Below are 69430 nucleotides of genomic sequence, written 5' to 3' on the forward strand. Positions count from 1 at the left end.
CCTACACGAGGGTGTAAACACGATCATGTACCTGACCGACCACCAGGAATATGTGCTTGCTCAGAAGCAATTTCAGGAAGATGATGCACAAAAACAGAACAAATGAAAATGTCACAAAACAGGACTCGAGTGCCTATGTACCTGACGGTGATATGAGCTTTCACAGGCTGTTGGGTATTCAATTAAAATAAAAATTGAACAAACCAACCAAAAAATAAAAAAAAAATAATCCCCTTCAACACACCAGTGATCCAACATCCCAGCAACATAATTGGCAGGCTCTGACCTCACAAATGTACAGGAATCATTAATAGGCTGCACAATCCGATTGATATTTATACTGCATGTTACATATTCCTAAATACGAGCTCTCTGATTCTGGGAGCATATAATTGAATCAACAGCCGTCACACAACTTAATGCAAAGTTCCAGACCAACAGCAAGCCTCACCGTTGTCCCTGGCTGTTTGCTAGTCCACTCAAGCGCATACACCGCTTGTTCTACATGGGATCTAGATCCCAAGACTGATTAAAATCAACACTATTGCAAAAAACCAAAAAAAAAAACAAAAAACCAAAAACCAAAAAACCAAAAAAAAAAAACCCCAAAAAAAACCCCAAAAAAAACCCCATCCTCTCAGATCAAAGTTTGTGTACATTTTTCACTCCATACATCACATCCCCAGTGCTCTGCCAATGCAAATGAAGCCCCTACCCCCACACAAACAAAAACAAGGGGAAAAAAAGTCAAATGTATCGTTGCATGTCAGTGATTTTTGTATAGGTGCATGGCATGTTCCTTATTTTGTTAGTGCATATGTTTGTTGCAGACCAGTTCTATTTCAGCTCAGGAGAACTGATCACTGGGCTGTTCCACCGCCCTAGGCTCCACCCCCCAGAGTAAAAAGGCCCTTCTCTCAAAACACAAGGGGGCGAGAGGGGTCAGAGGGGAGGGGAAAAAAAAAACAACAAAAAAAAAACAACAACAACAAAAAAAAAACAAACCCCAAAACATCACATTGATTTACATTCGGAGGGGACATTGTCAAGTTAGAAGCATCCCCCCCCCCCATTCGAGGACTTCCTTCCACAAGCTTATACTAGCTTCTGATTTTTGATGCCCGTATGCTGAGAGGTCCCAGTCTGTGCATTGTCATTTCATGAGACTTTCCTCTGGATGTGCTCCTGACAGGAGAGAGGCTACTATCTTAGATTTATGCTTTTATATCTTTTTATTTATATTTATTATATATTGTGTGTGTGTTTATATTTATACATTTATAAGAATTTTATTTAGTCTTTACTTTGGCGATATAGGGGGGATGTTCTGCTCTTTGCCAGTGTGTCTGGAACTTCCTTGGGGAGAACCACGGTGGGCAAAAGGGGGGCGTCTCTGCTGTTCCCGGAGTTTGAACCCCCCCGTACTGGCCCTGGGGGGGCCGCTGCTGCGATGGAAGCCCTGGGGGTCGCGGGCCGGCCTTCCGTCCCTGGCTTTACAGTCCCCGCCTCGCTCCTGAGGGCGCTCCTGCCTGTCGGTGGCGCTGCCGGGCTGCTCCTCCACCTTGTTGACACGCAGCTCCCTCAGTGGTTGGGCAGGTGCGGTGGCAGAGGTGGAGCCGGTTGGCAGAGGAGGCGGATCCTTGGGGGGTCGCTGACACACCTCCGCGTAGCTGAGCTTGCGAGGCTCCTAAAAGAACAAGGCGAAAATAACGGAGGGAAAAGTGCATCAGGGGACAGGATGCGAGGCTTCCGAGAGGCTTGAAACGAGAGCAGAAGTGCCCGGTAGTAGGAAGCTTGGAGCTGGGCCTTACCAGCACAGTGGTGCTTGGGTGGGCTGGGTCGCCCTGAGGGGCTGCAGCGCTGGCCGAGCTTGGCTGAGTCTTGGGGGCAGGTACAGGCTGAGCGGGGGCGGGAGTGACGGCCACCGCAGAGGTCGGGTTCACAGACATCTCTTTATGGACCAAGGGCTCAGCTTTCTCCAGTTTCTTCTCCTGAGGGTCAGCGCTACAACACGGAGGAAACAGATGGAGCCAAGTGAGGCAGAATCAACCGCAGCACCGACGAGCGCAACCGCAGCCGCTCGCTCGCGTCTCTTTTGTCCTTAAAACAAAAACAGCGGCGCAACAGTCGCCCTAGAGGAGCCTACCTGCAAGGAGCAGTTTCTACAGGGAGAACGGTGGCTTTGCTGGCGGGCTGGCTCAGTCTGGGAACGGACTCCTCCGAGGACTGGCCTGCCAGGCTCACAGCCGCCTCCTTGTTTGTGTCCGGCTGCTGAAGGAAGGGCAAGTTTACAATCTAAAAACTAGACCTTTTAGCAATAGCAGGAACACAGAACGATGCCTAAATGGGCCACTACGATTCCTAAACTGACCTTGTCTCTGTTCAGACCCCGCACCACGTCGGACATGCGATTCTCCAGCACAGGCTCGCCTTGCAGGCTGGCGGAGCAGCCAGGCAGCGGAGGAAAATTTGAAGCAGCCAAGTCGAATTTAGGTGGCGGAACCTTCACTTCAGCAAACGGGTTGGTTCTCTTGTGGGGGCGAGCAGCACAAAACGGGTGTGGTAAACAAAGAGCCAAGCATTAAACTGAACATGCGGGTGGGGGTGTCAAAGGGACATCACTGTACCATGGTACGTTCGTCCTCTCTCCTCCTCCGAGTCCCTCTGTACGTTGTTCTCCTGTCCAAGATTTAGACCATCAGTATAACAGCACAGGCACGCAACACAGGAGAGGTGTGCTGGGTAGTGAGTCAGCCCACTCTCTGATCAACCAAGGTCATTTCATGTTGGGTTTGGTGTGAGGGAGGGAAAGATGTATGGAAGAGAGAGTGAAAGGGCCCTCCACGAGGCGAGGTATAATTTCCGATAAAATAAAGTCTGGGCTTGCCATATCATCCTGTGAACTGAAACCACATATCTGATTTCAAATTATTGAGAGGAAAAAACAAAGCTGGGGTTGGGGAAACAAAAAAAAAAAACCCTAACATTAATTCTTTTCAATTTCCTAGTACTCAAGTTAGTTTATATATTATGTATAAAATAAAATGTAAAAAAAAGCCCTGTATTTACAATTTTGAGGAAAAAAAAAATTGAATATTGATAGGAGCTATAGAATTATAATAGAAGTTGGTCATTATAAAAGTCACACACACACACACACACACACACACACACACAGTTGGCCCAATGCAATTAACATGTCATGATATGCAGAGATAAATATATAGCAAATCAGTGACTTAAATTTGGCAGCAACTGTGCACCAGAACTTCAAAATGTACCTTCCCCTCCCTGCCATGGTGCTGTCCTCCACTCCCTCGGTGGAGGCCAGGTGTGGGAAGGAGGAACCCAGCTCCGAGGATCCAGGCGTAAGGCCGGCAGTGGCCGGGTGCTGGGCTCCCCGCAGCCCTTCAGGCCCCGAGGCGGTGGAGGCAGCGGACAGCAGCCCATCAGTAGTTCTTGCCTGGGGCTTGACGTGGTTCCTGCTCAAATGAAAGCTCACGTGAGGCATTCGTGTTCTGAGACCTGCCAAGATGCCATTTAAACTGACAATCATGCAGACAAGGGACCATGATCCAGCATGCAGTTATTGACACGATACAGACGTATTTGCAAACAAGTACAAAACTGCAGTCAGTCACTCTGCTCTTCCCTGGCAGTGAGTAACTATGACCATTCTCCTCACAGCAAGTACAATGCATCACTTGACGTATGTGGTTTAAATGTAAAAATTCATGTACTGCTTTAGCCACACTGAAATTTGCTGAAGGGGAGGAGATGCATTTCTTTGTTGAATATGTCAAACGTTAAAGCACTAGCCAGGGAGACCATTTGTCTCAAAAGAACCTTCTGTTACCCTGCTACCTTCAAAGCTAGCTTTCTTCCAAGCCACAGTAAAGACAAATGGTCAAAAACTAAGTGTTAATTTTGATGATTGAAAATGTGTTATTTGGACCAAGCAGACACATTCAGGAAGTAAAACACTTATGGTCACACCAGCAGAAAAAGGAAGCATCACATACATTATGAAATGATCATTGTTATTTGGGAATCATCATTGAAATTTAGACCGGTAGGGTATTCAGTCTGAAGCTTCTCCCCACACCAATACAAGCTTTACTGCGTGACCAAAGTAACAGGGTGAGCCCACTTAAATCCACACACACACACACACACACACACACACACACACTTCAGTAAATGATTGGGATTGGGTGAGGAGCAATAAGGCAACAAGCGCACCAACACTGGAAGCACAAAAGGGATGAGGAATGACTGAGCTGATATAATGGCATTTCAAATTTTACCAGCTGTACCTGAATGCATTTATTACATTCTTTCTTGAGTACAGTGGGACACTGTAGGGACAATAAGAAAAACAAGGTAAAAAAAAAATACTCAAACACCACATTCAAGTGACCTACCTGAATGACTGACATTTTATAGTTCAAAGGGTCATGAATTAATTTTAAAAAAACCCACACAAACTTGACTAAAATCATTTTGAAAGAATAAAGCAGTTAAAATACCAAGATGCGCGCACACACAGACACGATATGGCCTTTTACATGATGCAGCAAAAAAAAGGGTTACGGCTCACGCTGTACTCAACACTGACCCGAGTGCAATAAAAACAGACACACACATTAAAGACTAAAAGAGGGACAAACCGGTTTCTGCCGAAGGGACGTCCCATGTTGAGAGAATTTGAACCCGTTTTGTAGTGTCCAGGTGAGCTAAATCCATTGACAAAACCACTGTTGGGGAAAGGTGCCTGTGACACAGAGGACAGCGTGTCATCATCTTTTAATAAACACTAAGGTGAATCCAAACCACACGAACGTTCAAATTAATGCACCTCCAACATATTCAAACAGAGTGGCTTCACAGCATTGCCTCTCCAGGACCAATGCGTGTGTGAAAGGCCTTACCAGAGGAGTCTCAAAGTAAGGGGTGGGGGACGGAGTCCAGGTCTGGGGGACGAGGCCGTAGAGGTACTGCTGCTGGGGGCCATAGACAGGCTGCATGAAGACCGGAGAGCTGTACTGAGACTGCGTGTGCGTGTGCTGTGAGTACATATTGCAGTCCAGGGTGCGGTAGCCGTTTTTTGCAAAGAAGGTGTTGATGGCTTTTATTCTGGCCTGGAGTGTGAGAACAAGGGTTTTGTTACATGGTTTCATTTACTGAGGGAGGATATTAAAAGAGCTGCATCAGAGAAACCAATTTTTACATAAACTCACCATGATTGGTTTTCCCTGAAATGTTTTGACTTCTTCCCTTAAATATTTATATGCCTGAAGAAAAACAAAATGTAAGGTTAAAGACAATCAAAAATATTGTATCAACAGTAGTTTCTATAAGAAACAAAGTGCTCTCCCAAAAGATATCAAGGGCATGGTAGTGAACGCCATTACCTGTTGAGCATCGGTGTCTGATTGGAATGTAATATACCAGTTGTTGTTGTGTGCAAACTCCACACTTATGAGCTTTGGACAGTTGTCATTCTTGAACAAGGCCTCCACTTCCTAGTGACAAACCAGCCAGGTTGTGCACATGAATTAGGGGCTGCTAAAGCTTAGTCACAAAAGCTTTCGTTATTCACTTAAGTGAACTTTGAAGTACCTCTACGGGGGTCGTTTCTGGAACCTCGCGGAGAATGATGATGCAGCGTTTGTGATTTGGTCGCACCTTCTCCCCCTTTTCATCCACTTGGACCATGGGTGAAGCTAGGTAAACACAACCCGGTCAGGGAAAGCGAGGAGGTGACGCGTAGATGGCAGCATCCAAATACGCAACATGCAGAACACACGTGCATGTGGAGCCCATTACACATTAACCAGAGCGCATACACACTTACATCTCAGCACATCCAAGATAAGGTCGATATCAGTGGTGAGGTCTTTAATGCCTTCCATGCTGGCAATAGTCCAAATCGGGACAAACTGGTCACTGTCCATTTGAGATATTAGGTAAAGGTCCTTTGATAAGTTCTCCCTGTTGGCCACAGAAGAAGCAGGTGGGAAAAAAAAGGACAAAGAAGCAGAATGCACAAAGACTGCTTGGAAAATGCACCCACCTGGAGAAGCAGAACTCCAGCTCTTTTTTGAGAGACTCACGCAGGTTTTCTGCAGAGAGAGGCTGCTCCTCACACAGTTTAGACTCCACTGTGCACAAGATACACGGGCATAAAGAGCACAGAGATTGCCTTGTAACATGTGCCACAGCCACTGACAGCACAGACACAATGCAAGTCTGCATTAAACACTACTCACTCTTAGTGTCTGTAGTGGAATCACAAACAGGGGGATCCATGCCATTCACTACACCTTCAGCAGAGGAGCAGGGGCATTCATCCAAGAGAGCTGGGAACCCTGGTGAGAATGCTTTAGCGGAGTCTGAACACACACACACACACACACACACACACACACACACACACACACACACACACACACACACACACACACACAGATTGAGAGAGTGAGTGTGTGATCCCACAACAGACGACATCACATGTAATACAGTGCTTGGTCTACCAACATAAAAGCAGTATTTTTCCCCTCTTAGTGAGTATCACGGTGTTTCAGGTAAAGGCAATGCAAGAGCAGTTTTACCATCCGGCATGTTGGCCTGACACCAAGGTGATGCCTCCGTGTCTGGTGCAGGAGCCTGGCTGGGCACCGCCGAGACCTCCTGCCAGACTTTGGCGTTAGGGTTCAGACCAGCGCCTTTCGACGCCACCTGGGAAAACGTATGACCAAAAGAGAACTTATTTATGCTACTGTTGGTTTTAGGTAAGGCTCAATACCATGATTGTTACAATAATAAGTGTGAACAAAGTGATTGTTTAATGCATGAACGAATACACGAGGCATGTAGCTAGACTCTGGGGTTAGGTTAGCTGGCTAGTGGCATTCACAAGAAGTGAATGAGCGAAGACGAGACGGACGGAAATGCAGTTCTGCAGACGCACGTGTGAATATGCGTCAGGACAATCAAAGCACGTTCCCCGTTCACAAACCGCGAGGGCTCAAACAGTTAGCCACCGAGCTAGCGTGCTAACGCTCGCGCGGCCTGCGCGCCGCCTTTCAAATGCCGCTCACGTGGTCCAGGCTCAAAATTAAAAACCCGCTCGTCTCGGGCGCCAGATCAACTCTTACCTCGAAAAACAAAAGCATTTTTCCCCCCACACTACGCAGCAGGGACTCGACCGTCGTCGCTAGCACTGCGCAGCCGCGGTTTCCGAGTTCGCCACGCCAGCCAAACTGCGCGTGCAGCCCCAACACAAAGGCTGCAGCGGCGCGGGGACGCACGCGGGGACGCACGTGGGGACGCGCGTCTTCCTCGTGCTAACGGCCGAGCAGAGGCGCATCCGGCGGTGGACGGTGCATCTAAATATCCATCTATCCATCCAGCAGCAGCTGTCTAAATTTGTTAAAAGTATAACCATCTTTTAGACCTATAACGGACTGAACCGTTTTATTACCACCACAGACCATTTTTTAGCAATTTGTAGGAATAAGCACGGCGTATTTCATCACCGACATCTTAGTCCTAAAAAGATTAACACAACTTTTACCATTATGTTCTTTACCTACAAAGACCCAAGTTACATTTGAAAATGATATCGAAAGGTAGTGAATATTACTTCTTCAAAGCCGCCATCAAACAGTACATTGTAGGCAGTGGGTGATGTGCTGGATAAGAGTGTTATTCTTTTTTGTTTAAAATAACTACTGCAATTCTACATTAAAAAAATTTAATTGGACCCGTTTTACTAAAGACCCAACCGAAGTCTGCCACTATAGGTTGTTCAGCGCTAATCAGATCTGAATGGTTTCCAGGGTAAACAAAAATATCCAATTATTTACCAGATACTGTTACAGCCATTTAATTAACCTGCTAAAAGACATGATGGTAGAACAGATCTACTGAACAGCGTTTTACCCGGTAATACCTATTTAATCTCAGGTCTGAGCCACCAGAACGTCATGTATTTCAGAAGCTCCTCTCCAGAAAATGTTTTAATGAACTCAAAACCAAAACTAACACATTCCTTACAAACACCATCTTTCTGCTGAATCACCCTCCCCTGAAAACACTTCAGTTCAGCAGAAAAACACTGAAGTGTCATCACTGCTACAGTGCTTTGCAGCCAGTACTACCCAACCGCCATATTTACAGTTGCACCTTACATGACAAGTCTGAATGAATTTTGCAGTTTTGATTATTCCTCAACCTTGTTTCGCATGTATTTAATGTAAATTGTGTTGCTGTGTACGTTTATTTCATTGTTTAGTAATGTCTGTGCACATGTCCTGCTAGCACTGAACTCTGACCATTCACACTTGGAAGTTGTAAAAAAAAAAAAAAAAAAAAAAAAAAAAAAAAAAAAAAAAAAAGCCATTAGCAAACCCAAGTCAGTTATGCCCTGTAGTAAAGGCCAACTCCGCAACTGTCATCACAAAAGCTACAGCTAAGCTTCTCAGTTCAGGACATGGAAGGTACCTTGTAATACAGGCTCTCCTTCTCACTGGAACTTTTCCCTAGTCTGGATGACTCAGCAGATCTGACTTTTCATAAAGTTTCATACCACTGAGTGTTTGACAGCATCTAGATAAGAATCATATTTAGGGAAGCTAGCCTTTTGCTAAAGCACCAGTTCTAAATGTGAACCAGGCATTAAAGTAAATCAAGTGGGCTACACATGCAAATACTCTGCACTGAGTCAATTTAAAAAAAAAGAATCTTTTGGCTTCTTTGTCAGCCTCGGTAGGTATAGACAGAAGTGTGAGACATTATGAGGGCTTTACCTTCATCTACATGGGATACTCAGTCTACTGTTCTGCCCTCCAACAGAGTTGGGTGCAGGAGTCATGGAGAACCAACAGAAGACAGGGAAGTGTTAGGGGTTGGAAATCGGCAGTAGCGTGTGGAGTATATATAGCCAGAAGGGAGCAGCTTCAGGCACTGTATCTCTTGGGTTTGCAGTGCAACATTAGTGTTATCACCAGTTATCACCAGTTTCAATTCTACTATACATCTCAGATACAGTGTCTGATATGTAGTCCAGGGCTACTATGTAAAATAGATACCTGGGGAATTGCCACAATGTATGTATACAGCAGCACATAGTTACAGTTCTAGACCCAAATGGACTTTTCTAAAAAGATAACTATCCTGCATATACTTGAATAGCAATATCCTCATAAACTCCCCATCACACACAGACACACCCACCCACCATGGTCCAGCCCAAGTACATTTTTTAATGATCAAACTAAATCCCCTAATACTGTAGTTGTTAAGGTGAGCAGCAAAGTAACTAAATGAAAGGGGGAAAAAAATATATATAAAAGTTTGCACATCTTTATCTTACATAACAGCAACAAATTACAACAACATGAAGCGAGCGTTGTGCAAGCAAGGTACTTGTGCAAGCAAGGTACCAATCGGCAAGAACAGTCTATAGAGGCTTCCTGAAATCCAAGCCAGCATCCATTACCAAAGCATTTACAAAACAGGCAACTGTCTGTGTGGCTGGGGCACACAGTGTGTCAGACGATGTGAACAAACCCCTGTTGCAGCAACAAGATACAGTAACGGGCGGGGGAGGGATTAAAATCAAACAAAATCAGATACAGTTAAACGCTAGGTAACCTGCAGAGGTGTGCCAGATTAGCCCGCCACTGTGACACTAGGTAACCTGCAGAGGTGTGCCAGATTAGCCTGCCACTGATCACAGTGACAGTAAACCTGTCCTACTGCTAAAGACACTTAAGGGAAAAGTCGTACTTTTTGTGGCAATTTCTCTGAGAACAGTTGTCTACTATACAGGGCACTAGGGGCTGGCAGGTTCACCTATACATTTTTAAGCAGGTACTCAATCACCAGTCTGTGTTTAAAAGATATAACATGACAATATCCAATCCACCATGTGCTCTGGAATAGAATAGTACAGTAAAAAAAAATTTAAAGCATCATTTTAAAATGGCATAAATCCACAAGCAAGATTCAAAATGTCATACACACTGCAGTAATTTTATATATATATAAATAAAAGGCCGCTTCATTACATCAACGTTCTTTGGACTGTGTGTCATACCAGCAAACAATAAAGCTCACAGCCATTCCAAAGACATTACAGCGCGAAAGCAAAAAGCTGAAATACAAAGAGAACTATTTCTATTTGTATACAACAGTGAACATGGTGTGATGGCATGCAGTTATGCTTTGCTGATCTGTACCCACCCCCAACACCATGTCACTGATGACCAAACGACTCTCACTACCTTTACTAGCACCCCAAACGCAGACTAATGCTGAACTGCTGTAGCTCAGTATGTCTGGAAAAAGGGTGTTGTAGTAAATGCTAATGCAGTGAAGCGCTACCTGATAAATTATCAGCAATATACTCACTGATGGGGAACCAGACAACGCCTCCTAGAGGCAGCGATTTTACCTTCGGCTGTAAGCTGAGGCAGGTCAGATCATTTCTCTAATCACTTTCAACTCACCATCAGCAAATGGCACACAGTGCATTCCAATATCCACAAGCAACAAACATTTTAAATATTATGAACAGGATGAGTAAGAATTCTCCTTTTTGCACAAAAGCAATGAAGAATTGGCACAAAAGGTTAGAGCAGTCTGCCGAGAGGGACGGCCTGACAATGCACCTATAGAATATAAGAACACAAGTGTAGTTTCTGAACCCTGCAGCCTGCAGGCCATGATATCCTGGGAAGGAAGCACCACATAGTAATTAAAACATGAAATAATATAATATATATTTACAGCATGCCTATACGTAAACAATAATATTTCCTAAGAATGCCTATAATCACAATGATGTACTTTAAACAGCTCAACATTATGGCAGGTTAAACGCAGGTCAGCTTTTAATTAAACTAGTTACCTTGGTAGTTAACAAATACACCTGTTACATACCCACAGTCTACACACACACACACACACACACACACACACACACACACACACACACACACACACACACACACACACACACACACACAATGAACAATCAGTGGTCTAATCCATGCTTTGCTTGATCTTGTCTATAGGATACGTATTCAGACTTCGGGCTGCAGAATACATCACTTGTTAATATTTTCCACTTTTGACCCATGCATGGTTGATATGAAAGAAGGCTGCAGTATGAACCGTCTAACTCATGAAGATTTCTTGCGCTGTGCTGTGAGTCTTCCAGTTCCAGATAAGAGTTCTGTGGGTGTTTTGATGAATCACAGCATTCACATGATCCAACAATATAAAGCACATCAATCTTAACCCAGGTTACTTCAGCATGTTGTAGCACTAAATTGCAATCACGATAGTCAGTAATATAATAATGCAGTAGATTTTTTCCCCTAATCATGAAGCCCATGTGTATTATGCAAGTTCACAGAATTGTGCAATACCGTTCATACTATTTGACTTTTGTGCCAATACCTTTGGTACGTCAGTTTCAATACCTCAGACGTTATAAATAATAATTATATTAATTGTGAAAAGTGCTTTCACTAATTAAACTGTGAATGAAATGTAAATGTGAGAGCAAACTGTATGCCTACTTAAAATAATGTATGCATTGTACACATAAAAGGAAATAGCTTGTGCTGCGTCACACGTCACAGGCAGTTTCCAGCTTTCCGTCTATACTGTGAATATTGACAGGTATTCTATGCTACAGCTCACCATCATACGTTACTTTACTGCTGCACATTTACACGCGGAGTAGAACCCTCTGAAATGTAACACACCTACTTAGATTTCACATTTGTAAAAGGTAGAGTGTTCATTATTCCAATTAATGCTATACAAAACATCAGGTAAAATTTTGACCAAGTAGCAAAATTTTTAAAGTGCTCAGTTATTATAGTTTTAGTATTTATTTTGTTTACATTTTCAGTATACCATGCACCATCCTAAACTGAACCCTGGATCCTGTCAACTGAACAGGCCCCTGAGCAAGGCCCTTAACCCTCAATTGCTCAAGTTGTACTCAGTCATAATTGTAAGTCACTTTGGATAAAAGTGTCAGCTAAATGTCATAAATGTAAATGTAAATGAATGACGTGACAGTTACAATTTTACTGTAAAATGTAGCTGAAAAGTCTCTGGCAGCCGACGGTATAGAAAAAAAAAGCAATAAATCTTAAATTGTCCAGTGATTTGACTTTGTGCTGATGTTGGATTAGTGAGGTTTCAGGTGACAGTCCCATGATGATTAAGCTTGCTGACACCCTGTTGCTTGGGTGTTTTCCTGTAATGCAGAACCTGCATTCCAGCATTTACATTATTTTCCAATGAACATCTTAAAAAATGTCCTGCAAGCCCATATCCAGGAAGAGCACAACATGAAGAATTTTTAAACTAAATCGAGGGGCTGAGTTTCGGCTGATCCATGAAAATATGAATCAATAGCTTCATGTTGGTTTCCAGCGAGGTTACAGCTGGTGATGCTGAAACGCCCGAGTACCGGTCCCAGGTCAGTAGGGGCGCCACTGTGGCCAGCCACCTGATACAATACACTCCTCCATAACAACGCGCTTCAAGAACAGCTGTTGGACTTCACCGACCTTTAGCACCAAGGCAGGTCGCTACATTTTAAGACCATTTATAACGAATATAAGGTGATTCACGGTTGTTTTTAGAAAACACCAAAAAAAACATTAAGCCCAAAAAGACGACGCCTTTTCCGAAAACATTAACTACAGGCCCCCTCGCTCACAAATGCGCCGTGTCACAGCCCAATACACCTCATGCTTTAAAGGCCACTATTTCCACAGCGTCAAGGCGGGTTTTGGTCTGCTTTTGTGAGCGATATGAAATAAAACGTGACAAAGATTAAAGAAAACGCTAAAGTTCGTGTCATATGACGAGCTCGGTGGCTTTCACGCCGCTCGTCCTGCCCGTAGCCTCCCGTATATCCACCTAACCGAGACGGGATTGAGATCATCAGCATTTAACGCTTTGTTTAAATCTATTTTAAATCTTTAACGCTCAGGCTACCTGAGGTTTCTTTGGTTAGCTTCCTGGCTTGCGCTAGCCAAGGCTAGCCAGCTAGCATGTGGGCTAGCGGGGTTAAACGCGCCGAAGGTGTCAGACAGTGTGGAAGTGAAACAGGGCAGTAAATCCACATGGCCAGCACAGGACGACTTTGGCCTTACTTACCCAACACGGCAGCTACACCCAACACCACCGTAGCTACACCCAGCTCCCACCACCCAGCGCCTGTCCATCGTGATGCTTGTGTGAGGATTAGGTGAAGGGACTCCAGCTCCCGAAAGGTCAGGCCCTTACCGTGTCGCCCGTGCGTCCCCCGGCCAGTGCAGGCTCTGCCTCCTCCCGCAGCGGTTCTCCGCCCCGGTCGGAACTCATCGGCCGCGCTTTGCCTCCGCCGTTCGACCGACCGCACGTGTCCACCACCACTCCACTCCTCCTCCTCCTCCTCCTCCTCCTTCTTCTTCTTCTTCCTTCTTCTTCTTCACGATATAAACCGCGAGCTCGCTATGAAACGCTCGAGTCCACCGCACGGGTGCGGTAAGCGCCGACAGCGGGGCGCGTGAGGGACAAACGTGATCCGCGCGAACTCACCGGGCGAGTCGGAACAGGAACGCTAGGGCGCGCGGGCGCTAACGCTTAGCTGCCGGACTTGCACGAGTCTCGATAACGCGAAGCGCGCTGACGTTTGGGAGCAGGCGGCGATGTCCTCTAACGCAGGCGGAGAAAGCCGCAGCTTCGCTCCTGACGCGTCGTCCGTGCTGATAACGCCCGGCGCCGGACACAGGGGACACGCACCTCACCTACGAACAGGCGGACATTCACACAGTCCTCCACGGGCCCGGCTTCCTCAGCGACCTCCCGATGCCCTCTGAAGGCCCGTTTTAACTTCCGGTTCACTGCTCTTTCAACAAATATGGCTTTAAAAAGTCCCTAAAATAAAAGTTCCAGAGGCCACGGAGCCTCAAAGCGTTACGAGAAAAATTATGAACGGCGTTACTGTGAAATTAGACGCAGATTTCATTTAATTGTAATATCCAAACCCATCGGCTCTCTGAACAGGCATCTTGTAAGTCTATAGTCATTTGAATACTATAGCATATGCAGAAAACTATATATACTATACTATATCATATAGAGGTATATATATATATATACTACCCCAAAGAATGGAAAAACCCAAGAAACCTTTCAAAAACCCATGAAAGGTTTCCTGTTTCTTCTCTAGTTTATCAATTAAAGGAGTATTCAAATTAAAGCTTAATTCGAAGGTTAATCATGATTATGGCATGAAAGAGATGATAGAAGAGTCAGAGGTTTTGCAGTCATAAGTTTGATAAGTGTCACTTATATACATATTTGCCATAGTTGTATAAAACATTGAAATAAAGAATAAAAGTAAAGAATGATCCATGTGTGTGTGTGTGTATATATATATATATATATATATATATATATATATATATATATATATATATATATATATACATATACACACACACACACAATATACTGTATACAACAGTCATTTTAGTTCAGCCAACATTAATTCATTAATCCATCCATCATTACATAAAAATTTACTTAGATAGATAGCAAATTTACTAAAAGTCCCCCAACAATCTCTTTGACTATAGATTATATAGTCTAAAAATATACAGTAACAGCTTTTTGCACCAAAGCCAGTCCATCTCCATAATTGCAGTTAATTGCAGTTAAGAGGTACGGGATTGTGTCCACTTCACTGACTTTTACTTTGAAGTTTGGTTTCTTGTGATCATCATTAAAAGCCTCCCTAGTAAGTCATCTTTAACAGCAGCATCCAAACAGGCCATTAAAACCTTAAAACACTTTTTAAGTTGAAAACACAAGTGAATATTTAGAAAATTCATTACAGACAAGTTACATTACAATCAACAAATCACTCCAGTAACCTCTCAGCTGAAAAAAAAAGAAATGCAAAGTCCCCAAATTATTCTTCTGAATAAGATTTTGTGCTGAGTTGCCATTTGTACTGTCAATTCTACATGTCTGTCAATCTCTTTTAAACAGAAATGATTAAGAGTCCTGGCTAAGAGACCTAGCGAGTTGTGGCAAACACACTTGAGGCTGGGGGCCACAGTGGCCAAAATCTCACATTAAAGGAGTCACACCAATCTCTTTTCACTAATTAATTTATTCATAAATGTACCCAAGTAAGCACAAGTGACAGAGGCCTATTTGTGATACTACAATAGGCTGGTAACAATAAACATAGTGGAAATAAATTGTTAACCAGTTGTTGACATTTGCTACTGTCTTTATAACCAGAACAACAAACTGACAATGCGCCGATATTTTTTCGGGGGGTGTTCCTGTTCACACTACTCCTATAATGAGTTTGGTTGGGTGGTGTGAGCAGTGTCCCCCCACAACGTTCAAATAAAACCTGTCACTGGTGTAGTCAAATCATGTACAGTGTGACAGACTCATAAGTTTCAGTGATGTGCGAGTCTCCCACATTGTACTAATAGTGATTGACAAATTTTAACCTTGAACTGAGTTCTGTCTCACTGAACCTCACTGCTCTGGATACATGGTGCTTTCAGCAGTAAGGAGTCTGATCAAGGTTGCACTAAGCCCATATGAAATTACAGGTCATGTCATGTCTTTACCAGGGACTACTGACCTCACAAAGTAGATGTGCATCTTACCTCTAATGGACTGTTGAAATACTGCCAGATCACTTACTCTGTAAAATGCATGTCAATGTGACAAGGAGTTGTGAACCAAAAAGTCTGCCAGGACAGTTAGCTGTGATTAAAAATCACACATTTGCACCGTTTGAGGTTAAACAGAGAGGCCTTTTCCACGTTCTTTTAGTTTCTAATGCAGCAGTACTGTGGTGAGGGTGCACACTTCACAATGCAAAGTGGTACTGCCAGCCCAATTAGCGAAAATATGGGTGACTCAAAAAGAAGAGCTGTCAGGAGAGCTGTCAGAAGAGCTCTCAGAAGAGCTTTCAGGAGAGCTGTCAGGAGAGCTGTCAGAAGAACTCTCAGAAGAGCTTTCAGAAGAGCTGTCAGGAGAGCTGTCAGGAGAGCTGTCAGAAGAGCTTTCAGAAGAGCTTTCAGAAGAGCTGTCAGAAGAGCTCTCAGAAGAACTGTCAGAAGAGCTCTCAGAAGAGCTGTCAGGAGAGCTGTCAGAAGAGCTTTCAGAAGAGCTGTCAGAAGAGCTGTCAGAAGAGCTTTCAAAAGAGCTTTCAGAAGAGCTCTCAGAAGAGCTCTCAGAAGAGCTGTCAGAAGAGCTGTTGGCACGTCAGTCACAGGGCTGCTGGAAAGAAAACAGACTGTGATTCTGAGCTGACCTAAAAGACAAACAGACGAATAGACTCCTGACCCAAGACAAACTCCTGCTTACGGAAATAAGACGACTTTAATTGATGTTTTGCAAACTGCTGGTAATACAGGTACTGTGAGTACATGGACAAAATAGGGATAGTCAGTAAAGAAAAGGAGATATTACAACAAACACGATGAAAAGAATAATAGAACAGGAAACTGGAACAGCAGTGGTGAGAGAACACATGGCTTTATTTCCACACAAGTCCTTCTCTTTCATCACTCTTTCATCATTTCATTTCACTAAAGTGACAGGTGCTCTCTTGCTGATAATGTGCTCCATAAGAACAGCCTCCGAGGTGTCCAAGTTGATCTTGTATTTGGCCAAAATTTTCAGAATAGGCCTCAACTTCAGCCACCACTGTGTTTTTGGAATACGGTGACTAAAGATGAGAGAGAGAAAAATGCATGGAAAAGAGGAAAGAGGCAAAGTTCAGGTAAATTTACAGGCCTGTTAAAGTATGTTAAAGACAAGATTTTGTTTAATACAGAAACGCAAGTTCTTACTCAAAATCAGTTTCTTCCTTCAGCTCATCCAGGGGCTGGAACACCAGTCCTCTCTTCCTCATACCCAGTACACATGCCGAGTCCGGAGTGTTGGCAAAAATACGTCCTGTCGTAGTCCAAACCATGGGAAGACAGAACACACGAGACAAGAACATTACTTTCCTGTCCAATTATGTGCGGGTAATCAAAGATACGGCGGTTGACTCCAGATGCCATCATGTCTGATGTGACTATGAGACTAAGCATTTTTATCTCCTGAATATAACAGTAAGCGAACATATTGGACACATTTATCAGCAATCCCTTTTATGGCTGAGATCCGCTGAGACACTGACGAGAACAAAGAGCACATGATCCTGAAGCGACACTAGAAACACAGAAAAACTTGCTGAAAGCAAGAGTACAGCAATCACGTCTCTACCCGACATCAGCAAATCCGATCATATCACCTCATACCAGAACTGTAACCAGATCCACTGACTGTGTGTTGCAGTAATCCCCCTTGTCTGCTTTAGTTTAATCTATCTTTGTTTCCATAGGTTTCATATGCCATGTGCTTTTGTTATGGTTCTTTGCTCCTCCGCATCTCCACCCCCTTGTTATGCACCTGTGTCTCACCTGTAGAGCTTCCTGCTAACTGTCCCCAGGTGTTCCTTGTTGATTTCTCCTTGTGTATATATATATCTATCCCTGGTCAGAGTTGTATGCATGTATGTCTGTCTCCTTGAGTTTACACCTTGTCATATTGTTTTCTCTTTCATTTTTCTTCTTGTTTCCCTGTCTCATTAGCTGTATCTAGTAATTACTGTATCTAGTAATTCCTTTGTGTCTTTTGTCTGTAGCTTTTGGTCTCTTATTCTTTAGTTTGGTTCTCACTGCCAATTCACCAATAAACGATACTGGCACTTGTATCCTGTTTCTATGCCTCCTGCTCCTGTGTCACAGCATGCACTGCTGTCTGCAGTGCGGCCCTCCCGTTAGGAGACGTGGCAGAGTGTGCTGCAGGGTAAGGCGTGCAGGGAAAAACAGTAAACTGAGTTAGAAAAGCAGAGCTGAGTCTCAGATCCAGGAACGTAAAAGCCTATGAGTGAGGGAACGATTACAGAACATCAGTGACTACAGAGGCAGAATCTCAAGATGCGTTCAGTGCCAGCCTTTCCCTGGCATCAGAATACCGATGTTCCATAATCCTTCCCAATCCAATACATCCATGGATTGTGCAATCTCCTTTATGGAACTATGTGAGACTGCTGTTCACTATAGTTCAGACTTCAATACAACAGTCCCCCTCAGACTATCTACACACACATGCGCACGCACACACACACACACACACACACACACACACACACACACACACACACACACACACACACACTGTGTCTAATCTTGTGTACATACCTCACGTGTATTATTTGTAGACTTTTGTGAGTCTTAGGACTAGATGAATTTCCTTTCTCCTGTGTGTCTGCTATCCTGTATGTCTGATTCATTTACAGTATTTGGCACATGCTCTTATTCAGAGCACCTAACATATTCCTCAGTATGAAGGTACATGTGCTCCCTGGGAACTGAGCCCTTGCTGCTGCAAGCATTACCAGGAGAGTTTCAGGAGCACTCTGGGGAGAGCACTGTGATGAGCTCCTCAGGAACTGTAACTTATCCATCAAACTTCTCACACAGTGTACACCTCACCATTCCGTTGACTTCTATTTTAAACATATATTTTTAAAGTATTCTAAATGATTGTGGTATATTTGCCTTTTTATTGTGTTGAATTTCTATTTTGGCCTAATGCGTTTCTATCTATTTCTTTTATATGGATTTGTCTAATCCTCACAGGCTGTGAGGAGAATAGAAATGTGGCTCTCACCATGTCTGTAACATTCTTTCAACTTCTCAGTTAGCCAGAGAACAGATTTAGCCCCCATCTTAGTTGCAAAGTTCCTGTCAAATGGAGTTGGCGTACCACCCTGAAGCCAAAGAGAGGGAGAGAGCAGAAAAAGGAAAGTGTCATTTCATCTTTATAAAGCTTCTGTGAAAAAGTGTCATTAAACACTGATCAGCATCCTTCGTCACCTGCTGCATGTGTCCAAGCACATTCTTACGGCAGTCAAACACTCCCTTTCCCTCTTCTGAGTACAAGTTGAAGATGAAATCGGTCGTGTAGTTGGCATTAGAGTTCTCATTTCTACAAAAAGACAAAAAGCACTTAACTTAAATGTGACCAGACTTTCAGCCTGTAATCCAATGTTTCAAAGTTTTGTGACTGAACCAAACTCTGGAGCCTGGCCTATAAAACATACTTCCTTTATGAAACGAAATCTCTGTCATGTTTTGATTGATGTCTACCTGAGAATCAGGCCTCTCTTAACTGTGGTCTTCATTTTCTGTACAATATGTTCTACATTTGTCTGATAAGAGAAAAGAAGAAACCTGCTAAATACATACAACACCTGCATATATATGGTTGTACAGTCACAGAGTTTCAGTCCACACAATTCTGTGTTTCTCCTGTTCACCTCCAAATCCCGAATGCCAAATTTCTCCTCAAAGATGTAGGCTGCGTCTGCACCGGCGGCTAGGCCAGACATGGTTGCTAGGTAGCCACAGTAGCCTCCCATCGTCTCAATGATGAACACCCGTCGTTTAGTGCCAGCAGCCGACTGCTTGATCCTGTCACATGTCTGCAGGCACACACACACGCACGTGCGTGCGCACACAAAGGCGCACACACAGCTAAGACTGAGCGGACACAATTACAGAAAACCGTAGTGACAGATCCGACTTAGTAAAGATGGAAGTGACTGTGTGCATTTACGCTTAGGGCTCTGACCATGGTGATGGTGTTCAAAGCGGTGTCAGCTCCGATGCTGAAGTCTGATCCTGGAACATTATTAGACACAGTAGCAGGTATGACTACTATGGGGATACACAACTCCTCATACTTCTCTCTGGCGTGGACGAGATCCAGACCACCGGAGAATGCCTGTGTTTATAGAGAGGAGGAAAAAACACGTTTAGTAAATGGGGTATACTGTCATATGTTCAAGTATCCTATATCCTAATTAAGTCAAGTACCTCAAAACCTCCTATAACGATGAGACCATGAATGTTGTACTTGGCAATATTCAGACTGATCTCCTCCATGTATTTTGCTGGAAGGACTCTGCCAAGAAAGCATAGAGGTCAGAGGAATCCTCAAGTTCAACCATGTGACTCTGAGTTAGTCAGAGCATCACTGGACTATAACACAGTTAGTAATCAGAGCATCACTGGACTATAACACAGTTAGTAATCAGAGCATCACTGGAGTATAGCAGAGTTAGTAATCAGAGCATCAGTGGAATATAGCAGCGTTAGTAATCAGAGCATCACTGGAGTATAGCACAGTTAGTAATCAGAGCATCACTGGAGTATAGCACAGTTAGTAATCAGAGCATCAGTGGAATATAGCAGAGTTAGTAATCAGAGCATCACTGGAGTATAGCACAGTTAGTAATCAGAGCATCAGTGGAATATAGCAGAGTTAGTAATCAGAGCATCACTGGAGTATAGCACAGTTAGTAATCAGAGCATCACTGGAGTATAGCACAGTTAGTAATCAGAGCATCAGTGGAATATAGCAGAGTTAGTAATCAGAGCATCACTGGAGTATAGCACAGTTAGTAATCAGAGCATCACTGGAGTATAGCAGAGTTAGTAATCAAAGCATCACTGGAGTATAGCAGAGTTAGTAATCAGAGCATCAGTGGAATATAGCAGAGTTAGTAATCAGAGCATCACTGGAGTATAGCAGAGTTAGTAATCAGAGCATCACTGGAGTATAGCAGAGTTAGTAATCAGAGCATCAGTGGAATATAGCAGAGTTAGTAATCAGAGCATCACTGGAGTATAGCAGAGTTAGTAATCAGTTACAATTAGTAAGTGAACTGTACCTTTTTGTGCCTAAATTGGACCCCCCCTTTCCTGTCCAGCCTCCAACACTGGTCCAAGTGAACTGCTCTATCTGAGGAGGAGATTAGTTGGTACCCACAGACATGACAAACAGCATTCTTGATACAGTGAATTGAGGGTCAGGCACAGGCCGCTCACCTTTCCTTGGGCCAAACCCTCAAAGCCGTCATGCACTGCTAGCATGTTGTGGCCCTGGGTAATGCCGATCCTGACCGCAGCACGCACGGCCGCGTTCATGCCTGCACAGGGAGCCCCTACGTTTAGAACGGCCACGTTGATATTACTCTACTCAGGAGAGAGAGAGAGAGAGAGAGAGAGAGAGAGAGTGAGTGGACTTTAGTGAGTACATTCCAACAATAGTTCACGTGGCATAAAACCTGGTGATTGAGGAGCTGATTGAGGTTTCGTGTATGAATGAGTAAACTGTCTAAATCTGAATCTTACTTTAACGTCTGAGAGATGCACGTGAGCCAGAAGCTTATATGTGTTCCAGTTGTTCTCGAAGCTCCTGGACAGGGAGACAGTTGTGGTGTTATACAATAAAGACAAAAGAGCCTTGCTTCGAAAATTTGACTGCCCAAATAGGACCAACTACAAACAGCACGGCTAAAGAAAATTGGAAGATGTGAATTTGGATACATACTTTCCTCTGAGTTTCACAGCATCCTCAAATCTGCCTTCTTTCATAGCAATAGTAACATCCTTGGTCTGATGGGGAGAAGGCAAAGGTTAGAAAGACAAATCCAGGTAAGTACCGCACAACACCTGCATGGGGCGCTGTAGTACAGGCAGCTACATACCACTTGCACACACTCCATCAGGGGCAGCCTGACAGCCTGGTTCCCAGACAGGCTGACCACACACGCGGGTGTGTCAGGTGTAGCTTCCATCAGAGCCATCACTGCCTCCACTCCCATCCTGCTGCCCTGTTACACACACACACATGCACAGGCAAAAGAAATTGTCATTTAGGACTAAAATAAAATTGAAATGCCAAATAGAATATGCAGAACCTAGCGATGTGTAAAAGATGAAGGGGGAGGGCATGACAGAGACAGCGTGTCAGAAACAGCGGGACTGAGAGACATACAGACAGCGAGAGAGAAACCCACCAGTATCCTGTCGAAGGCTGAAGGAGTCCCACCACGCTGCACGTGGCCCAGAATAGTGGAGCGAGTGTCATAGCCCAGCCTCTTAGTCACTAACTGCAGGGCAACAAAGATGGAATTCAGAGTATCTAGTACAGGCTGATCTTTAAAAACACTCTCGTTTACATCATTTTAATCTACAGGCTAAAACAGGCTAAATCTGCCACCTCTCTGATATGATCGCAGGTGATGGGCTTGCCATCCCGTGCCATGGCGCCCTCAGCCACAATGATCACATTGAGACGAGATCCTCTGTTTCTGGTCTGAAAGAGGAATGATGCATAACACCGCAATTAGCAATGGTTTCATATTTTGGAAAATCATATAGTTCACGTCTTTGGAACATTGTCAGGGTTTCGAAGGCTATGTTTAGAACATCTGACTAATAATCAATACTGCTAAATAATTCCTGATATTTTGTTTCCTATTAAAACCTCTGAATGCAGAGGTTTTACTTTCTCAAAGGAATCAGTATTTTGCATGTTAAAGAAACATTTCTTATGCATTTTTGTATCTACGATTCTGTGAATATACTGCTTACTAGAGTCTGAGAAAAGTGCTTCTACTCAAAAACTGCATTGCTTTTATTTTTTATACAGTAAAATTGTATTCTCTTCATTGGCCTCATATACACTTTTGATTGTCACAGCAAAAATACAGCATAAAACAAGGTCCTACATATGACCAGACTGAAATCAGACATACAACATAATACTATCAATCATAATTCATGATTCGGCCAATTCTCTAATCGTTAAGCAGACTTAGCAGCACCTGCTAGTGTTAGATGTGACTGAGTAACAACAGTACTCTAAAATCCAGAATTGTCTAGAGTAGGTACCTCCATCAGTCTCCTGCACAGGTGCTCCTCCCAGCCGTCTTCTGGAGGCATCTCAGGAATAAACACCCAGTCAGCACCACAAGCCAAAGCAGTAACCAAAGCCAGGTAACTGAGACAGACAGACAGACAGACAGACAGACAGACAGACAGACGGGCCTTACTAATATTCAGCCACTCAGTGGCATTTGTATTGTGCCATCTCTCAAACATTTGTGCATGAGCCCCTGTGATGATCTATGATGATTTGTGATGATCTGTGGTGATTGGTGATGATCTGTGATTATCTGTGGTGATATGTGATGATCTGTGATGATCTGTGGTGATATGTGATGATCTGTGATGATCTGTGGTGATTGGTGATGATCTGTGGTGATCTGTGGTGATCCATAATGATCTGTGATGATCCGTGATGATCTGTAGTTATCTGTGATGATCTGTCTCCTCAGCTCTTACCCACAGTGCCTTCCCATGACCTCCAGAATGAAGGCTCGCTGGTGGCTGCCAACGAGACCAAAGGTGGAAATATCAAAAGTTGAAAACTCATGGCTCATCATGCTAAACCACATTTTTTATTCAAGAATCTCATGGTTTAGTTAGGCAAACATATGCTTCTGTAAAAGTACTCTTCAGACAACATTAATAAATCCTTAGGCAGAAATCCCAGGATGTGGAAGTGTCATGTCCCCATGCTCACCTCTGGGCTGTGGTGGTGATGCTGTCCACCACCTCCATTATGCGGTGGAGAGCGGAGTCTGTGCCGATGGTCATGTCCGTCCCACAGAAGTCGTTGTCAATGGACCCCACCATGCCCACGATGTTCAGGTGAGATGCATTCTTTGCCTCATCTGCAGAGATCTTGCCTGAAAAGCAACATGTTGCATCATGCAAAAAGCAAGGTTTATGGGTGAAGCTAGTGTACATGTACGGCACTTATCCAGAGCTCTGCCATTGCCTCATAGAATACATCCTAGCCAGTGCAGCAGGTTAGAGTCCAACATACCAGTGGACTAGAATACTGTAGAAATACAGGGATCACTGCTGATGCCTAGAAGTACAAAATTCATAAGGTCGATCTTAATCAATGATAAGTGCAATAAACAATAAGTACTAGAGTTTGTTAGACAAGATCAGTGTAATAAACAATACCCCACAATAAGTACTAGTTTAGTCAGTCAATATAGGTGCAGGGTCAGTGGTCATTTAATTATTCCACAAATAGATGGATGGATTCCATGAATAGATGTACACATCATGCCAACTTTTACAGTTTGATAATTCCATGGATATACCCACACTGTATATGTTATTAAATACACCAGTATGACCTCATGACCTTCCAGCTGGTGGTTAGAGGCTCACCTTTGCTGACCAGGTTCACCAGCAAGTCACTCCACTCAGTTCGGAACTGATTGGCACCGGTCAAACTGCCATCTCCGCCAATCACACAGAGGTTGGTGATGCCCCGCTTGACCAGGTTGTAGGCAGCTTTCATTCGTCCCTCTCTGGTCTGGAAATCCTTACAGCGGGCACTACCAATCACAGTGCCCCCCTACCAAAAACCGCAAAGGTGAAAACAGCCTTTAACTATAAAACAAATTGAAAAGGTTCAAGGTTTCAGTTCAGTTTCAGTGGACTCACCAGCTGTAGCATCATAGAAACACTCTCCCAGGTAGCCGGGCGAATACAGTCCCCCCCATCTACCAGGCCCTGGTAGCCCTGAAGCACAGCAACACAAAACACAGAACAGGTCACAATGCCAAAGAACTCTACCAGCCACCTTAACAAATTCACAGATCCACCACTCTTATCTAAATGAGCACACAAATGAACACCTCATGGATGAAGAAGACCTTGGCTCCAGTGTATAAGCCTACTCTGACAGTGGCCCTCACTGCGGCATTCATTCCTGAAACAGACAGAAAGTGTGGCTTGAGAGAAAAGACTCATACCTACATGGATGACACCACTCATACTACTCCCTAAGGGCTCACTCAGTTGCAAGTGTCATTGCTACAAAACATTTTTTCATTATGGAGTATGGTGTGTAGATTTGTGTGTAGAATCTATTTTAAGATGAGTTTGAAACATCAAAATGTGGTGAACTTTCTGTATGTGTTGCGTTATAAATATACACATTTACAAACAGCTTTACTGTGCTGGCACAGCTGATGAAGGATCTCTGCCTGCCTCTACATCTTTTATTACAACACACACACACACACACACACACACACACACACACACACACACACACACACACACACACACACACACATGGCTGTGTCCAGAGAAACAGGTTGTTTTCACAGGTCAAGATAAGTGCTTCTGAAGCTAGGCTGCAGTAGGAGATAAAACCAGGCTATATATATACACACACACTGTGTGCACACTTATTAGGCAAGAGAGTATGTTTACCATATGATCATTTGTATGCATATTTTCCAACTCCAAGATGTATAAACTTGAATGCTTATTGGATTTAATGATATCAGGTGATGTGTATTTGTGTAATGAAGGAGGGTGTGGCCTGAGGAGGTCAACACCTATATCAAGGTGTGCAGAATTATTAGGTAGCTTCTTTCCTCAGGCAAAATGTACCAAAAAAGACTCTGAGAAGTCAAAAATTGTAAAAACTCTTTCACAGGGATGCAGCACTCTTGGAATTGCTAAGATATTAGGGTGTGATCACAGATCCATCAAGCATTTTGTAGCAAATAGTCAACAGGGCCACAAGAAATGTGCTGAGAAAAAAAAAGATTAACTGTCAAAGATTTGAGAAGAATCAAACGTGAAGTGACCAAGAACCCGTTATCCTCCAGTGCTGTCATATTCCAGTGTTCAGTACTCAGAGACACGGCCAATGTAAGGAAGGCTGAAACCCGACCACCACTGAGCAAGACACATAAGCTGAAACATCAAGACTGGGCCAAGAAATATCTGAAGACAGATTTTATGCATTGAAGTGATGAGTGACTCTTGATGGACCAGATGGATGGGCCTGTGGCTGGATCAGTAATAGCACAGAGCTCCACTTTGACTCAGATTCATCTCAGATTAGATGAGCTAATTGGACCTTTTTGGGTAGAGGATGGACTCAAAATCAACTCCCAAACCTACTGCCAGTTTTTAGAAGACACTTTCTTCAAGCAGTGGTACAGGAAAAAGTCTGCATCTTTCAAGAAGACAATGATTTTTATGCAGGACAATGCTCCACCACATGCATCAAAGTACTCCACTGTGTGGCTAGCCAGTAAAGCCCTTAAAGATGAAAGAATATTGACATGGTCCCCTACCTCACCTGACCTAAACCTTACTGAGAACTTGTGGGTCCTTCTTAAACGGGAGATTTACAGTGAATGAAAACGGTACAGCTCTCTGAACAGTGTCTGGGAAGCTGTGGTTGCTGCTGCACAAAAAGTTGATTGTCAACAGATTAAGAAACTGACAGACTCCATGAATGGAAAGTTTATGACTGTTATTGAAAAGAAGGGAGGGTGGGTTTTTGTTTGTTTGTTTTTTTGTTTGAAGATATCAGAAATAATTTTAAATGCTGTTATTTTGTTTATTCTTAACAGTTGAAAAACAAGTGAGATGGAAAATTTCCATTTTTAATTTAGTTCTATAATCTGCACACTAATAGTTGCCTAATAATTCTGCACACACAGATATTCTCCTAAGAAAGCTCACTTTCTTAAATATTCAGGTTTGAGGTTTATTAACATTTTGGATTGACTGAGAGCACCATAGTTGTTCAATAATAAAATGAATCATCAAAAATACAACTTGCCTACTGATTGTGCACAGAGTGTATGTGCATGTTTATACATTTATATATTTGTTTACATGCATGTAATTAAATCCAAGACGCATATGGTAGTCACGAAGTCATGTTATCAACTTATGGAAATGTGGACCTGACAGTATGGAGGGGAATTAAATTTCTGTGGCCGGGTCATGAGATCGCTTGATCTGTCTCCCATATCTTCTGAGGACCCTTCTGCAAAGGCCCGGATGCGTGGCCTCTTGTACTCAAGGCAATGCGATGTCTCTGGTTTCAGAAGTGAACAGCTGTGGTGCCGATGTTCCTATCTACAACTGTGTCACTCCACCAAAAGGTCACTGAGGCTAAATTAAGCTCCAAATCACAGAGGGACCAGGGTGCAGGACAAGAGAAGCTAAAGGTTATATGAAAATTAATATTAGTTATATGAAGTAAAGGCAGCTGTTGCTCACATGATGGCTTCAATTTAGCCTGTATATCAAGAAGTCCTTGCTCTGCATGGTTCCAGATGCATTTTATTTATATGAAGAAGTGGAAAAAAAGCTCAAAGCAAAACATTGTTTTGGGGAAGTATATTTAAACATTTTAGGATTGTTTAAAAAATGCACATGCAGCATAAACTAACACATTGAATATATTAATAGAGTGAGAACTCTCCACAAGCATTTTAAATACTGCATGAACAGCATTCTGCACAAAAAATGTGTTTACACGTTTGACGAACTTACAAGCTTTGAAAAATCTAAAGTCAAACACAGATGATTGATCACTTTGCTAGAACACAAAACCATCCAAACCCGTCAAAGGCGCAGGAATCATCAAATGTTAGTCTTCCCCTAATGTATATGCCCTTCAAAAGCTGCGCTAGTCCTAGCACCTCAGGGACCCATGAATACCCTGCACATGACAAACAGGTGCGTCTACCTACCTTGGGCATCACCTCCTGAGGTCAGCACAGCGATGGCCCGTCCAATCCCCATCGTGGTGGGGTCCTGTCCTGAGGTGTGTGTTTGGGACATGATGTGAGGTGCTCCAGGGAACCGAACAGTTAAGGTGCAGAATGGCTGAGTTCCCCTCGGAGGGCTCTCGGAGCTGAGGGCTGCACAGGGAAGGTTTTATAGTACGACATTCCAACTCCCACCCTCTCCCCCCCTAGACAAATACCCCCCCCCCCATCTCAGGACTAAATATAAAGTTAAACGTCACGACCTCAGCTTCTCCTGTTAACACTGCATTTGGAATAAATCAGTGTAAAGTCTGATCAAATGATCTACCAATGTGTGATCTGTTGGTCACACAAGTCAAAGGTCAACTGTGCACACAGCAGGCACGGTTATGGGAACACTTAAAAGATGGATGCTATCCAAAATCAGTCATTTCCATTAGGATGTTCATCCTTAGATGAAAATAAATAAATAAAACAAACTTATGTCCATTGTACGTGCAGGACTCAATTATCAAATAAACAAGGTCATAAAATAAATAAGGTCAGGCGACAAGGGACCATTTTTGGATGTTTACATTTATTAATAGACACATTATAATGATAGTGATCAAACTCACAGCCATTTTAGGTTCAACAAAAAAAGGTGTTGAATGGTGACCTCTGCCTTGTCCTGCATGTAACACACATGATGTACAGGGAGGGGTCACATGTCGGTGATCAGGTTTTCAGTTTAAAATGTTCTGCAGTCTTAGTGTTATGCACACATAAAATGTTCCTGTAATCATCATTTTAAAAACATCACTTAAATACAGGGCATGTGGAAGACAAATGATCAGGTAAATACATAAAATGTTGGGGGTCCTTGGTAATTACCACTGAAAATCAGAGCTTAGTCAGTTCTGGGATATTTGTAAACGAAACTCCAACATGGGCAATTTCACATTTCACCATGAATTGGTCTACCAATAATACTGCTTAGGATATGTCAATACTGAACATCAAAAACAAGAACAACCCCCCCGCCCCAAAAAGATTCCTGAACAGCCTTCAATCCACAGATGTAGAATGGCATCCCCTTAACTGGCAGGTGCTTTTAGCTTGGCCTAATAAACTGTTCTTATGTTTCTTTTTTGATGATGATAAATAATGTTCAACTACAGTATGCAAAGAAAACTGCAGCAACAAGGATAAAGTTACAACCCAGATGCATGAACCATGTGTTAGTAGAGGAAGGTCAGACTGAACCTGTGGAACAAGGAAATGCCGTGAAACATCTGCAGATTCTGGATGGATCGAAGCAAGCTGGACAGAACTACCAGCGAACAAAGAAACCTTCACCAACGTTTGGCTGTTCGTGTTCAGCCGTCAGGCTCTAAGTGATAAGGACAGGTGGGCGACGGGACTAAGGTTCGGCGACGTCACACCAATGGGCACAAAACACTGAAAGGGAAGAAAAAGACAAGACAGAAGTTTAGAAAGACCGGAGTCCGTCTGCAACTGTATGGCCGTGTGATGTGAAGGGCGAGAGAGGGCCACGCACCATGGAGTCGTGAAAGAGGAGCGTGGAGGCCACAGGGTTGGTGCAGCGGGGCCGTGTCGGCCATGACTGCTGGTCTGACATGTAGGTAGCACACTCCTCATCCAGGAACAGCTCCTCTAGGGGCGGGAGACGCCGTCTCAGGGCACACACTGCCAAGCTGGTGCTAGAGGCTGACACACACACACACACACACACACACACACACACACACCCCTTAGTAGAGGATGCACGACACTGACTGCAAATCAGCAAATAAAAACTAGCAGCTTTAAAATAAAATATAAAACTTATTAAAAATATTTCTCTGCTTAGATGACAGGCAACTGATACACCAGCTGGTCACCCCCCCCCCCCCCCCCCACAAACATACCAGAAAAACATCCAACACAACTCAATGTTTCTCATAGTTTTAAAGGCATTTTAATCCAATTTATGCTCAAATTTGTTTCTAATATAAACAATGAAAAGATTATAGCCTATATATGAATTGATTCCCAAAACAAAAATATATAAAAACTAAACAAAATTTTTTTTTTAATTCCCCCTCAGCAAACAGTTTTCATTCAGAACTTTAGTCCTTCACCCTACACGTACTCATCATTATGTGAGAATCTACTCAAGAATGATGGAAACGCATCATGTGTGGCTGCCTCATAAAGCTGTTTAACCATTTTTCTACAATGTAAAAATTCTTTTTAAAAGAGTAGGTGTGTCCAGACCTTGTTTTCCCCTGGTAGCACATTAAGTAAGACGGAGTGGAACGAGTGCTCAGAGCTCTGGCCACTTTACCTTTTGTCTTGCACAGCACACTGGGCATCATTTGTTTGTTTGCATCTGAATTTGGTGCACTCTGTGATCCGCTGGTCTGGGCTGCGGAGGGCTCCTTCTGCCCTGCATGCTGCCGGGTCGGCGGGGCAGCAGCACGGTCCACAGCATCACGCAGGCCTGGCACGAGTGGCTTCCGTCCAGAAGAGAACACGATGACCGACTGCCTGTGTGCTGCTTGGATAAAGGGCTGACCCGCACGGTGCTCGCTCTCCTTCTCCGAACAGCCGAGACCCGCGTCCATGCCGTTTCCCCGCCGCAAGCCGGGCTCAATCTGTGAGAAACCAAAAGCATTGAGTCTCGGACAGAGACAAGTAGATCATTAAAAAATTTGCCACAATGTAATAGCAGAAGATCAAAAATCAATAGTGCCTCTTACAGTGCAGTGATGCTCCCGTACTTGACCAGAAATAGCACCTTCCACCAGCCCCTCCTCGTCCTCCTGCTCTGCTTCCTCCTGAAATAATCTCTGAACCACACGCTCCTGCCACAGAGACACACATGTTGATGTTAGCAAATGTCATACCCCTGTTCTTCAGGGGGTCAGTGAAGTTGAGGAGCTACGACCTCCTGGATGACCCTTACTTCATGCTGGGCAGAACTGTCTGTGGCAGAGGCTTGGGTTTCCCTTAGCCCCGGAGAGCCTCTGAAGAAGGACGTCTTATGTGCGGAGATTAGCCTCCTCTGAAAAACCACACACCCACACACACTCTAAATAAAGCTTTGTAAACACCTTGGACGACCAAAGTGGCTACAGAGCTGATCACTGACCGCAGACTGGAGCTGGCTGTATGGAACCCGCGGCTGCGTCTGGTTCCCGGCAGGAGTTCGGCTGGCACCTACATCACAAAAGGAGGTGCAGATCAGATAACGGTAAACAACAACAACAACAACAACAACAACTTCACAAGTTGCTGCTGTTCAAGGTGAAGCTCAGGACAGGATCAGCGCCTTATCCACTGAGATCCCTGGCAACCTACAATCCTTTTGTACCAACCGTGCGCAAAAACGAGCAAATTTCACTTTCAAACTTCCATTCTTGTTTAAAAGGTCCTGCACATTACAGGATGTGTGCCTTACCTCGACTGGAGCACTGCACGCCATCACTGATGCCCTGTCACACTACACCAGTTACAAAATGATCTACGCACCCTGAGGCAGAATTCATGGGCTGTCAACCCAAAGGTCTGCTGCATCACAGTGTGCATCTTACATAACGGGTGAGACACGCTTTAGTGAACATGCTATTGAACATTAACCATCAGTAGTTCAGACCCCTCAGAGACATTCAGATGGACACAAAGCATGTTCATGTGCAGATGATACTGGACACAAGTCACAGAGCAAGTAGAACATGGTGCTAGTAACACCAAGGTGGTGGATTTAATTTCCAGGGGGTGCGTGCACCGCCATCCTGATAAATACGCAAGCTCGGATAAGAGCATCTACCAAATGTCATAAATGTAGGCCAGACATACGACTACCGTTATGCAGAAAGACAAAGGAGACTCACCAGGCTGCGTTGCGACTTCCCTGGGTTTCTTCACTGGTACTCTCTGAGCCTAGTGCAGACACCATTACTTAAAGCAAGCCATTTACAACAAATGTCACCAAATGAAACAGGGTGGAAATCTGAGTGGGAGCAACCCACAAGCTGCCTTACAGAGTAGATGGAGGCTCCTCTCGCTGAGGGCCTGGTGGTCTCCTGGGGTGTTGCTCCAACAGGACCCCCCACCTTAATACCCTCATTCAGCAAAATACTACGCAGGGCTCCTGGGTCAGGGGAGAACGATATAGCGTCCCCTAGAACATTAGAATAGATTACATGGATATATAAGTTTAAGGAATACGCAGAGGTCCCCCCCCCCCCCCCCCCAAATTCCCGGGCCAGTATTCCTTGGCCATTCCACCACCCTCCACTTCATGAGGACATTTCTTATATTAGATTTTTCCCTTTTCCATTAGAAATGTCACACAGACATACAGGTGAAGAGGTACCACAAACACCTGCCCCCTCAGACCATCCCATGCTATGAAAGGAAAGAAGAAAAAGAACTGAGAAACAAGGCAGGAAAAACAGACAGACAGACGATTGACAAACTGGTTAAGACGGGACAGACGGACAAAACAACTGCCCAAACAATAACATAGCAACATTCCCACATTCCCACACCCGCTCCCTTTCAAGTAAAGATACTTTCTGCATCGGACTGCCCCCCCGTGATGAATTGGTGCTGCTGTGACTAGGATAGGGACTACAGGCAAATAAAAAAAAAGCCCATTACTTCCTGGCAGTGTTGTAGTGGTTTCTGTTTGAGCCTTCTTAATGGGGACTCTCTGAGCCTGTTGGAAACAAAGCACTTTGTTTAAATTTGATAAATCATAAAAGTCAAAAACTGGATCTGGATTTTTTTTCTACTTCAAATGAACTCACGGAGTAAACAGAAGTTCCTCTCCCTGTGGGGAACACGGACACGCGTGGAGTCGCTCCGAGAGAGATGCCCACTCCCTCACTCGGCAGGAAGTTATGTGAAGGGTCAGGGGAGGATAAAACAGCACCTAGAACAGACAACTCTACTGTTTCAAAGAATTTGCACTGGCTAATATTCAACTACTTTACTCTGGTCCTCCACTAAAGATACAGAATGCAAATAATGAGAGAGAGAGAGAGAGAGAGAGAGAGAGAGAGAGAGAGAGCGAGCAAGCGCTTACCAACAGGCTCTGCTGCTATGCCTGTCTGTGGCTTTCTGACAGGAACTCTTTGGGCCTTAAAAAAAAAAAAAAAAAGAGGCAGAACATCTGAACGTCATCTCTGAAAACTAGACAGCAGCTACCCATGGTGTACACTTCATTCTACCCAATGTGGTGAATCTTAGTTAACAAGCAACAGAGGCGACCATGCCAAGACACATGGGCTGTGTTCGAAACGATCTACTACAGACTACTCGCGTACTGATTTGGGGCCCAATCAATATACAGTATGTGACCAAAATATTTTCCGGTGTGCAAGATACCTGGATGACATACCACTTCCGCCAAATATTCCAGAATGTGGCCAGAGTTATCTTTGTGGTGTACTGCATCCCATCATGCTATGGTGGTGGAAATCTTTCCCAACTGGGCAGAACCTTCATATGTTCATGTGATGTAGTACAATTTGCATTTGTTGCATACTGGATACTAGACTGCCTACTACTATGGGGAGCAGTATTCAGTATATACTAAGTGCAGTATGTAGTAGGCTATTCTGAATAGAGTCATGAAAGCTGTGAATGAAAATTGGGGTTATTCCACCAAATATTGATTTCTGAATTCTTCCATATTTAAAACATTAGCATATTGTTGTTTAAAAATGATGTGGCAGATTCCACGAAGAGAATGCGTCCTGTAGGAATCTTGGCTCATCTGGACAGGATAGCTTCTTGCATTGGACACAAATTAGATGGAGGTACTGACATGCTCTGAAAAGCCTGTTCTACCTCATCCCAGAGAGGTAGACTCCTGCTCTACGATAAGGATCTGGGAACCGTGAAGACCATGGAAGCAAGAAAAACTCGCTGTTATATTCATGGATTGGTCTGAGGAACACATGACCCTGGTAGCCTCGTCCTCCTGTGTCCTCCTGCCATAGGGTAAACATCTGAAGAGATTAACTTGGTCAGCCACAATGCCCACATAAGCCCTACTGTCTAAATGTCCATCGACAGCTATCAGAGGACCCAGGGTGTGCCAGGAAAACACTCCCCACACCAACTACACCATTCTGTTGACACCTCACAGGAAGAGCTCATTGATTCATGCTGCATTGATTCATTCTGACCATTGGCATGGTGCAGCAGATATCTGGATTCACCAGAATGGAGAAACGTGATGTTTCTCCACTGCTCAGGGATCCAGTTTTTGCGCCCTTTTACCTACTGGAGTCTTGCCTTTCTGTTTCCCTTAGACAGCAGTGGCACGAACTGGTCCTCTGCCGTTATATCCCAGGAACGACGAGCTGTGTGTTCATATGTATTCGTTGGATCACTAGCATTGTACTCAGAAACAATTTGCTTGACTGTGCACTGCTTGCTCACCAGAACGATTCTACACATCTTCCTCTGTTTTCACTATACTCTAACACCATTGCATGAGAAAATCCCACAACCCCACAAGGCTGGTTTTTGAGATACTGGCCCTGGCTGAAATAGCACCGACAACCATGACTTAGATGACCAGTCGTTCGAATCACTCAATTTTCCCTTTCAAATGTAGATTCACACCGACACTGATCCTTGAAATTTTGCTCACCTGATTGTATGCTGCTCTCTGGGGTCACATATCTAATTTCTATACAGTGAAGCTACAAGCCCCACAGCGTATGACAAATGCACGTTTGTGCAGTCAAACACTGTCTGAAGTATCATACCAGGCCTACCCCTGGCCCCAGGTGTAGAAAGACATTTAAAATGTACATTAAAATAAAACACGAAAACATTGACAGACTTACAGAGTAGATGGAGGTTCCTCGCCCAGAGGGGTCGGCAGATATCCGGGGGGTTGCTCCAACCTGACCCCCCACTTTACCACCCTCATTCAGCAAAATACTGCACAGGGCTGCCAGATCAGGCGAGAATGCAACAGTGTTTTCTAGAACACAAACATATGTGATCATGTTCCAATACTCCCAATAACACTCGAATTCTGGTCTTTTGGTGCAAGTCAACATTAGCCACTTCGTATATTAATTTGGGATATGGAAATATGCAGTGTTATTATAACTTGTATCCAAACCAAAAAAAAAAAAAAAAAAGAAAGAAAGAAAAAAAAAAAGACTGAAATTGTGTATTTGTTGTGAAATCTGAAAGCTAACATGAGTCGCACTAACCTGACATAGCCTCAGTTCTAGAACAGTCTTCCTTCTTCTTCATGGACACTCTCTGAGGCTAAAACAGTTAGCAGTGACTCTGGGATTTGAACTCCTACACATTTTCTCCACATATTTGGATACTTAAAACCACAGTAATGGTTCTGACTGGTTTGACATTTAGCCTGACTGCAGCTCCAGCTAACTGTGTAAATATTCGGTGTCCCAGGAAGGATCAAAGATAAAAATATGACCGGGGCTCTACATTTAGATCAGTCTACAAATGAAAACGACTCATAATTAATACTGTTTAATGCAAATTAGCACAAATTATAGTGATGACATGCTACATGTTTGAAATAAGCATGATTTGGTTACATTCAAGCATTCCAGTTCTGCACTAACCATATAAACAGTACTGTCCACTCCTTCAGACTGCACAATACCACACACACCTGGGGAACAAAAAGAATTTATCTGTAGAATCAGTTATTACTAAAAAGTGACTAGATCTTTAATTTAGAGATCTTTCTAATTGGGATAATAGTTTACTCAGTCACATATCCTTAGTTTTTCTTAAGTTACTCTCTAGACAGTTTACTGCCCCAGAGCAAAGGTTTCCAGTACTAGTGCTGAGGTCCCAATGTCCTGCACAGATTAAAGTTTTCCATGCTCTGGCGCGCTGGATCCAGCTCCAGAAGGGTTTGAGAATTAGTTCTGTATTTATATCCAATGTGTCAGAGCAGGGAAAATGCAAGTGTGGGCCACACCACACTGGAGCTGAAACCCCCACCCCCCTGGTCTAGGAGCTTGGAGTATGACAGTACTCTACTCACCTGTTTTTCTTGTACAATTAGCAGAAAGGGGAGTCTGAATACAGCTTTTGGTCTTTGCCTGGCAATCTGCTTTGTCTTCAACCCCACTGATTCCAACAGAATAACCTGGGGCAAGTTCTGAATGTGCAAGGGTAATTCTAGCTAGTTGTGCACTTAAGTCCCTCTGAATGGATGATGCCATTTCATCAGATGACGGGTCATCGCCCAACCATGTCTCAGGCACTGCTTTATTAGGTTTTGACGGTGCAATTGTATGATGCTCTAGGCTAAATGGGAGAGTTTTCATTGCTGCATTGTGTTGGTGATGCTTGGGTGTCTCTAGTGAAGCAGCAGCAGCAGGAGGCGTTCTGTTTTGAGGGATGCGCCGTGCTTTGGGTGGACAACAGCTCAGAGTCACTCCAGACTTGCTCACTTTAACAGACACACCTTCAGTGCTCATCTGGTTGCAATTCCAAGCTTTGGACAAACTGAACAGAATGGGTTTAGAGCAGGTCCTTCTCTTCTGAGACTTACCCTGTAGATGTCAAAAGAAAAATTCAACAAAGACAAAAACTTACACCACTCCTATCAAGATATAGGCTACAGAGGCCCAGTATTTTACAATCATGAAGCGTTATGAAGTCAAACACCCCAGAACAGATCTGAACTGCTACCACTCATCTGCACTACCTGCTACACTTCTCAGTTATTTACATTTTTACAATTATGACTGAGTACAACTTGAGTAATTGAGGGTTAAGGGTCTTGCTCAGGGGCCCAATGCTTTGGATAAATGTGTCAGCTAAATGCCTTAAACGTAAATACTGGCTTTGACCTGTACACAACTGTTACTCAAGTGTACCATCTATACAGTAAATTAAAGTATGGTAGACAGTGGGTAATATGCAATAAGTAGTTAAGGTACTTGTAATTGGAAGGTTGCTGGTTCAAGATGCCACTGCCAAGATGCCACAACAGTGGCATCTAAAAACCTGTTTAGGTCAGACCTGTTCTCAGACCGTGCTATCAAAGTACAGTGTATAATGCATATTACCCACTGTCTACCATACTTTAATTTACTGTATAGATTGTACACTTGAGTAACAGTTGTGTACAGGTCAAAGCCAGTATTTACATTTAAGGCATTTAGCTGACAGATTTATCCAAAGCATCTTACAATTATGAATGAGTACAGCTTGAGCAATTGAGGGTCTTGCTCAGGGGTCCAACAGTGGCAAGTTAACAGTGGCAGGGCTTGAACCAGCAACCTTCGAATTACAAGTCAAGCACCTTAACCACTGAGCTAACACTGCCCATTGTACAATAAATACAAGTACAGTTGCGCTGCTTTCTGTATTCATCGTATTTGCAATGTTGCAGTTATTTGTACTGTTGTCTGCTGCTGTTTAATGTCAAATATTGTACAGTATGCTGGAGAAACTATTTTTCTTTCCCGAAGCAGCACACCTGTGGTGAGAAGCAATGACAAAGTTGACCTTGACGTGACCCCCTCCAATGGAGAACGGGTGTGGGCATAAAATATGTACTGATCTGAATTCAGTGGTCTAATCAATTAACGGTCATAAAATGGCCATTGTTGTTTTGAGCAGTTGCTATAATTCATTACAATGTGCCTCAGTTCTGTTATCATAGCTCTATGAGAAACCTTAGAGAACCTATAAGACACAGGCCAAATCTTAATTTTCATTATAATCTTAAAATGGTCAATAACAGTTGTGAGGCAGACATAATCCAGACTGTGATTTACCCGTAGAGGCCTCCCTTCCCATCGCCTATGGCTTGGACTTTGACAGATGTCTGTAGAAAGTGTTTGCATTGACTTTGCAAGGACTGGAAGCCTGCTGACACCCCTCGATTTATTTCCTCCTTTTGTGCGGTTGGAAGTTTCTTTGGGGTCCCGATTCTCAGATCCTCCGTTTGACGACGGAGCAGTGCAGGCTTTGGACCTCGAACTCTCTGGCACTTTATTTAGTTCCTGATTCTTCAAAATCCTGTAGGATTCATCGAGATTCGTTCGTGAGATTACGAGAATATTAGCCACTTATATGACGAAGATAGAATCAGGAGCGTTTATATGAAAGTTAGCTAAAACATGAGCAAAACTTTATTTACCCCGTAAACTCCGTATTCTTATTGTTTTGGGGACGCAAGCTCGTTGAGGATGCCATTTGGAGAATGATGGATTTTCTGTTAAAAAAATAAAAAATAAAAAAAAAGTAAAATAAAATAAATAAATTATATATATATATATATATATATATATATATATATATATATATATATATATATATATATATAAAACACAAACATAAAAAGCACAAACACCTAGCTAACTACATAACAAATTCTATATCGGTTAGCGAGCGCTATCTAGATCGTTTACTTGCTTATAATAACGTATTTTAGAGCATCAGCTGCGAAACCTGCAAAATTTGAACTGGACTCGCTAACGCTGAACAAACACCAGGACCATGTGTGCACCAATAAGCAATAAGATAGCAATCAGATAGCTCATCAATATCCATCTCGCCCTACAGATACAGCTTTGCAATCACATGTGTACGTACCTAATCAAGGTTAATTGAACGTCCTCTACTTTTCGTGTTATGTTCAGTTACACCGCTGCGCAACAGTAAAGTTGGACCTGCTTATACAATCCGCCCCGCTGAGTTGTTGATTTCCGGGGTATGCAGTAATTTGTAAAAAAGCACCCGATCCCATTGGCTGACGCAAATGCTCCGGCAGCCAATCGTTGGGCTCCATCAGCACTGCTATGGAAACCGTAAAGCGGCTTTAAACCACTTTTACGTTTACCACGCGTGTGTGTGTTAGTTTTTTGGTCAACCTTGGGTTCGAACCAGAAAGCCTTAAAGGCAGCTCTTGCAAAACCGCCAGAAAACAGACCAGTAGAGGTCATAGATCATAAATGCTACTAATCAACTCTAATCCTGTGCTGGGATTACACTGTTATTCTGGTTCCACTGTCATGGTTAAATTGATATGGACATTTAACACATTTTGAGCAAATTAAACTGTACATGCACGATAGAATTAGCTTTCTTTTTATTCTGATTGTTCGAGTACCTCTCAGGAAATGTAATTTGTTCAAAGTATTTATATACATGACTACTCATTGTATACTGTAATGAAACTGCATGTTATGTTTCAAATGTGTAGTTTCTAACAAATATGCAAATTTAAACATGACAACGATGCAAGAAATAAAATACAAGTTTAAAAATATCCTTTAATCGGGCTCATTTGAAAAGTCTTTCAAAAAGCAAATGGTGTAGTAGACAATAGCTGGTTAGCACAATATCAGGATGTTTAATTATCAATTAGCAGTGGACACAATTTGAGTCTGCTTTTAAAGTGGTTACTGTGTAGGTGCAACATACGTCTATGTTTTCCATCAAAATTATATTTTAGATAAAAAATTAACCCTGAGAGAAACTGTGTGAAATCCATGAATATTTTTTCCCCAAGTTAACCTTAACACACAGAAAATACTTAAAACGGAAAAACACACACATAGATGAAACAAAAAATACAAAAGGTCATGAAAGTGAAGTAATTAACTGAAATTTATATGGGAACTTTAATTGGCCTTAAAAGGCAGAATAAACATACAACAAAAATAACTTCTTGCCTCAGATTTCCTAGACTGTCCAAACACATTTTCTTCTCCTTTAATTTTACGCACAATCCCTAATCATATAATTAAAGTTAAAACATGGCAGAGGTCAATGGCAACCTGTGTAGAAAATAGTTAATTATCCACTCCCCCACCAAAAAAAGGTTTTCATTGGCTTACTGATGTCAGTTATTTTTGGTGCTCAGTATATTCACACTATTCATCAGAGGAGTCTCAAAAATGGAAAAAATAAAACCAAAAAAAAAAAAAAAAAAACACTAAAAAAATAATCCAGATTTAGTAAGAAAAAGTGTTTATAACCAACCCTTCTAGAAAGAATATTTAAAAAACTAAAATATATTGACATATATAGTTTATATAGGTGAGGGGAGGAGCAGAAGAACAAGAACAGACAAAACTATAGAATACGTTAACTTCATTGTCACCTTACCAATGTCATAAAACATCAGCCAAAAATAATAACATTTACGCTATACAAATAAAAATGACTAAACAACTTACTGTTAAACTCTCACACACATTTCCCAAAACACTAAAGGTATCTTTTTACAAGGTATGTTAAGAAAGATTCAAATGCAAGAAACCTTTCATTGTAGCTATAACAAAATTACACCAATTATGTACATTAAACCTTAATACCCCCCAATATCCATGCCATCCCACTACACTAAATCAATTTTAGATGCATTACTGTTACCACACCATGCCTGCTGCAATCAGCTGGCAAAAACTACGCTCAAACAAATAAATGAAAACAAACAGGGGAAACGAAGAGCAAAACTCTAAACCACTGTACTGTCTGTGCCAGGTGACTAAAAACTCAAATAATAATAATAATAATAATAATAATAATAATAATAAATATTTACATTGCTGAAATGCATTAATCAGTAGAAGAAATACATTACAAGATTATGGTAACAATTATGCATAAATGCAAGCAATGGGAAATCAATCATAATCTAGAGCCTTAAAAGGTGCTGAGGGTAATATTAATATTCCTTCTGTTAGATCATGTTATATCAGTATGTGTGTACTGATAAACTGAAAGTGTTGCTTTTGGTACTTGACTACTTTTAATGTATTTACACGTGAGGAGCTCTGACCACATTAAGGATGATCATGCTGGCAAGAAACATTCACAGTGAAATATTTTGTGTTATTGAGATTTGTATCACTCACTTCTTAATTGCTGTGCCTCTAAATGACATAAGTGATCAAAATCAGTTTTGAACTAGTTTGGACCAGAACAAAATAAAAGTTACTTAACATAAGCTTTGAATATTTGAAACCTCAATATTTTTAATTGTGGGAGAAAGGTGTATTGCATGTTAGGTACACACTAAATGGTTCAAAAGCCATTACAAACATTCATCTTTCATCAGCAAAACAATCATTAAAGACTTAAAGACACAATCATTGTTTTTAAAAAAAGGTTTCTTGTTTACATGTTTTTACATTACTTGAGCCAGAACAAGAATTTTTGACTCGAACAATAAAACCAAAGTAACCAATCTGGAGCCTAATTATCTTCTCTGCACATGATCTGCTCTGCCCTTCCATGTTTTGTAAGGAATGGTGACTTCCCTTTCTACTTTTATTTGCAAGTTTACGATTAGTTTGTTTTTCTGCAATGTCCAATTGTGGCTTTAACCCAGTGGAGTTGCTTTTCAGCGATAAAATAGAAAAGGTTCAAAAGCTTCATCTGAAGGTAAAGTGAGAGACCATATTCTGGCCAGGGATCATGTGTTTGTCTACTGGTGGCGATTTACACACAAGCAGACGATTCCTTTTTTTTTTTTTTTTTGCTTAAAGTAAAAGTCCAGTATTTTCCAATCTAAATCTCCATGTACTGCACCGATGATTTATAGTAGACCATCATGGACAACAGTTTTGACACATTTCCCTGAACATAGAAAAGAACTGACTAGAAATACACATTTATAATGGAAGCCTAACAAGGAACAAGGAAACGTCAAAAGTCACTGTGTGGCAAGTGACCTTACACGAAAAGATGCAGTAGACAGATAGTAGGCTGATGCTGGGATATTCCTTTAGTGCTGTTTCTCCGCTGGCAGATGAAACCTAACTGGGAGGCTTAATCTTTCTGAATTTGAAGAATTTAAATGTCTTTCTTTGCTTTACCTTGTTAGGGTCCGTGACAGACAGCATTACCCAATTCCACTCAACAGCGCCAATGCAGTCTTAGACTTCCTTACATTAGGAGTAATTTCAAGCATCAGGAATTCCTCAATGATGACATCTCAGTGAAATCCTGCATCACATTTCTGCTACATTAAAATGCTGTACTTGTATATGAAACTCACTTTTCTCTTTCCTCAAATTACACTGCTCTATTACTCACTGTCCAGGAAATATAGTCACCTGGAAATGAAACTAGCATTACTCTAGAATTATTTGGGCTGCACAATTAACTGCAAGTAACTGTAGAGCTCTAATTTAATCAATATACATACCAATTATTTAGCCCAAAACAGCAAGATTACAATGATGATATTGTATCCGAACTAACCCGTTAAGTGCTTTGTAGCTTTTTAGATATTGTCTTACAGCTTGCAAATAGTAAATAACGACTAGATTTGACAAAGACAAAACAATGGATAAAATGTTAAATGAGTATTAAAATACATGCTAAAAAGAAGAGGTATTGAGCTTAAAAATAATGAATAGCAAATTTTACATGAAACAAGTCACAATCACAACAGTAAGAGTATCTCTGCCTTTTGTTCCTACCACATTCAGTCACACATGGTGTTTTTCTCCCATCTTCACCACTTTTTTAGCGGTTCCTTTTCCTGTTTCACCATCTTCCTCCAGCTCATTATCACAGTCTCACCTTTTCCAAAGTCATCTCACAGAAGCAGTTTTCCATTGCGGTGTATTTTCAGAATCTTTCCAAGTCTCTGTTTAGCTGTGGCAAGTCCTTTCTTTGGACGCTTCCCTATGATAAAAACAACAGGCTAAAGTTTATTCGCTGGAGCGGTCAAACATGGCTACATGAATGGCTATTAAAAGTAGAAATGATGGTAGACTAGTTTGGAGGGAAAATGGTACCGAAGGCTAAAGGTTTTAAGACTTTAGTTTAAGTAGCACAATGTGATTTGCAGTGAGAGGAAACGCATCCTCTTCTATAAAATAAAAGATCCATAGTAGAGGGTAGAGCTCCTGGTCCTCAATTCAGTAATTATAAAAACTAGCATGAGAGAAAAGCACTCTCTCATTTTGAATTCAAACAACGCCAAAAAGGCCAGAAACTGACGATTACTAACCACATTTTCACATGTTCTGGGTCAGACCGTGCAAGCTTACTAAGGGCCGAATGAATACATGCTTCTAGGTTTACCTTGTCCTGTCCCGGCAGCCCCTGGGCTGGCCAGTCCAGCAGGTGTGGGCGTAGAGGGGGAATAGTTGCTGCTGTTCTGGGGAGAAAGTGAAGGACGTCTGGAGGTGAGGAACACCCCGGGGGCCATGGCAGCACTTCCTCTGGGACCGCCTGGGCCAAAGGGGCTGGGCCCAGCCGTGTACTCGTGGTCCAGCAGGCTGGCGGAGTAAACCTCCATTCTCCTCTCCTCTGCAATGCAGTCAGTGGGAGCCTCAGGGGGCACTGGGGGAGATGCAGGGCCGGAGTCGGCCTGCAGCTGGAGACGAGCTCCTTCTGAAGCTGCTGCTGCGTGCATTTTCTCTTGAGGGACTTTCTTCTTTGTGTATTTTCTCTTGGTTGTAGTCTTCTGCTGCTCCTGACATTAAAGCAAAGAAAGGCCCACGAATTGTCCGGAGTCCAACTCTGAAAACTGCATTGTGTGTCTGAAGCCTCCGTGTCTCAGCACTCACCTGTTGGGCCAGTTTGGCAGCAGCGGCTGCTAGCCCAGTCTCCACGGACGCCACCCTGGCACCCTCTCTCACTGGCCTCTCCTGCTTGGGCAAGGTGGGAGTCACACGAGCTGGGATGGAAGAGATGAAGGTGCATATTGCATCAATTATGCAGGAGCAAATTAAAAGAATGCAAACCAAATTAAACACCACTGTTTAAGTATGACTTTTGCACACTGGAACCTTTGGGGCTCCATGGTGTGTCATCCCAGTTCCTCTTTCTCTTCATTTTGGACTTCGAGTGGTCCTCCTCATCAGACTCCAAGGAAGGGTACACTGGAAAAAACAAAAAAACAAAAACAAAAACAAAAAAAACCAAAAGCGTAAGCTGAACAGTCTTAATGGGAATCAAGTGAGCCACTGTAAGAACAAACTCTAAACTGAACAGTTATCTATAATCTATAAATGCATTAGGATCTTTAGTCTGTGCCCACCATAATCAGAGTCTTTAAAGCAGGTTCCCAACGTGTCCTGATCATCAGGACTCTCCTCATCACTCAGGTGCCTGGCGGGCCGTTTGATTGGCCGCTTGCCAGGTCTTTGGATGGTGGCCTTCTTCTCGCTCTTCTTCTCCGCACCGCTTGCCCATGAAGCCCCACCGCCTTTCTCCTTCATCACTACCAGGCCCTCACCCCCTCCAGACACAGAGAGAGGAGAGGAGGAGGACGAGGAGGAGGAGGAGGAAGGGGGGTTGGCCATGGAGAGCATACCCTGGATGGCGTCGCGGGTACTGGGTGAGGCTGGGGCTTCCTCACTGAAAAAGAAAAAAACAAGCCCAACGTGCTTGAACAACATCTACACCCTACATTTATACCTTCCAAATGTCAGACTCCTACAGTTCAGTACTACATTTTCAGCCTAACGGTAACTGAGGATGTTAGTAAAGATCCCAGGGACATGCAACGTGCGGTAGGTGTTGCACCTAAGAGCCGGGTCCAGGCCAGCCACCTGTTTGCTGGCCTTGAGCAGGTCCAGGATTCCCCCTGCTCCCCCCTTAACTCCCTGAACAGTGAGCATCTCTTCATCTGTGGTATAATCCTCCTGCATGAAAGAGATGCAAGACCATGGCTACTGCAATCCTACCATGTAACTATACAAAGCAAAATAAAATGTTATATGATAGAAGAACAAAGGACAAGTTTACCTCTATGTCAAAATCCACCTCGCCTGGCTCCCTGACTCTGTGGGGGTCGGTGCATGGTTTTGCCCGAGGTAGTTTCCTGGGGAGACCTAATGCACAGAAATAGCATGCTGTGTCTGGATATAAAGCTAATCAAGCTAATCTGATGTTGCTGCACTAACAAAACTGCAACAATTTTTGTTTTGCAATAATAATGAATATGCACCTACCAGCCATTTTCTTTTTGTTGGGTACAGCTGGCCTACGGCGAGGCGGAGGGGATTCGTCAATCTGAAGCTCGTCTTCAGAGTCGAAGTCTGAAAGCGCCGAGCTGCTCGTCAGAGGCTGTAACTGAGCGGTGCGGCCCGCTCCGTTGGCACTGCCAGAGCGGTGGCCCTTCTTCCTGCAGACGCACGCGTGTCTCACGGTCAGCGACACTCCACCACTACACGAGAGCAGTCAGGGCTGAGTGCCGCGCATCAGGAGTCTTACCCTTGCAGCTTGCCATTGGTCAGGACCAGTTTCAGCTTGCTCTTATTCATTTTCCCTTCAAAGTCATCTAGACAGGCACCAGACGGGTCCATCTTTTGGGAACGTGGAAACAAAATCAGAAACGCAAGCAACAGACAACTTGTAGGACACTGAATCATCTTCTAGTTTGAAGTCCACGGCACAGCGGGTCTTTACGTCTGTTTTCATACTGATTACATTGCTCTACCTTGCTCTTGCTCTTGGCTTTATTTCCAGGCTGAAACTTCTTGAGGGTGTGTTTAGTATGAATCTCAAGCAGATCCAGTTCTCCTGCTTCGGTCTTCATGTCCTTCCCTTTCTGGCCCTTTTTCTTAACACCTGGAGGGCCTCCACCGCCTCCACCTGCACCATCCTTGGGCTTGGGACCTCTCTTTTTACCCGGAGGTCTGCCCGAGTTGAGAGGCGTGGTTAATGGTGCTTTGGGGGCAGGAGAAGGAAGACCCTGTGAGCCGCCAAAAGGTCCCCCAGTCCTGCCCATGTTCTGCTGGAAGATATCCTGCCAAGAGATGAACATGGGCGTGGCTAAATATACACGGGACATCTCAAGCAAACACATCAGTGAAAACTCATAAGGTTTTCCTAACATTTACTGAAGCCATGGCACCTCTCACTCACCTCCACCAGACGTATCTCTTTAGCCAGGTCCTTTATCAGCTGTTGGGTCTTAATATTCTCTGGGATCTCCTCCTCATGCTCAGTCAGGGACTAAAGGGGAAGCAGTAATCACACATTCTTATATCTTAATTAATTCATTTAATTTACTTATAAAACATCTTTACATATGAAAATTACTACAAGGCAGTATAGACTCGACGCAGCTTCAAAGTAAGACATTTCTTCCAAGTAGTATATATAGGACACTACCATGGTCATGTGGCTTTACCATTAAACAAAACTGTAAATGTTTTTTGGATTAATTTTACAGTGCTGTGTGACTGCGACAGATTTTCAAATGACCTCTTTGCGGGTCCAGCTTCGAAAGGCATTATTGAGAGCCTTGGCCCCATGGACCAGATATGAGGCAGGATGCCGGCGATTTTCTCTTAGACCTGTAAGAGCCAAACAGCAAGCTTTAAAAGAAGAGCACTAGCCTGGGTTTATCTTTGAGTTTTTAATCAATGCAAAATGATAAGCAGGAAAATAAATAATATCAATGAGACTGTGGCCAGACTAGAAAATCATTTGATGCCTTACAAGGACTGTTCCCAGCTTCAGTGGTGGTGGTGGTGGTGGGTGGGTGGGAGTTCTTACCTCTAAGAGTGTCAAGCAGGTGCTTGCCAACATACCAGCACACTGTCTCAAAGTTAGGGAACTTAAACAAGTCTGCTGTGCTGAGTCTCTTCTCTATTTCATAAGCCCTAATAAATGCAAAGCAAACAACCATTATGGAAAGCACTTAATGCATTTACGTTTACCTCCATTTGCATTATGCATATTTCATAATATACACAATCAAAAACTTGACTGTGCAAAACAAACATCTCACCGAAGCTGCATGTCAATGTTGAGGCTGTGAAGGAAATTTCCACCAAACGCCAAGCAGTCAATTGGAGTAAGAACGGCATGGATCCACCCTGACAGAGAGACAAGGCCACAGGACACGAACATCAAACACAGCACCATCGTCATCATCATCATCATCTCTGAGCCACTCCAGTTTGTCTAAACTGGCACAGAACTGGCAGTTTGTCTAAACTTGCACAGAAATGAAAATAGTCAGCACTGACACCAAATTACACTTTGAAAGGCATGCATGGCTACACAAGAGATTAGGTTTCTAGTACTCATGGCGTGTTTGCAACTCAGACACTTGGCCATTCTTCAGGCATCTCTTTAGCTTGAAACAATCAAACTAATTAAAACAGACTGGAGAAGTGCAATGTATACTGTGTCTTGACCCAGAATGAATTCACCACTGAAACAGATGTTACGCCATGATACAGAAAAAGCCAAACTTTGAATAAACTCAACAGTGATCATTTGTCACAATTACATCACTACATCAAGCAGCCCAAAAAAAAAAAAAAAAGCTGAATACCAGTTGGGATAAAGAGGGTGTTTCCTTGTTTGACTGAGCACTTGAAGCACATGTCCACTTGGTCCCCAAAGAAGAGCTCATTCTGATTGGTGGAAGAGCTCCAGCGCTCAAACAGTGACAGGTTAGCGGCCGTCGGACGAATCAGGTAAAAAATCTTTTCCCCCTAAGACAAGAACACACAGTGTTTACTACTGTCATGCCACTGGCTCCAACGCTTGCTAAAACTAAAACATTTTTGTGGATACTGCAAATTGAGGAAAATTGAGGTTCCAGTAGCTGTACTATTATTACATAATTGTCATACTCGCAGCACATGATACCACACAGAGGTTCCACCAAAATCAATGTGGAAGTCTGTGTAGCTGTCCTTTACTCCCATCAGGCAGTACTTCTGAACATTGGGCCTCTCAAACACAGACTCCTCTGGCCAGAGGTTTTCCACCCATGACAGTTTCCTCACAATCTTTGGTGTCTCTACCAGGTTAGATAACCTACAGGTACAAAAAGAGAAATTAAGTTAGTGTTCAAACTGACATGACACAAAATGCATTTGGTTAACGAAGGAAATTTTGTAAATTCCAATTAAAAGAAAAAGAATCAAAAAGTATTGTATACCTAGTGTCTGAAAACTCCAGACTGATCACATTGAGCACTTTTTCCCTGTTGGGGCTATTATAGTACTCAACAAAATCACCAAGTTTCATCTTGAGGTCTGCCTGACGGATCACATCAATCACGTCGATTTCCTTGTCACTTCCTACAACATGATAATGAACTTCAGCAACACTTCATAAACGTGAACGCAGTGCAAGTACTAAACAAGTGCTGAAATGAAAATATAAAGACCAAGTGCTTTTATAAAACTATGAGAGTAAAGGATATCACACCAGTCAACCTTTCTTTATAGTGAGTGAACGTGTAAAGGTGTTTACCGATATAATGCTCAACATCAGAAACAGAGAAAGAGGCTGGAGGGAGGCTCATGCCCAGCCCGTCTCTCCTCAAGACCAGGACGGGGACGCTGAAAGAGCGCTCCTCTAAAAAGTCCACTGTGAGCTGGGCTCCGGTCGGCTTCAGCAGGACCTCATCAGCACTGAAACATATGTTAGAGCCCCAGTTAAGAAAAAAAGATATTTTGAATACACAAAGCTTCACTGTTAAATAACCGCTGGATGTAAACTGAATGCAAACAGCATTAACAGTCAAGTTTGAATGGCACTGAACTGCTAATCTGACTGCATTGCGACTTTTGGAAAGGCAAAGGACAGGGGTAGTGGGCAAGTCTAAACATTACCTTGGAAAGGTACGGCTGCGCAACTCTCTAACAAACTGAGCACTCCCAGTCTTCACAGGCCGACCCGCGTCCCTCCCAGCTGCCATGCCATCAGATTGCTTAGAGCCTCCGCGACGTTTCCGCACTACAAAAGAATCAATAACGGAGCAAATCTCTCTCTATACAACACCGCAAGAAAATGGATTTCCCTTAGCTGGCAGATTTACGAGAGTCAAAGCAGTAACACATATGATGGTATTGCATAGTTGTATTTTGAATTAGCTGAACAAATCACCAAAAAGCAAAAAACCCCAAAACAAAACAACAAAAAACACAGTGTTGATGATCAAAGTATGACTGCCTTGAATTACTATTCCCTGACTACCAAGAGTCTTTCACAGCCTTGAATGACAAGCTGTGATCGGCTAATTTAAAAAAGTAAACAGATTATTGGTTACACGTATGTGAAAGCAGAGATACTTACTGACAGAGGGTCCATGTGTAACCTGACAGTTAGGGCAGTGATACAGATCAATGTCTGCTGCTTTATCTTCTTCCACTCCAACACAACTGCATCAAAGTATTACTACTGTAAGACACTTCAACCACACATTTTGAAGGCAAATAGAGAGTAATGAGGCTAATAAAGTTTAAAGTGTGAAAACCAACCACACTTACCTCCCATGAAACCAGTCTTGACAGACATCGCACTCAATCATGAACCGTGTGACATCATAAGGGAGTCGACACAAGCAGTACACAGGAACAGATGCCATGCTGAAGTTATGGGCAGACTATTTAAGCACCAGAGTCTAAAGTTCGATCTTTCTTTAAGGTTGATGCCACAATGTACTCATCTGTAACTGAGAACAAGTACAGGGGCTCACCTCACGCTACAGTCATAAAAATATAGTCTGTTTAGGTGACAAGTATGGCAGTCTTATTCACTGCAGTGTTACACGGTGGAGAATGACAGCAGGGATAAAAGTCTGCTTTTAATGGCAGGTCGCAACGCTCACAGGCTTCCGTACCACTGCAGTCAAACTCGGCACCAAGCGCATGCCATGTTTTGGCACCTGTTGGAACAGCAATGAAACATGTCAGGGAAGAATAGCCTTCTGTTATATCTACAAACATGAAATAAAATACACAGCAAAGTTCCAGCTATAATTGTAAGACAGCAAAAGCTCAGAAATTCGTTAAAAAATTTACATCAACGACACACAAACAAACACACCTCAGTAGTAAAACGCATACGTGAACTGGTGAAATGTGTTTGGGTGATTTTCATGTTGTGCAAAACGGTAAACAATAAGACACGAGCTTTGGGTTACAGGTGTATTTTAGAATATACAACGAAGAGCAATGATGAGTAAACCTTAAAGAATTTGTTGTTTTCAAGTGCACAAACAAATACACTGCAATAAAACACAGCCGCTAGTTTGGACAGCTCCTAGCCAAGCGTTGCCACAGTGAACCGTGTAAACACTTGCAGTTTTAAAGCTGACTAGCTAAAATAGCCACAGGGTTGTGGTAGTGATGCGATATCTACCTCCAAGAACAATAAAAAGACACTATCTTTTGCCAGTAGCAGCCTAAAATAAACATAAGTACTCTGGGTTAACATGCGCTCATTGCTATTTATTTAGTTGGGACTATAAATGCAGTGTAGCTAAGCAGCTAACGTGATCTTAATAGAAAACGAACACAATGAATCCGGGAAGCCAAGCTAGCTGACGTTAGCTAAGAAATACTAGCCAACGACCTAGCTAAGTGGTCTGGGAAAAGATTTTCGTATTCATTCTGCAATTAAAACAATATTAGAATTCACCAAAAATAAATACGATTAAAAAACACCTTCTGGCTAAATGTACTTATTGTGCGAGGATCGACTTAGCCTAGCCAACGTGAGCTAACGAAGCTAACCTAGCTAGCTTAGCTTTTCAGCTAGGCTACACACTAAAGTGAGCCAATCTCTTTAGTAGACCGCCAACTACAAGTTCAGCATCAGTTATTTGTGCTTATACTGTAGTTTAACTGCCGCAATCTTTTGTCTGACCTGTGTACTTTAGCTAAGTTGAACGACGGTGGGTTACTCATAACGATTGGGGCCTGACTCAAACCAGAGGACAAAAGAAAAGCGCTTCTGAGGGACAGCTACTGCCAGGTCTTACCGAGTATAGAGTGTCATTAGATGTCCGAGGGCCAAAAGCATCACGCCGTTTGGCGTCCTTAGGAAAATCCGAGGCGCTGTAAGGCCTATCTTAAAATACTATGCTGTTTTCCAACTCATTTATTTGCTTTTTTTGCTGATCCAAAAACAAGAATTGTTGAATAATGTAGGCAAAATGACAAAATGGAATGCAACAACTACAAAGCAATAACGATACGAAACACTAGCGACATAAACATTGGCGATAGGCAGTATCCATGTCAACAGCCTCGCGCAGCGACCACTGTCTGCAGCAGGAGGAACACGCTCGGTGCAGCTCTGTCTGGTTAACGGGCCCAGTCCTTCCACAACAGGCGCAGCCCATGCTTAAACTTCACATACACTACTGCATTAGACTATTTCAGACATGCAAAATGCTTAAACCTCACATACAACTCTACTGCATTAGACATGACATTTATTTTTTTTATCTGGTTAAAAAATTCAAAATGTATGTATTTGTGATTAAAGTTTTTGATGTGTAAATTATATTTCTTTTAAATATTTAAAGAAATATTTTTTATAGCAATGCAATATGTAAAGTTTCGAACATTTTAATTTTATTCTGCTGATAATTAAGCGGAGGATTGTTTCTAAAATATTAATTTCTGTTTATATTAGTGTAATCATTTGAAAATCTGTGGCTATGGTTTTAAATGACTGGAACACTGCATTTTAGAGAGCTTTCACTTTTTTAATGTGGATGTTTAATATGGAATTTCCATACCTAGTAGTGTATGTCTGTGAATATGTGCAACTAATTACCCTTAGTCCATTTAAATGTAATGGAAACATAAAAAATTATTGTCATGTAATAGAATAAGCTGTGTATAAAACGGGTAAAGAGATAGATAATATATATATTAGAAGTTTTTTGTTTTTTTTTCAAATCAAATCATCTCGCATACAAAACCCCACTAGCATCCCCCCAAACATAGAGCCGACACCTACACATCAGGCATTTTCCCAAATTTGTCCAATAGGAGGAGGTATTAGCAAAGTAGTGTCAGTGTTAGAAAGCTGTAGCAAGAGACCAGTTCAGAACCTATGAACCAGGAATAAAGTATACTTAGTGTATCAAGTATTTCTACTTATTTCTTCTGTAGAATATACTTTAATTGTCTATAATAGTCTGTGGTTCAAGCCTTAAGTATAGTTCTTTGTGATTCAACTAATGTGTTGTATTTTATTAACTTATCAAATGCCTCTGCTGACAGCAGTTGTTTTGAGGTGCTGCATGTGTATCAGGGCACATTTACAATGGTGGGAATTAAACATGAAAAGCAACATTTTAGTACATCACCAAAGAACAGAAGCTGAATGATTCTAGTTTAATGCACAAATTTTCATAGCACAACAAGACAACTCTTAATACACAATCAAGTCCTATTCTGTAAAGGACCTAAATCAAAGATTTAAAAAACTACTGGGTGTTTGCTTGCAACATTTTTGCTATTGTTACTGGCTTCATTTTTTGCCTCTATTGTTGCTGACTCTTTTTTTTTTAAACCTTAAACCTACACCCTAAACCCTCAAATGAACTTTAAACTGGAGCTTCTATAGCAGTACCTTTTGGTACACACTGTTAAGCCACAAGCCCTCCACCCCAGTTTCCCCCCCCACCTCCCCCCTCTGTCCTTGTGTTCAATTTCCATCCAACTGCAGTCCATCCAGCAGCACAGCCCTCCAGCTCAGTATCCCAGCCTCAGCGCCGGTGGCCGAGGCCTGACTACGGGGGTGGGCTGGCTGCGCTTCAGCACTTCACGCTCCCATCGCAGATTGATGAATTGATTGCAGTGCTGCTGCCAGTGTGTCTGTGCCCTGGGCGAGGGCGCCCCCGGTTACAAGAGGGAATCCCAGCAATGGCACCCGCCGTGGTGCTGCTATTGTGCATGGCCTGCAGGGGGCCTTGGGGGTTGGCAGACCAGGGAGAAGCCCTGACCCACATACTGCTGTCACACCCCTGGAGACACACACTGTGAAGGCAGGCAGGCAGTGTGTGTGCATGTGTGTGCGTGTGTGTGTGTGTGTTTTTGTTTTGTGTGTGTGTGGGATAAGCCAGGGAAAAGAGGGAGTGAGATGCTGGGCACCTTGTTGAGAGGATTTTCCCAATTCCCACTGCCCGAATTTTCCAAGTTAGTGATTAATGTTGGAGGAGAGCAACTAAAAATGTTTAAAAAAGAGAGACAGCATGAGCTGTTAAAAACCCAGGTATAGCTGCTCATTCTGTTTCCATAGAACTGTAGTCCGAGAAGAGATTTATAACATTCTGTGGTATCACACAATGTTACCATCATAAAGAGACACATTCTATAATTACATACCAAACCACAAAAAGACTGAAATATATGGTAACACAATCCCACATCCCACAGCACTTAAACTGAATTCTACAAATAACTAGATAAATAATAAACCCAGTGTGGAAGCAACTGAACCAGTCAAACCTCTTCTGCAGACTCAAACAAGAGCTCTTCCATTTTGGTCATAGAGAGTTTATTAAGCAGTTTTCTTCAATAAATTACTGTGTATAATAGAGTCATACAGGCAGATACATTGCATCAATGGCGGTCAGTCACCTCATGAAGATACCAACTAGTGAAAGGTTTTAACCTGGTTTAGGTGCTCAGGTTCATTAACGAGTTGTTCAGCTGCTGGTCACAGAGTTTAGCACTGATACAGAAGTCATGTAATGAGTCAACAAATGGAACATTTCACACTCAGTGACATTTTGTGATGTTAGCGGAACAGAGAATCAGACAGTGGAGGATGGCTATAAGCTTACCGAATGACTAATAGTTAAAAAATTGCGATACATATAATATGTAAATGTGATCTGCTGGCAACAGACTACATTCTGAAGCTTTTGGAGGCTGAGTGGTGAAGATGTGAACAGATGCGCAGACTGAAGGACACACCAATGTGTGACACACCGATGTGCAGAGGTGCTGAGGTAATGTGGGATGCAGTGCGACAAAGATCACTGAGTATTTCATGGAGTAACATCATGCACTGAAAAGTTGATTGAAACAATGCAATCTCAGTACGAGATGAGGAGAAAACATAAATAATAAAGACCCCCCCCAAAATCCAATACTTCCATCAGCAACAAGAAAAGAAACAAAACAGCTGACTTAAAAAAAAAGTTGTGAGTAGCATCAAAAGAAAGTTTGCACTTGACTTAAATAAAAACTTCAAAATGTTAACATTCATACTCATCCAAGGGCACTCACACATGCACACACGCACACACGCGCGCGCGCACACACACACACACACAGTATTCCCAAGTGTGAATACAATGTCAAATGTCAATAGTGTATTTGAAACACTCTCTTGAAGAGCCACACATATCAGAAACAGCTAAACCAAGCACAGTGCCAGAGAGACCTACTCCTGTCCTTTATGACATCTAAAAAACACATGCAACAAAACACAGTGAGAGCAGTGCACACTAGCATGGGCATCATGCAAGAGTAGTGAATCCCTTTCACCAGGCCACAGAAGCAAAACGCAGCTGTCTTGTCTTAGGATTGTTAGGACTGCACCATACGTGTTCCCAGGTAGTGCCTGACTAAAATTAGCTAAACTGTACAGCACACAAAGTACCATTCTGCTAGCACAATGTGTATGTACAAGGATCCATCTTTGCACAAACAGAGAACGGACTGAGGCTGCCCAGAGGCCCAGGCAACATATACATCTGCAAGCAGCCCAGTACAACTACTACTCTCTACCATTTTCACCACTGAAATAAATGCTAACTGAACACAGTGTATTATTGTAAAATCTGCACAAGTTACTTTGGGAAAAAAAAACCCATATAAAATTTAAACACTTTGGAGAACACTGAAATCTAGCGTTCCATACCTCTGGAGTTCCCAACAACCAAAACCGAATTTCTGGATTCACTCAAGAACCATTTAATTTTATTTCCAACAGTTAAAGGCTTCTGGAAACAAGATTCAAAGCCACTAGGACAAAGGTTTTGAACCATTAGGGCAGTACATTATGGTAGTTTAAATGACCTGCATTTAACACTAATAAGTATATAATGACTATATAGTCAGGACATTTTGATTATCAAATACTAGTGTTTTACACATTTACCGTGAAGATTTGAAAAACTTAATTTTTGGTTACTGAGTCACAGTTTACACAGGAGCCAAGCATCTTTCTTGTCACTAGCAAAAGAGAAAATCATGGCAATGCATTACCTTTTTATCTTTTTATTAAGTGTCATAGTACATTGTCCCGCAAAGTGGGAAAGCACTGAGAAGCGGAGCAGTGGGAAGCGCTATGCCAGCCCAGACTCTGCTCCCCTCTGCGAGCCCACCAGTGCAGCTCAGACCGCGGCACTCTGCTCGGTCCCCCTGCCCGGCAGCCTGGCTTCACTTCTTGTTCTTGAGCTGGTTGGCGAGCCAGTCAAGTCCCTCGTACAGGCCATCACCACTGGTGGCACACGTAGCCTGGATGAACCAGTTTCTGTGGCGGAGCGAGCGTAGGCCCAGTTTGTCTGTGATCTCAGCCGCATTCATGGCATTCGGCAGGTCCTGACCAGCGGGGTATAGAGAAGAGTGTAAGACAAGCATGAGGCTGAGTAAGACATATTCTGGTTAAGTGGTTTAAATACAAAAAGTAAAAGCAAGGTATGAAGTATTCTACATGTACTAAAAGTTAAGATATCCACCAGTGTTGATCAAATAAATTGGTAAACTGAACTTTTGATAAAATAAAGTTTATGATGAAATATGCTCAGAACAATCAACTCAAAGATTCCAAGTGCTGCTTCTGCTAGCAACCCTCTGTGCGCAACATTAAAAAATGTCCCCGCTAAAAAACAAGGGCGTTTGAAACCATCTTATCTGGGACGTAATGGCAGCCAGTGGCGGCCCCTGCGTGCTGCAGAAGAAGCCCAATGACCGTCTTGCCTGTTTGTTGGCAAAGACGAGCAGCACGGCATCTCTGAGCTCATCCTCGGCCAGCATCCTCATCAGCTCCTCTCGGGCCTCGTTCACCCTCTCACGGTCGTTACTGTCCACTACGAATATCAGACCTGACCGAGCACACAGAACGCACAGCAGAAACAAGGGACAGAAATGGAGCTGCACCAAGATGAGATCGTCATTCATAAGGTATTTAAACAGCAGTTAATTTCTCATTCAGTGAAATTCAGGCCATAACCTTTACCAAACGTTAACTAGGGCAGTGGTAGCTCAGTGGTTAAGGTACTTGATGTGTAATTAATAGGTTACCTGTTCAAGCCCCACCACTGCCAAATTGCCACTGCTGGGCCCCTGAGCAAGGCCCTTAACCCTCAATTGCTCAAGTTGTGCTCAGTCATAATTGTAAGTCGCTTTGGATAAAAGCGTCCGCTAAATGTAAGTCCAAAAAAAAAAGCTTAATAATTGATTAATATACTGCATCAGAATAACATTATGCTCAATAAACAAATATAGAATTTTACATATAACATATGTGATATCTAACCTGGTGTGTGTCTGCCCAAGCAAGCATGATCTTTGCCTTGATTACTGATAGGCATGATTACTGTAGATCACCAGTAATGACCTCTTCTGTGTGTATGCGTGTATAAGCAGTGAACTCACCCTGCGTGTTCTGAAAGTAATGCCTCCAGAGTGGTCTGATCTTGTCCTGCCCACCCACATCCCACACTGTAAAGCTGATGTTCTTGTATTCCACCGTCTCCACATTAAACCCTGAGAAAGTCAAAGTCAAAAAGGACGTTGGCATTGGTGACTTTCACCACTCACATATTTGGTTTAAAGTGTCACCCATCATTGCTGAATGCTTGTCTAAGTGTGTGTGTGTGTGTGTGTGTGTGTGTGTGTGTGTGTGTGTGTGTGTGTGTGTGTGTGAAAAATCAGAATGAGCATACCAATGGTGGGAATTGTTGTGACAATCTCTCCCAACTTCAGCTTGTACAGGATGGTTGTCTTCCCTGCTGCATCCAGGCCGACCATCAAAATCCGCATCTCCTTTCTCCCTATTAGACGCTTTAGGAGGTTGCCAAAAATGTTCCCCATGCTTGCAGGCTGGCCTTGCCCTTAACAAGAGACATCATATAGACAGACAAGCATTTCTCTACCAAAAAACGTGTCTATTTTTGGTAATAACGCTAATGATAGATTTTTGTTTCCAAACTGACAATGCATCACTAAAATTCTAGTGTATTAGTTTAATGGCACATTTCCTAACATTTTTGGCAAATGAGCCCTGTAGCTTGGGTTAAATGTAACAGAGCTTACACTGCTATGCAACAGCACCCTAAGGCAAACAATATTTTGACCACAGAGGTATTGAAATTTAGCAAATCAGGAAATTAATCAACAAAACTCGCAATTTACATTTTAAGTCATTTCTTATTTTGAAGAGATTCCAAACCCAGAAGCAATTCAAACAGTACATAAATCATCTTACACGCACCTGGTATCCATAATTCTGAATTGTGGTTATGGAACACCACAATCCCAAAATGGAGGGAGTGTCATATTTGTCTCTTTATTTCTTGAACTAGAACCACTACTTTTGTAATGCAGTGCACTAGGCACGAATCGTCTCTGTCAGGGTCATCCATTTTGACCTGCATTCTCCTTATTCCTCTACCCTTACAGAAGTTTGATGGTAGCGTTTAGTGGCATTGGAGTTTTGGTCCAATAGCAGGGCCATGCAGGTCAAGCCAGAAATACATTTCCAAACATTAATCCCCTACTCCACACACAAAAAGCCTAAGAGGCAGGCATCCTAATAAAGCAGTTTATAGTCTGCGTGCAGTGGATTGGAGGCAAACAAAGCGAACATGGAAAACCTGTCAAAGTGCTCCCCTCTCTCACATAGACGGGAAGCACAAACAATGCTTCTGTATTCCTCTGGAAGTTACCAGTGACACTGACTCACCTTGCCTTCTAAAATAAACACTTCTGTATGATCATAATCAGAAATAATGATTGAACTGAAATATGACAGAGACAAAGGGATTTCACACATCTGCTGACAGTACATGGCTAGAAATATGAGAACAGTTGTAAAGAAGGACCATAAACAACTTCACAGTTCTTTCATTTGGCATTACTGATTAGCATAGCAGAACAGAACATACTAGCGAGCTCAAGCTAAAGGAACAAATGTGGCATTATTGCTACCTCATCTTAATCTTTACAACAAGAAATGACCACCACGGCAAACCTCCTATGACTCACGGGAGTGTCATCACGATGAGACTCGGTAAAACTTGAAGGCTGCATGCAGAGACACTTTGTAATTCTTAAAAAAAAAAGAAGTGTTTCCACTGTCATACATTAACCTATATTGAATTATACGCTGACAAAACGAAATTACTGCGGTTTTTCCTAAACTGAAGGTAAATGCAGGACGGACTGTATGTGTCATTCGAATTGAAAACGCAGATGCAGGGAGATCATTTGGTGGATGTTTTCGGAGGTGTTTCTATTCTTGGAATTCGAGGGTACCAATGCCTGAGTGGAGCAAAGAAGGACTGAAAGGTAACCGCGGCTACACGGATACATATAAAGGTACTATAACAAAATGAAAGAGTCCGTGCTTATGAGAAGGCTTCACAGCTGAGCGGTCGTGGCAGCACCGAAGCCTCTCCGAAATAAAGATAATAGTAAAAGACTTCATCAGAGCGTTTTACTTATGGAAGCGATAACAGCTTCTGCTCACGTTCGCCTCAGTGTCATTAAATCCCTACCTTCATAGTGATTGTGAGGGATATTCCAGGCGCCTATTACAGCACAATATAATAACATTTTTCAAATCAACCAGCAGCTGGGAATCGCTGAGCATTTTCCACCTTTCCTGCGGCGTGCTGTGCCAGCTCTAGTGACCTAAATAGCCTGTCAGCGTTACGTAGAAATCCCTTGGCTCATTTGCCAGCGCTCAATTATCCCACTTTGTAAGGCACATCATGTACTTCATAAGCAATGTTGTTAATTAATGTCCTTTTTTGTTTCCCACCTTTACTGCATCCTTACTCACCTCTGACAGCAGCAACTGACAAGTCACCCCGCGCTAGTCTCGCGATAAAACCGCTATGGACGGTGTTGCAGTGAGTTACTCTGATTTACAATCTCGAGATTTGATCCAAATTAACAAACCTTTCTATGCATGCATTCATCTCATTAAAAGTGCAAAATAACACGCAGGACACAAATTATGTAAGAAAGCGGGGAAAAAACATTCCAGGCAACACACACACACACACACACACACACACACACACACACACACACACACACACACACACGCACACGCACACACGTACACACATGTATTTATATTTGGAAAAAGAAGAAAATTACAGTTTCAGTTGTAGTACATTAAGATATAATAGTCTACAGTGGAAGAGATTTAGTTTTTCTTAAAAATAATATTTCAGTTATATCTGTACATGCAGTAGGTCATAACCGAGGCACAGTGTCTTAGACATATCCAAGGTATTTAATTATTCAGTCAAGACTGTACTCCATAAATAAATAATGTGCTATGCGCTGCCAAGTGACACTATTTGGCAGCCTGCAACGTGTTCAGTCATTAGCAGGAAAGCAAAAGAGCCAAAGGACCTTTCTAAGTAGGCCTTTAAAGTCAGGAACTGATGGGAAACCTTATTAATTGATATAATATGCAGTGTTAATATGGTATTCATGCACTCCACCACAAAAACCCCCCACAAAAAAACAAAAAAAAAAGAGTCCTATTACATATCTTCACCGTTCCATGCAACACCTCACTAAAACATATGTAAATAATCACTTGACATGCTCTTTTAGTAACTTCATGAATTTATCCCTGTTTATAACATTTTCCCTGTGTTTTTATTTCTACTGTACCTTAGTAGCCCATATTCATTCCTACAGTGACACATCGGTGTGAGAAGCGTCGATGTTTGAACAAACACTGCTCAGATGAACTCAGAAGTGTCTTTCTCTATGTCACTTCACTTGCCTGAGCGTCTGTCAGTGGCTTTGTGATAGATGTGTTTATCAGTTTGGTGGTTTCGGAGAGGAGCGAGAGCGACCCGAGCAGCTGCTTGCAGCTGCACACCAGATTATGGGGTGTAGTGGAGCATGGGGATGAGTGCTGGGATCTCGTGAGCCAGGAGTCTACGGGGGCTACGAAGGGGGAGGCGTACAGTGGGTAGGGGTGATGGTAGGAGAAGCAGGGTGGGGGTGGAAATTATAATTTAAAGGAACCTTTCCTCTGAAGTGTTTGCCAAAGTGCAGCCCAGCAAACACAATCACGAGTGGAGTTGGTTGGGCTTGCAGAACTAATGAGGGCTTGCACGTTGAGGCATGGGCTTTGATGTTCTGGGTAGCTGGCTCCTTGTTTCTTTTCTGCCTTTCTCTCTTTATCCTTGTCCCACATCACAAATGGAAAGGGTAGGCTGGACTCAGCACCCAGAAGCAGATGTTCGAAGCTGCTTTGACTTTGCCTCTCTCTTTTGATGTCTGTAGCATATACACGAGTGTGCATATTGATCTACCTGCCTATCTGTCTGCCTAACTTTGTCCTTACATCTGTTTGCCTCTCTGCCTCAATGATGGCAAACCACACCATGTTCTTACGCAGCATCAGATTTGTGCACTCCACACCCCCATGCCTTAAATTTTGGAGTGTCTGGTTGTCATTATTCTAGATGCTGTCAGTATGTTGCTTTGTATGTGTAAGTGGCTGCACGGCATCGATGGGGGTGGGAGAGAGAGAGAGAGAGAGAGAGGGAGAGAGAGAGAGGGAGAGAGAGAGAGAGACAGAGAGAGAGAGGGAGACAGAGAGAGAGAGAGAGAGAGAGAGAGAGAGAGAGAGAGAGAGAGAGAGAGAGAGAGAGAGAGAGAGAGAGGGAGAGGTCCAAAGCTGTTGAGGACCTCTGTCTCACATATGGCAGAAACAGTGACAGGAAATTCTCATTCGCAGCAGCTCCAGGGTGAAATGATAAAGGAACGAAGAAATGCAAACCAGAGATCCAGCACTTTATCATTCCACATTGTCCTCTATCTCACCCCATGTCCTTTCCTGTCACACTAAATACCATGCTTGACACAGTCACTGGGATAACTAGTACAGTCCAGTCAGCCTACCGCACAGTAGCATAATGCACATTTTAATAACTAAGTATTATATTTATTCAGATTTTCAGAACTGGATTGGTTGTGTCTGTCAAACATGTTTTAGTGGCAGACACACAGACAAGGACATATTGTCCTCGACTGACTGTCAACTATACATCTGATCCTACTGAGACTCCATCTTGTCCTTCTTATAAAAGTCCGTCTCGAAAGAAACCAGGCATGTTCATTTTGAGCCACTCTCTTTCACCTCCGTTCTCCAGACACTTTCTTTCCTAGAGACACTGTAGACTATTTTTACTAACAAAATCTCCTGAAAAACAAACAAACCAAAGACATCAACAAATGGTCCAGCTTAACATTTCAGCATTGCAGGTTTTTCAAAAGGATAAAAAGAGACAATTCATATTATAATTAACATTATAATTAATCTGTGTCACTTGTCATCATTTATACAAAAGTTAAGAGTCAAAAGGTATATGCCTCAGTGTCATTGTGAAGTGATTATCATTACTGCAACTTACTAAATATATCTTAACTTCCTTTTGAAAAGACTAAAGGTCTTCCTTCATTGCAGCATCTGATGTTGGGTCTCAAGATACAGTACACAAGTTCCCGAGTGAGATAAAACACGCCTGCTTTTAATTATACGGGGAAAAACCCATGGGAGGTACAAGTATTCTCTTCAGTCTATTGTTTCACTGCTTTCGTTCTGACTGGTCCCCATCTGTCCAGGTTAGAAACGGCTGTGTACTGTACTGACATCACAATTGTCCTGGTTTACATTAAATCCAACCCAACCAATGTGCAAAGGCATGTCCCCTGTTCCCAGTTTCAGTCCACTATGAATCTGCCTGCCTTATGACATCAGTATCGACATCGAAAAGGACTCAAACAAAAGCCTTGCTGTGATAAGACGAGTCCATTAAGCATAGATTTACAAATGTACACTCAACTGTATATGGTGGCAGTGCTTTTCTGTTCGGTAATAATGTGTCGCTGCTGTTGTGCCTTGTTATTGTGAAGAACACAGATGGCCTTTAGGCCATTTTCATGGCTGAAGAGCCCAGTCACTCCTCTCCTCGATCTTCAACTCAGCATTTGGAGAATAACAACAGCCACACAGAGCAAATGGATCCCAGATAAAGGGGGCTGAAAATAGACATGACTAAACTGACCGAGTAAGACAGGAAGGCGGGCGCGCGGTGTGTGAGGCTATTCTGCAGACCTCCATTGCTTGTCCCCCTGCTTCCAGCCAGCGGGTAAGTCACGGGTGGGGTCTCGGACGGGATTGGCTGTGAAGGGTGGGGTGGGGCAGTGGGCGGGCCGTTCACTTGCACACGTTGACCCACTCGGTGACGCGGCACTCGTCACAGAGGACGTAGCAGCACCAGTGGAAGCGGCAGTGGCAACGTTCGCTGCGCGTCTGCCGTAGCACGTTGTGTCCTCGTCCGCAGCACAGCGAGCCGCAGCCTTCCAAGCCCAGGCTGCTCTTGTTGCAGATGCGGCCCTGCGTTCCCGGCGAGTCCACGGATGGCTGGCGCTCGCAGAAATCAGGCGACTTCTCGAAGTAGACCAGCTCCCGGGAGAGGCTGCGGCGGCGGGGCCCGGTCGGATCGGGCCCTGCCGGCACTCGCGGGTTGAACACGCCGCTGTTCTTGTTCTGGGAGTTGATGAAGACGGCAGAGAGGAATTTCTGATGGAGCAGCGTCCCTACCAGCCTGAACTCAGGAGATACGTACCAGCATGTTTTGAACTGGCAGCTGCCAGACGTGCCGTGACATTTGCATTTTCTCTTCATGTTGTCAGTCACTGTCTGTTACAAAAGCAAACAAACAAACACAAATGTCAATATTTAGAATCTGTGGCTACTGTATGCTACTTTTAAAACTAAAACACACAAAACTGCTAAGCGCTGAAGTCAATCAAACTAGATCACAAACATGTAAACTTGATAAATCAATCAAAGCATTTATTGATTCATAAGATAAAGATTTTTAAAGTCATATCATTAACAAAAGAAGAAATATTGACCTCTGTTGACACATGAATAACACATGAAGATTAATAATAATATATATTTTTTATCACCATACCTGCCTGCCAACTCGATTGTTGTGCATCTTCATTCTGGCGTGTATATCACGTGGTGACGCCCTGGAGTCGAGCCAGTCCCTGGCGAAGTGGACGCCAAAGTGAGCATCATGACTGCAGCCACCCCACTCCCAGGTCTCCTGCACCGATGCCCCCTCCTCTGGCAAGGGCTTCAGGAGCGCGGTGGGATGGCCAGGGCGCAGGTACGTGGGCAGCCCGCTGTGGTTGGGGCTGAACTCAGGAGCGCTCATCCCACTCCTCTGCAGGGTCTGCAGCTGCAGCCGGGTCAGCTTCAGCCGGATCTTGTCGTCGTCCAGGCGACGCTTGGCTTTGCAGCCACAGCCGCGCAGCTTGCCCAGGCTGCAGGCAGACGCCACTGAGTGGGCCACACCAGCCGCCAGCAGAGCCAGGGAGAAGGCACTCTCTTTGAAACCTGACAGCAAGAGGTCAGTGTGCATGACACGCTCACCAGCCACTACCCACTTTATTTGAAAGAACCCATTTTGTGCTTACACTCCCTGGCCACTTTATTAGAGCAATACTGCTTTAAATGCATAGTGCAAAAAAAAAAAAAAAAAAAATAGCATTCCAAACTGTAAGTGTTGGCTTTCGCAGTTTATGCCTTATCCTGTTCATCACTGATCAGTTTCTGAACACAGGACCACTGCAGCCCAGGTGCTGTTTCGGTGTTGGACCACTCTCAACCCAGTATTATCGAAGATGTGGTAAAGGCATAGTTGTGGGTTTTGAACTTGTAGACGTTATTGGATATTGGGTTGTCTTTTTTTTTTCCCACCACCCAAAAAAATCCAGCTAGCAGTGGCACTGTGGCACGGTGATTATGTGATCACTAACACAAACAGATGGACTCTAACTGTGCAACTACAAGGTGCTCCTAATGAAGTGACCACTTAGTCTACTGGTTCAGCTGTCACAACTCCAGCAGGATATGAGAGCATTTGAGAGTCTGACATCGCAAGTGCCCCCCCCCCCCCCCCCCCACACCACAGGTATGTATATGGAAAATGATTTGACCATAAGAATATGTAATATTGCACATTATGACCATATTGTCCAATATGTTCATTTAGACATAATGTAATATTGCGCCAATTCTGTAAGTCCCGTGACTCATGTCAGTGGTTAAACTAGCTACAGCAGGTCTGTCTCTCCCTCACCTCTCGTGAGTATGGCGCTCTGGTGTGGCACTTTGCCATGGTTCTCCAGGGTGGAGCAGTTCCAACGCTGGTCTCGGAGCTGGTGCTGGCATTCATGAATGGCAACCTGTATGCCCTGCAAGGCAGAGGCTGTGACATCAGGACTGCGTACACACAGCCGCATCTGTCTCTTAGTCAGGCCTGCCAGTCGTAAACACACTGCGTTGGGGGTCAACACTGGTTCTCCTGCCACCTTCAGGCCAAGGATGTCATTACACAATACCCTGAGAGAGTGGACAAGCAATTAACTCAACAAAGCGTCATGGTACTGCCTTCAGCCGACACATTTCATCTCTGAAATATAGCATTGCTGTGCTCTGGATCAGCTCAAAGAAAATCTACAGGTATGATGTGGTGCTTTCTGAATGGGTAGGTGAGAAAATTGTGTGACCATGTCATCAAATCACATCAAACATATTAATATGGACAATACTATTAGGACGCTCAACAGCTCCTGTTTCAGAGCTGGTGCCATTTTTGGCTGATCCTGTTCCTTTGAATAGTGAAGCTCAAATTAATTATTAAGGCAGACACGCATAAGTGGTATGGCATCTGTGATGTGATGACCCAAAATAGCTCTGTTTCTCATTTCAAGCTGCAGAGAAGATTACAGCTTTCTATAGATGTCTAGTGAAAAGTAATAATCCAATAAGGCTCCATTTTACATGTAAACTTCTGTAGCTGTCCTCTTTCAATGTGTGAGGCAATAGCTTCCAATGCTATTTTAAAAACAACTATAGAAAGGCAAGAAACAAATATGTCTGCTAAAACAAAATAACTTGCATAATGATATTCTTAGTGAAACTGCAGTCTCTGTGTGTTAACGTGTTAGTGGTTTAAGTTTTCTCCATAACATCACTGTTTCTTTAACAACTACATGAATAATAATAATAATAATAATAATAATAATAATAATAATAAGACAAAGGGCATTTGACTGAACTGTAGTGTGATAAGTATTCATGTGAACTTCGTTATGTTATAAAGTGTTTTGATTAAGCACAGACAAAAAGAATGTAACACAATTCTATAACACAATGTAAAAAAACAATGTAGAAAATTACATAAATTACAAGGCTGTGTGCTTTTGTTTAGTGACATCTATTATGAACAAACATTTAAGCATTCAAAAACAATCATGAATAACTGTTTTGTTGTCTCACGCTAATCCCCCAGATAGAGTTAATGTTATGACATTACGGCTCCCAAACCCCCGCTGTCTCTCAATCTTATTACCAGTTGTGAAGAGAAATGAGGCTATATGGAAACAATCTGTAGAAGACGTTACATACACAGCCCAAACCCTTATTTTAATAAACAAACTTTATGCTTATTGATAGTCTGGGGACTTAGGAAAGACAGAGAGCATTTGTAACCATGCAATTTTCCCTGGCACATGCATAAATGGTTTTGATTAGTGCATTTGTGTGCGTGTGAGTGTGTAACTGGAAATGTGGTTGTGTGACTGAAACAATGCTCTCAATGGATGACAATAGAAATGGACCTTAGTGAAAGAATTCAGAAAGTATCAACAAGCAATTTCAGCACAGTGTTTTCTATAGGCCTATATGATACATACACAATTATCATGATCTAGAACACTTTAATTGCTCATATATATTGCTCACTTGTCGTTAAACAAGTTTCACAGCCTATATATATAAAATAAGATTACTTAGTTTTCTTAAAACCTTTGGAATGCAAACAATGTGCACCTTTCTACTTACGTGAAGGCAGGTGACAGAAGTGTGGCGGCCAAAATCAGGATTCGTTCCAGACGATGTTTATGTGACAATTCCATTTTGTTAAACGGTTTTCCTGACGTGACATTAAAACACCGTTATGATGAACGTTGTAATGGTAAATTAGGAGAAACCAATGCACAACACATTCAGTGTGGAGCCGAGGGGATGTAAGGAGCGCTGTGAGAAGGTCTGGACGAGCGCATGTCACAGAGGAGGTGGTAACACAGAGGGCGGGCAAACACCGCACGGGCGGTTGTTTTCAAAGTATTGGACTGAAGTACTGAAAGGTTCAATCACACATTTAAGAAAGGCAGCTCTAACTGACAAGCTACTGTAGAGTTCCTATTCCAACAGAAAGTGTGGCGCTACTATTTCTTCGCGAGCAATATGTAGTGAGTGTCATTAATTATTGCTATGAACAGCTGGTGTTAAAAATGTATTCATCTATTTTTCAGTAGTGAACCCAACAGTCTCGACACAAAATCAGTGTCGCTACATTGTCCGTGATAGGGACGCTTATTCATATCCATATGCTTATTCATTAAAAAAGAAAATCTCCATATTGTTACATCTGGTGAAATTGTTCACACTGTAGTAGCCTATATCCGCGAGGTCCAAATCTAGGCTTCGGCTCGAGCGGCAGCAGGCAAGCGCGCGGATATTCTTGCGCGCTGGAACAATGAGCAGAGAGGACGCGCGACGCGCTCGCAGATACACGCGCCCAAAGCCAGTTCACCTCCACCACAGCGAACGGCGCTTTACACTCATTACATTCATCACTTTCTCTGGCATTCTTCAACAGGGTTGTAAATTGTTTGACTACCAGTAATGTCTGAAGACGGAGGAGAAGAGGAATCTTTGGATAGTCATGGCTTTTTAAACTTGGTTTGCTAAATATAACGTTTGCTCAGGCGTTTGTTGTGATTCTTGTATGGGACCCGGTCCCATTGGCCGAATGAAATATTAAGAGGTCATTATTCAAAGAAAAGGTTATTTCGTCCAAAACAGAAATCAAAAGTGACAATGGCCTTTTTTTTTTGGTGCTAAAAGTTCTACCTACAGTGCTTTTATAATCGGTACTAAAGGAAAACACCTCTAGGCTGATTGTCACAAACGCAAAACCACATTCCGCAGCAGGTGGGCAATACTAGAACAAGAAGAGCGACTTCGTTTCAGACTCGTTTCGATCATTATATTGCAAGTTTACTGTAATTATACTGCAATTATAACCATTCTTTACATTTGTGTCCGTAAATCATGACACAATAGAATCGGATTAATTTCTTTATGTGAAACTAGTCTAAAACTATTCGGATTCATTTAAAAATTGAGTTAAAACCACCCGTAACTACAATTAACAAGAGATACTGACAATTCCTCATTTAATCTCTTCTATTTTATTGCCTAATCTCTGGCAATGAAAAGTGCATTAGCATTTTGCCATGGCGTGTAAGTCTAAGTGGCTTAAAAAGTGATTTGAAGTTGATTTGTATATAAAAGGCGTCCCTTTAACCGGATTGCCGCTAATCTGCTCCGTGTCGCATGAGTGCACCAGGAAACCAGTTTAAGAACCTTCAAGAACTAAGAGTAAGAGCAGAATAGAGGCACTCATTAAATACCCCCAACAAAAGCGCACTTCCTTCAGTTAGCCATTTGCTGCAAACCGTCAGAGAAACCGAGAGTTTAGGCAAGTGTGTGTGTGTGTGTGTGTGTGTGTGTGTGTGTGTGTGTGTGTGTGTGTGTGTGTGTGTGTGCTACAAAGAATGTGGGTGACCATCATTCTTACGGAGAAAAATGTTTTTCGACATTCTAAACGTAGTAGCCTACATTTCAAACAATTGTACATTGGCTAGGGCACAGATTTGCCCGGGGATAGTTCACAGTGCAGAAGCATTTGGATATATCGTATGATGTCTGTACTGTTCTCTGCCCCGCGCCAGAACCGCACTGCCCATATGCGCGCGAGGAAGGTCTGCACTCCAGATGCTGGAATTTATATCCGTCTTAGGTCTTTTCTCTATTAGAGTCACCCCTTAAACCTCTCATCCAAAGAATTATTAATCTGCTAGAATAATTTTCCCTTTTATCCCTACTTCGCAATCACGCAAAAAGTGTTCTGCGAAACTTTCGATAAATGTTTAGAATAATCCTCTCGCGCTGATAAAGTGTGGCTGTTTAGATTTCGTCCCCCCAGACCCTGTATGATTTACCTTCAGCTCACCTAAAATTTGTTAGGAAAACGAAAATGGGAATTTCTATGGAGGGCTGGCTTTTGAGTTATAGCTGGGGTAATATTCATTATTCAGCTGGAGAAATAAAGGAGAATAAGACGCTACGAGCGTAAAGCGCGTTACATTCGCTGGAGTCCCTGAAAACACGGTTCTTTATTGCCGGGCGAGAGAGGGAGGGGACGCGGTTAAGAGAGTAATCCAAACACTCCGGGTGAAAAGGCCAGATTAGATGTTTCATATTCCGCTCTTACTGTACTGTGTCTTGACACTGTCTGCGCGCAAGGCATTGGAGACAGACATGCTGCGTGCACACCCACTGCAGTCAACACAGACCCTTTGCTCTGCTGCTGGAATAAATATTGTTAAATTGCAAATGGAAGACGCGCGGCGAAGGAAGATTATATTTCATTAATTCGTTGCATGTATAAGTGGAACCTTTGGATTTCCCGAATGATATGTCGTCTGAGGCGTCCTCCTCTACTGTTTCTCTCTGGTTTTGTTTTCTTTATTCACTGTGTCCTGAGGAGAATTAACCTATCCGTCTTTTCAGTCCTTTTCAAAGGAGGGAGGAAAGAATCAGAGGGAGATGAGAGCAGCAAATCCCTTTTTTATTCTTCTTGTAGAGCTCAATAAGCGAAGAATGTGTCGCCTATCAGTCACCGAGCGGATCAAGTCTGCTGGACTGTCCCACGCGCTCAGAGCGCCGTGCAGCGCATCACTGAGCCACAAACAGTGAACGGGACCGACAGCGCCAGCATCACTCCTGGGACTGCGTTATCCGGACGCACTCGTCAGATCCGCAGACAGATAAACACAACAGTTACGAATTATTTCCCGTCTCGTCTCACGCTTTGGAATGTGGAGTGGTGAGTAGACAGTACGTATGCTTGCCGGAAAACAACAGGACAACGCGCATGGTTACGCCAATAAATCACGGTTAAGTTTAACTTGAATTCAGTTTGCCAAACGGAATTATGGGAGGAGTGTAAAGAAAGTGAGATAAATCGGTGCACTGATCACTACTGAGTGAAAATTATACAGATATAAATGTGCAGGTGAATAAATCAGTTATCAAGATTTAAAGGTTATTGTTGAATATTTTTGCATAAATATGTGTACTAATTTGATCTCGAATAATTCTCAATTGAAATGCGAAGTTTGCAGTAATTGCTTCCAAACCTTTCTTTTTAAGATATCATGCGGGTGCTCGCACTGCTTCTCGGAGTGAAAGCCGCGTGTATCCTGCTGGTATCCTCACTTTCAGGCACAGGGGCGGTCAATAACAGCGGCCGGTGGTGGTGAGTTTATATGTGTTGTTCATCTCATTTAGGAGCGTCCTTGCTCGCTTTAGTCGAACTTAATCGGCAGTTGGGTTCGTATTTTGGATCTTTAACATTTATGATTAACTAGGTAAACTATACACTTAGGATGTGGTGAAACGAGGCAGCTAAGGCTTTAAATAACATGACCATCACTGAAAAACGATTTGCAATAGTAATCTTGGCTATTGCCAAAATGTCATAATGGAAATTGTGCGCGATAGAAAGCTGTCAGGAATTTACTTGGACGCAGGAACTTTGTGAACTATTCAGCGATAAAGGCTACCCTAAAAATATCCATGTTTTAACTCAATCCATAAATAATTACATTTAATTAGAAGCCAAAAGTAGACAGTTTTACAAATATG

At 42.9% G+C, this 69430-nt stretch overlaps 7 protein-coding genes across 11 annotated transcripts in view; 1 reads left to right on the forward strand and 6 right to left on the reverse strand.

Annotated features, from left to right (window-relative positions):
* Positions 1-13883, reverse strand: part of LOC113584453 (La ribonucleoprotein 4) — a 15639-nt gene extending 1756 nt beyond the window's left edge. Inside the window, exons 1-17 of one of the 4 annotated variants that reach the window (XM_035522566.1) lie at positions 13327-13883; positions 6615-6741; positions 6273-6395; positions 6077-6164; positions 5858-5994; positions 5623-5726; positions 5415-5525; positions 5241-5294; positions 4932-5141; positions 4671-4774; positions 4317-4358; positions 3282-3482; positions 2628-2679; positions 2372-2530; positions 2147-2268; positions 1812-2004; positions 1-1687 (exon numbers count right to left, since the gene is read on the reverse strand). The exon at positions 1-1687 is cut by the window's left edge and continues 1756 nt beyond it. In XM_035522566.1, the coding sequence (XP_035378459.1) occupies positions 1301-1687; positions 1812-2004; positions 2147-2268; positions 2372-2530; positions 2628-2679; positions 3282-3482; positions 4317-4358; positions 4671-4774; positions 4932-5141; positions 5241-5294; positions 5415-5525; positions 5623-5726; positions 5858-5994; positions 6077-6164; positions 6273-6395; positions 6615-6741; positions 13327-13404 (2292 nt within the window). In that variant the 5' untranslated portion in view covers positions 13405-13883 and the 3' untranslated portion in view covers positions 1-1300. Of the gene's footprint in view, positions 1688-1811; positions 2005-2146; positions 2272-2371; positions 2531-2627; positions 2680-3281; positions 3483-4316; positions 4359-4670; positions 4775-4931; positions 5142-5240; positions 5295-5414; positions 5526-5622; positions 5727-5857; positions 5995-6076; positions 6165-6272; positions 6396-6614; positions 6742-7160; positions 7239-13326 lie in introns of those variants that run through there. The other 3 variants (XM_027021371.2, XM_035522568.1, XM_035522567.1) reach the window with 3 other exon arrangements.
* Positions 13884-16421: 2538 nt separating this feature from the next.
* Positions 16422-27744, reverse strand: pfkma (phosphofructokinase, muscle a). Its single transcript, XM_027021338.2, has 22 exons — positions 27569-27744; positions 24692-24765; positions 24498-24575; positions 24219-24408; positions 23554-23719; positions 23313-23357; positions 22860-22968; positions 22186-22281; positions 21983-22075; positions 21671-21796; positions 21514-21578; positions 21315-21378; positions 21009-21155; positions 20852-20922; positions 19995-20082; positions 19750-19902; positions 19436-19600; positions 19266-19327; positions 18993-19104; positions 18787-18886; positions 16914-17019; positions 16422-16789 (listed from the first exon to the last, which is right to left on the reverse strand). The coding sequence occupies exons 1-22, from the start codon at positions 27657-27659 to the stop codon at positions 16642-16644; spliced, it is 2349 nt and encodes a 782-aa protein (XP_026877139.1). The 5' UTR covers positions 27660-27744; the 3' UTR covers positions 16422-16641.
* Positions 27745-28144: 400 nt separating this feature from the next.
* Positions 28145-38289, reverse strand: troap (trophinin associated protein). The gene is made up of 18 exons (XM_035522563.1): positions 38201-38289; positions 37746-37820; positions 37381-37624; positions 35634-36147; positions 35203-35252; positions 34819-34876; positions 34441-34580; positions 32664-32718; positions 32386-32510; positions 32237-32294; positions 31615-31754; positions 31465-31513; positions 30723-30790; positions 30537-30635; positions 30331-30435; positions 29916-30225; positions 29127-29296; positions 28145-29026 (listed from the first exon to the last, which is right to left on the reverse strand). The coding sequence occupies exons 2-18, from the start codon at positions 37799-37801 to the stop codon at positions 28952-28954; spliced, it is 2316 nt and encodes a 771-aa protein (XP_035378456.1). The 5' UTR covers positions 37802-37820; positions 38201-38289; the 3' UTR covers positions 28145-28951.
* A 571-nt stretch (positions 38290-38860) lies between these two features.
* On the reverse strand, positions 38861-50615 carry phf8 (PHD finger protein 8). Its single transcript, XM_027021333.2, has 22 exons — positions 50316-50615; positions 48820-49217; positions 48626-48711; positions 48163-48286; positions 47801-47961; positions 47484-47625; positions 47173-47359; positions 46869-47031; positions 46317-46404; positions 46082-46188; positions 45788-45879; positions 45446-45535; positions 45018-45326; positions 44792-44883; positions 44530-44702; positions 44324-44409; positions 44102-44220; positions 43614-43933; positions 43363-43455; positions 43141-43250; positions 42653-43046; positions 38861-42250 (listed from the first exon to the last, which is right to left on the reverse strand). Exons 2-22 carry the CDS (start codon positions 48915-48917, stop codon positions 42162-42164), a joined length of 3123 nt encoding a protein of 1040 aa, XP_026877134.2. The 5' UTR covers positions 48918-49217; positions 50316-50615; the 3' UTR covers positions 38861-42161.
* A 3951-nt stretch (positions 50616-54566) lies between these two features.
* On the reverse strand, positions 54567-58535 carry arf3a (ADP-ribosylation factor 3a). 2 transcript variants are annotated; one of them, XM_027021374.2, is made up of 5 exons: positions 58373-58535; positions 56253-56420; positions 55963-56073; positions 55285-55409; positions 54567-54906 (listed from the first exon to the last, which is right to left on the reverse strand). In XM_027021374.2, the coding sequence occupies exons 2-5, from the start codon at positions 56398-56400 to the stop codon at positions 54745-54747; spliced, it is 546 nt and encodes a 181-aa protein (XP_026877175.1). In that variant the 5' UTR covers positions 56401-56420; positions 58373-58535; the 3' UTR covers positions 54567-54744. The 2 variants fall into 2 exon arrangements, with proteins under 2 accessions (XP_026877175.1, XP_026877173.2); XM_027021372.2 differs by lacking the exon at positions 58373-58535 and adding an exon at positions 58086-58201.
* A 3251-nt stretch (positions 58536-61786) lies between these two features.
* Positions 61787-65568, reverse strand: wnt10b (wingless-type MMTV integration site family, member 10b). Its single transcript, XM_035522491.1, has 4 exons — positions 65495-65568; positions 63729-63991; positions 62553-62983; positions 61787-62272 (listed from the first exon to the last, which is right to left on the reverse strand). Exons 1-4 carry the CDS (start codon positions 65566-65568, stop codon positions 61787-61789), a joined length of 1254 nt encoding a protein of 417 aa, XP_035378384.1.
* Positions 65569-68599: 3031 nt separating this feature from the next.
* wnt1 (wingless-type MMTV integration site family, member 1) overlaps positions 68600-69430 on the forward strand; it is a 3890-nt gene continuing 3059 nt past the window's right edge. The window contains exons 1-2 of the mRNA XM_027021356.2: positions 68600-68609; positions 68936-69041. Coding sequence (XP_026877157.1) covers positions 68600-68609; positions 68936-69041 — 116 coding nt within the window. The remainder of the gene's footprint in view (positions 68610-68935; positions 69042-69430) is intronic.

Source organism: Electrophorus electricus, chromosome 24, assembly GCF_013358815.1.
Source record: "Electrophorus electricus isolate fEleEle1 chromosome 24, fEleEle1.pri, whole genome shotgun sequence".
NCBI classification, from domain to species: Eukaryota; Metazoa; Chordata; class Actinopteri; order Gymnotiformes; family Gymnotidae; genus Electrophorus; species Electrophorus electricus.

Coding starts and splice junctions, on each gene's coding strand:
- pfkma (XM_027021338.2), bottom strand. CDS start 27,659: ATGTCCCAAACACACACCTCAGGACAGGACCCCACCACGATGGGGATT. Junction 21,156..21,314: donor TGCATCTCTCAGACGTTAAA/GTAAGATTCAGA, acceptor TCTCCTGAGTAG/AGTAATATCAACGTGGCCGT. Junction 19,328..19,435: donor TTGGCATTCGGGATTTGGAG/GTGAACAGGAGA, acceptor TTCTCTTATCAG/ACAAATGTAGAACATATTGT.
- troap (XM_035522563.1), bottom strand. CDS start 37,801: ATGGCATCCTCAACGAGCTTGCGTCCCCAAAACAATAAGAATACGGAG. Junction 31,755..32,236: donor CACTACAACACTGCCAGGAA/GTAATGGGCTTT, acceptor CTAATGTTCTAG/GGGACGCTATATCGTTCTCC. Junction 30,636..30,722: donor ACAGCCAGCTCCAGTCTGCG/GTCAGTGATCAG, acceptor GTGGTTTTTCAG/AGGAGGCTAATCTCCGCACA.
- arf3a (XM_027021372.2), bottom strand. CDS start 58,143: ATGTTATTATATTGTGCTGTAATAGGCGCCTGGAATATCCCTCACAAT. Junction 56,421..58,085: donor CCCTCACAATCACTATGAAG/GTAGGGATTTAA, acceptor TCTCTTGTTAAG/GGCAAGGCCAGCCTGCAAGC. Junction 54,907..55,284: donor TCGTCTTTGCCAACAAACAG/GCAAGACGGTCA, acceptor CCCGCTGGTCAG/GACCTGCCGAATGCCATGAA.
- phf8 (XM_027021333.2), bottom strand. CDS start 48,917: ATGGCATCTGTTCCTGTGTACTGCTTGTGTCGACTCCCTTATGATGTC. Junction 47,360..47,483: donor CTGGAGTTTTCAGACACTAG/GTATACAATACT, acceptor TTGTACCTGTAG/GTTATCTAACCTGGTAGAGA. Junction 43,251..43,362: donor CACACCATGGAGCCCCAAAG/GTTCCAGTGTGC, acceptor CTTCCATCCCAG/CTCGTGTGACTCCCACCTTG.
- wnt10b (XM_035522491.1), bottom strand. CDS start 65,568: ATGGAATTGTCACATAAACATCGTCTGGAACGAATCCTGATTTTGGCC. Junction 63,992..65,494: donor CTTCTGTCACCTGCCTTCAC/GTAAGTAGAAAG, acceptor CCACTCTCTCAG/GGTATTGTGTAATGACATCC. Junction 62,273..62,552: donor ACAATCGAGTTGGCAGGCAG/GTATGGTGATAA, acceptor CTTTTGTAACAG/ACAGTGACTGACAACATGAA.